This window comes from Spermophilus citellus, assembly GCF_964194105.1.
Source record: "Spermophilus citellus genome assembly, chromosome: 1".
NCBI lineage: Eukaryota > Metazoa > Chordata > Mammalia > Rodentia > Sciuridae > Spermophilus > Spermophilus citellus.
This window is the reverse complement of record NC_138182.1, coordinates 119,442,520-119,514,608: the sequence shown is the minus strand read 5'-3', so window position 1 is coordinate 119,514,608 and position 72,089 is coordinate 119,442,520. Positions and strand designations below refer to the sequence as shown.

Genomic DNA, 72,089 nt, shown 5'->3' with positions numbered 1-72,089 from the left:
CCTCTGCATGACAGTGAACAGTGGCTCTGCAATGCCCTATACAGGGTCCAGATTGAGTTTACCTGCTTTGGCAGCCTGTAGTCGTTTCCAGGATGACTGCTTAGGTTTAAGTCTGAAGGAGGAGTCCACAGGGCACACTGTCAGGATCTCACTGACACGCTAGCTAACCATAGTTGATGAAGGCCCTTTTCAAATGGACCCAAAGTCCACATTTCTCTGCAGCCTCTGAGAGTGCCGTCTCTTACCTGTGGGGAGCATTCATCATTGTCAAGAAGGTTCAAAACCATCATGTCTGAGCTCCTTATGGTCTAATACCAAATCACACGGTTTGTATCTCTTCTCTTTGGTGCTTCTCTTTCTCTATGAGCAAGTTAAAAAAAAAAGAAAAAAGAATGAGTGCTGTACTGAACAGTGGATGCAGAAGTCTCTCTGTTCCACTTTCCATGTCACTTCAGGAAACCCGTGGCCAAGCTCACGGCCACAGCTGGAGAAACACCAACCACCCTCATGTCTCCATGCACCTGGGCGGCAGACTCACGGGGAAGCAGGAGGCTGTGTCAACGAGCCCACCTTCACTCACACGCTGCACCCAACACACCCTGACCTCAGAAACACTGCCCTGTCTTGGGTTGGCTCCTGCTGTCCTTGTGTCAGTATCCACCCATCAGTACCAACTCACAATCATGAGCCCTGACTGAGGGAACAAGTCTCCATGGATCCAGGAACCCCCAGAGTCCCAGCTTTCCATCACATTCCTCACCTGAGCCACGATGCAAACCTTAACCCCCAGTGAGTCTTAGGCTGGGTTCTGCTGGGAAAGGCCATTGCTGCCCTGCCAATGCTGTACAGGAACTGTTAACTGTTGCCAGCCATCTGGGAAAGACCTACAGTCTTCTACCAGGGTGACTGTGCACCAAGGAACATAAAATAACCAGAATCCTTTCCACGCTTCCTAAGAGCCAATAAACTCTAAACTCTATATCCTCACCTCCTACCTCCTTAACACTTCATCCTACACCTACCCCTGGTTCTCTCATTGTCCAACATCAGAAACTATAGATCCTTTTGCAAAATTCCTGTTTGTATTGAAGATAATGATTGAACTCACTATTTCTGTATATTGTGACAAAACCATAAACATCTTAATAGCAGCTATTTGGTTTAAAGCAAATTTGGTTTTGGTTTGTATTGCAATGTGTTAATATTGTTCTCCCCACTAAAGGAGAGGTATTGGAATCCTGCAGGAACACCATAAGCCTACAGGGTAAAAACTGTAACAAATCAGATCCACAGTGATAGAAGGGAAGATACCCAAACACCATGAAAAAAAAGGGAAGAAAGTGCCCCAAACAAACCAAGATACTAAATTATTAGAATCAAGGGCCAGCACAGCAGAAGAAATGACAGAGATGGAGTTCAGGATGTACATAATTAAATGTTCTGTGCATTAAAGAATGATACAAGAGAGCAAAGGTGACCATCTGCCAGCCCCTCCAGTACATGCTCATCATGAACCTCAGTTTTGTGTCCAAATGACCCTGGCTTTCCTGCTCAGTGGTCTGCTGTATGCAGGGGTACATACTAGGAACACATTCTGGCTGTCCTTCTGCCATCAAACGTGGTACCTCAGTTCTTCTCCTCTCTGCTGAGGCTCTCCTGCTCTGACACTATAAGCAGCAAGGTCCTTCTTCTTGTCTTTACTATAAAAGTTGGTGGTGGCTGCTTTGCTATAATAATCATGTCATACATTTGCATATTTTCTGCTGTTCTGAAATTTCCCACCAGAGCCCCAGGGAAGGCCTTCTCCACCTGCACCCCTCACATCCTCATGGTGTCTGTCTTCCTCAGTTCCAGCACAGGTGTGTACCTGAGGTCCTCAGCAACCTTTGACACACTCCAGGACATGGTTCTCTCTGCCTTTTACACCATGGTTCCTCCCTTCCTGAATCCTCTCATCTACAGTCTCAGGAACAAACAGGTAAAGGAAGCTGTGGGGAGAGTAATAGGAACACAGTTGTTCTCAGGGAAAAGATAAAGATGCATTTCAACATTAGCCTAATTTTACTGTTAAGATTTATAATTAGATGAAGGTCTTCAAATCTGGGCTTTACAAGTTACGCTGCTTACCCTGGTATCACTTAATTAAGACCCATGAAAGTTTTAATATAATAATTTTGTGATTTACACTATTATTTCTATTCATCCTTCATAAAATGACATTAGGTTGAATTATAGAAAAAGAGAAAGCAGTAACATATTTAAGACTTACTCCACATATGAGACTACCTGCTGAGCTATGAAACAATGTCCACTTTTTGGCAATAATACATTTTATTCCAGGCACAAATATAAATAATAAAGACCATTCTGAGTAAAATGTGTTTTTCTCTGTGTCCCTCTGCATGAGAGAGGGTACAAATGTATAAATTCAAATGGACACACTAGGGAGAGCAGCCAGGAGGTCTCTCGAGGTTTGTATTGAAGAAACTTGACACAGAAACCACTGACCGTGCCTGCAGTGCATGGTGGACATGACTCTGAGCATGCTCTGGAGCAGATGGGCTGCTGTTGGCTGCCAGGATCAGTATGGCTCCAGCCTCTGCTGTAGAAAACCCTGTTTTCACACTGTGCATGCTGTAGCCAAGAAACTCAGTGCATCCCTCCAAGGAAATAGCCCACAGGACAACTGGATTTGCTCCAGCCCTAAGCACAGGCCTCCCACCTCCACAGAGGCCACCATGCCTAGGAGGGGCAGGCCCCCACCTCACTTGCCCCACTCTGGAGAGTGCTTGAAAAATGTTGAGTTCATGAGGAGTCTGTGCCTGGCTCTGCCCTGAACAATGCTGCTGGCCTCTCCGAGGTCCTGAGGGATGGGAGGAAAGACAATTCCAATAGTCCAGGGACAGTCCAAGGCCAAGATGGACAGGATTCCATGGCAGGTGATAGTGCTCCTCTCCCTCCATGGCCTGCAGGGAGGTCAGCACTGTGACCCCTGGACCCCTCTGGGGCTCCAAGAAGCAGATTCCTCTTCCTCTTTATCCTTAACTTTCTTTCCTGATTTCTTAATAATTCCTTCATAAATATAAAAACAGAGGAGTCCTTTTTATCTTGGATCCCTCACCTGTGGAACACTGCTGTCGGATTGAAGAGAAGGTGTCCATCCACATCATTCTTTCTCCATTAAACTTCTTTCTAGGCATCTGACTTGGTATTCTTTAATAGTGATTTTTATATTCTGTACTTTCTTCCTAGACATAGGGAAGGTTATACTAGAAATGATAGTTAACCTGTGAAAGCTAGACCGATCACCAGTACACCTGAGATTGGTCTTAGTTTAGAAGCTACATTGTTCTGATGACCAACACCAGGTCCTGCTCACCACGTCTCAGGTAAAATGTCCATAAAGGAGTGGAGGCTGCTGGCCTTGGCCCAGGGTCTGCTGAAGATCATGAGTGAGACAAGGGGATGATGCTCACGGGTCACTCTGAGACCGTCCTTCATTAGGCTTCCCTCTGTGGCTCATCATAATAGTGTTCCTTCCCTGTGCTGGGCTCTGGGCCTTAGTTTGGTCTGTACCAATATGAGTACAGAAGGTTAAAGATTCCTTTGTAACTTTTGAATTTTCAGGAATGTAGGATCACCCTCGAGCTGTACAATGTTGACCAAGTCAATTACTGAATCCTGTTCCTGGACATTTTCCTTCCTTTCATTGTCCATGGGACTCTAAGTCAAATAAGGTGTATAGACATAATAAGTAATGTTGTCTCTACTGCAGATGAAGTCACTTACATTGTACTCTTTTCCTAGCCTGTGAGCCCCTGGGATCATGTGGTGACATGCCTTCCTATTGAGTCCTTTAATCTCACAGACCTAGTGGTCTAAATACCAAGGTGGCCATCATTACTGATGGCTGTAGATACAGGGTCTTTGTTCTCTCTTTTTCTGGATCAACACAAATTTATTTTCTTCCTTTTTTTTCCTTTAGGATAGGCACAACTTGGGGGATGACTAGCTAAAGACAACTTGGAAAAGGCCATATTGAAATGAAGACCACAGGATAATAGCTCTGATAAGAATATAGGCTGACATTCTCTAGAAAACCTAGCAAAGCAAATGCAGCAGCACTTCAGATGGATTATAGAACACATTCATGTGGAATCTCTCCCAGGATACAAAGAAGCCCCTAGAGAAGATCACCAACAAATCCCACGTCCTGTTAACACAGTGAAGGGCAAAACATCCATCAGTGGATGCATGGATTTTTAAAGTACTGGTGTCTACATATAATGGACTGTTATTCATCCCTTAAAAAATGAAATAGTGATAAATGCTACAATGTGAAATGATTTTGAAAACATCAGGCTGAATCATGTCATAAAAACAACACATATTGAATTATTCTAGTCAAACAAAATGTCTGGGACATATAAATTTAAAAAAATGGAGATTATACACAGTGGTTTCCAGTGACTGTAATTAATGATAAGCAGAGATAGTGTGTATAATGGATTAGACAGTTCATTTGAAGAACTACAAATATTTTGTAACAAGATGTAGTTGGATGCTGTGCAATTTTGAAATATACTATATAAGACTGAATTGATAACCATGGACTGTTACCAATGTTAACTTTATATCATGTGGATTTCATCTCAAGGATAAGAAATGTTGCTGCTGACCTGCTGATACTGTTAGAGGTTTCCCACTTACAGGTTGGTGAGTGAGTGAGAGTTGCCCACCACTCTTAATGTTAACTGACCCCTGTAAACACCTCTCACTCACACTGAGGTGAAGGAGGGCAGAGATAAAAACACACAGTGAACACCATCATTCTCTCCTCAGTGTTATTTGATTTTCAGTAATGACTTATGGCGATGCCCAGCAGAGGAGTTCCACTGTGCCATTCACTGTCCACCCTGGCACATGGCCAGGTCCTCTCTCTTGGGCTCTGGAGGTGCTGCTGCCTGGTGGTGTGCTCAGGCCTCCTGCTGTCTCTGTAGGCTGAGCTCTGGGCTCCCAGGGGCCCTGCTCCCACTGGCCAGGCACCAGGTTCACAAAAAGCAGAGATGACTGAGGTTCCCATATCCCACGTGGTACAGAGCTGGCTGGACTGATCCATCTGGCTGCAGACACTGTGGATGGGAGATGCCAAGGAGAGACAGAGTTCTGCTCCCAGTTCGAAAACGGGCGACACTCAGGAGTGAGTACTTGGCAGTTTGAGTCCAAACTCATCTGAGCCTCATTTTGATTTTACTCAGCAAATTGCTATCTCATTCATATTGTGAGGTATCCCAGGAAATGCTTGATCAATTCTGCAAGAATAACAAGAACAGAGAAGTCTTGTAAATAGTGTAGTATTTGCTGATTTCTAGTGCTTTCCTATTAGTGTAACTGGAGTGCTGTAGACGTATGAACGCTATTTGCAAGTATATAATGTGATCTCTCTTCATGCTGCCTCTTTTTGGTTTAAAATTATGCTTTTCAAATTATTTTACTGACCACACACTTAGAAAATGCACAGAATTATCTGCACAGATAAGAGAGGTGGCCAGGAATACATTCATATCATGACAGAAAGAAAATTGCCAAATAGTTGAATTCATTTAGCAAATGATATTCTTATTTTTCAGTAGCATTGAAAATAAAACTTCTAATATCCTATAAAATTGTCATTGAAGCATTTTGAATTCACTTACTTCACCTTTCTGTCATAATGAAAATTATGATCTCCTTTTCAATAATTTTTCTCATTTTATACTAAAGGTATATCAGATGTGATGAGGATTGTGTGTCCAGTGGTAAAAATATAAAAATACAGTGCTGCAGCCTTTGAAAGCACATTATCAAGCTCAGGATGTGATAAGTGCTTCTTAGCATTCCCCAATGGCTGATCAACAGCATTAATTCATAATTGCTAATACAGAAAAATGTAATTTAGAAAATGATCAATTCCTGCCTCTTACAACCAAAGCAATGCTTTGCATTTTTACTTGCAATCCATTTCCCATACTTCTTTATTTTAAGCACTATCAAGAGAAGTACCCAAGGGAAAAATGTCAGCTGTCCCCACTTACAGAGGGAAGCACTTGGAGCAGTCCCTCTACATACTTCTGGCATTAAACATATGCTAATATTACCTTTCACTTATTTTTCGGACCCTCAAGATATTTGATCTTGGTTTTCTTTATGCTCCCAAATTTTGGGTTTTCTAAGGGAAGTTTCAACAAGCATTTTTCACCCAAAAAGGAGAATGTAGTTCCGAACACTCTAAAATTATGGTGATCAAACTACAAAAATTAAAGCCTATTTGTTATTTCTCAAAATATAGGCTCATAAAGTATTCATATTTTCAAGATCTGCGGGAGGGGCTGGGGATGTGGCTCAAGCCGTAGCGCGCTTGCCTGGCATGCGTGCAGCCTGGGTTCGATCCTCAGCACCACATACAAACGAAGATGTTGTGTCCGCCGAAAAAACGAGAAAATAAATATTGAAAATTTCTCTCTCTCTCTCTCTCTCTCTCTCTCTCTCTCACTCTCTCTCTTAAAAAAAAAAAAAAGATCTGCAGGAATACTCTGAGGACCTATGAAAGTTAGGTGGTGATTCGTGTATTTACTGTATCACATCCATAGTCTGAAGTTTTCTAGGAGACTCATCCATGAGAAAATTAAGTTAAATTTAGAGAAGTTTTCAAGTTGTAGTTAAACCACATAAGCAAAGAAGGACATCAATTAAGTTAATATAATTCAAACTACTTAATAGAGAAATTTCTAAATTCTGTTGCAAAAACAGACAGTAAATGGTTTAGTATAAAAAAATGAAACAAAGAAAATGTCTCAAGTGGTTCTTCTCCAGCTTCCAAATCCTAACAGATAGTTGATTTTCCAACTAATATTTGTCACAAATGCCTGGGTTTGGTCAGCAATCACCCATCGAGTGCCCAGAAGTCAGTATAGAAGGGGGGAAAAGCTGCTAGGTTTTTAACATGGAATTATCACATCACCCATCACATTCTCAATTTGTCAAATATATTTACACCTTAGATATTGTGTTATTATATTTGTCCTCTAATGGTAATCAATTTATTTTAAAATACCAACATTTTTTATCTTTTCAAATCCTCAAGGTCTGAAATAACTGTGACCATATTTTTTTCCTTAGTAATATTTGTTGGGCGAGTGCTGCTTTAAAGACATCTCGATTTGCAAGTGCACTTGACCTCACACCACCCTGCACTGTGTGTTCTACAGCAGTGCAGAAGGGACAGAGCCTGCTTGGGAGCTCTTCACCTATAAATCAGGGGCATAAAGAAAGCCAGTCTAAGTGAGTGGTCTGAACAATGCCACCAGGCACTAGGTTATTAACCACTGCACAGGAAGTCATGCACTGCTACTGAAAGGTAAAATGATGGATAATACAAGATCCCAAATCAAGGAATTTGTACCAGTGACTTGGGGTGATGAATATATATATTGATTGGCTGAAAAGTGGTGTACCACGTTGATTATTAACAATCAACAAAATTGGAAGAAAAATTAGAGATTATGAAGCTTTCAGAGGAAAGATTCCAGTGGAGTCTCCTTTAAAGCCCAGTACCTACTAAAAGGAAAAGGAAATTCATACATCACAGTAAAAAGTCAGCAGTGAACAAGAGGGTCCCTCAGGCTGAATGTCAGGTGTGTGTCAGGAGGAACAGATTGCAGGTAGACTGACCCCTTGAACTTCACACTCAAAACAAATTAACAGAAACCTACATGAGTCTGACCACACACCTATTGCTCTGGGAGACACATACACTTCCAGAGGAGCCCAGGCAGGATGAGAAGGAAGGTCTTTTTTTATGAGCATGTGTGGTTAACCTGGCAAGGGGCTGAGGAGGACCCCAGTTTGCAGAGGGCTGAGGAGATGAAGATGCAGGTGACTCAGGAGTGAACTGGTGTGAACTGCTGCAAAAGTGTTCAAACTATGAGCCAAACCTTCCTTTTAGGGTTTATAGCCAGTTTCAGTTTGTGGGATTGTGACATAGATAAGAAATCAATATAATAGAAGGTGTCACCAAGACTAAGGCAAATTATGTGTTGGACAAAAGAAGCTTCAACTTCATGGTCTGAACATGAAATAAGAATAGAATAAGGTAAAAGTAGAAGTTAGGTCAATGTCAGCTGGGCTGGGACCAGGAGGTTGAAAAGACCTTATGCTGCTCAGTTGGAGAGGAAAGAGCCTCAGTGGGGGCTGGGACTGGTCTGGCTGAGGTCCTGTGGCCATAAGACAGCATCATGCTTGTCCTGGGGAGCATCAGTGAGATTGGGAGACTGCAGGCAAGTCCAAGTGCAGTCAGGTCACCCAGTTTTCACAACACTGGACCTGTGAACCTGGGTGGGAAAGTGAATTCTTGAGATGCTTTCCAAATGAGCCCAGTTTTTTTTTTTGTGTGTGTGTGTGTTTATGGAGATATGTTCTCCACCATTATGAATATTTTCCTATATATTAAAAAAAGTAAAAAAGTAATTATTCAATTATTAATTGTGGATATAATGTCAAAATAATGTGGAAATTATATTCAAGGAATAAATTAAAAGTAAATAAATCTAAGAATATTAAAGAATGCACTGTCAGGTGGCCATGCAGGAGAAGAGGGGAAAACCCCTGGAAATGCTGCACATGTGAGTCTCAGGTGTCAGGGGAGGCTGTTGGAGAGCTGAGGACATGGCCTGCAGGTCACGCTCAGACTCTGGGCTGCAGACCTTCACACCTGCCCTGGGAGGTGCACTCTGCTCAGAAATGAGTAAACATATCAGAAAACCAAGAGTGACTTTCCTCTGCAGGAAAGCAACAGAAATAGAAGAAATACTTTGAACAAGAATATATAAAATAATTGCATTTTTTTCAAATAATTGTTATTGTCAATGGATGTTTTTTAACATATGCTAGACAAGTGCTTTATGACTAAGCAACAACCCCAGCCCCAAGCAATTGTATTAATCATGTTTTTACTTTTTCCTTTCTATCTCTCATCTATTTATTTTCCCAGACAACCAGAATTTCCAGCAAATGGCCAATTCCACCATGGTAACTGAATTTCTCCTCCTGGGCTCTCCTGATGGCTGGGATCTGAGTTTCCTCTATTTCACAGTATTCCCAATTACCTACCTGGGTACCTTGTTAGGGAACCTTCTCATCGTCACTGTCACCACTGCTGACCAGAACTTGCACACACCCATGTACTTCTTCCTCAGGAACCTGTCCATCTTGGACATGTGCTACATTTCCATCACTGTCCCCAATGCCTGTGTCAACTCTCTCACTGGCAACAGGGCCATTTCAGTGGCTGGCTGTGCAACACAGATTTTCCTGGTCATTTTCTGTGCATGTGTTGAACTTCTGTTTCTCTCCATCATGGCCTGGGACCGCTATGTGGCCATCTGCCAGCCCCTCCAGTACCCCCTCATCATGAACCCTCAGATTTGTGTCCGGATGACCCTGGCTTCCCTGCTCAGTGGTCTGCTGTATGCAGGTGTGCACACTGGGAACACATTCCGTCTGTCCTTCTGCCAGTCAAACGTGGTCCACCAGTTCTTCTGTGACATCCCCTCTGTGCTGAGGCTCTCCTGCTCTGACACCACCAGCAACATGGTCATTCTTTTTGTCTTGGCTGTGGCAGTTGGTGGTGGTTGCTTTACTTTTATTGCCATGTCATATTTTCGCATATTTGCTGCTGTTCTGAAATTTCCCACCAGAGCCCCAGGGAAGGCCTTCTCCACCTGCACCCCTCACATCCTCGTGTTTTCCCTATTCCTCAGTTCTGGTGCAGGTGTGTACCTGAATCCTTCAGCAACCTCTGACACACTCCAGGACCTGCTTCTCTCTGCCTTTTATACCATGGTACCTCCCTTCTTGAATCCTCTCATCTACAGTCTCAGGAACAAACAGGTAAAGGAAGCTGTGAGGAGAGTAATGCAAAGACAGTTGTTCTCAGGGAAACGATAAAGATTGCATTTCAGAATCATCTTAATTTCATTGATCATGGTTCTTAATTAGATACAGTACTCTTTATATCTGAGCTTTACAAGTTACACTACCTTTCTATTACATCATTAGAAGCTGAGTCATTTTATAAGGTATATTTTTGTGATTTACCATATCATTTCCATGGATCCTTCATAAAATGTGTAACTTTATTAATGCATGTAAAATATAAATATAATTCACTGTGTTTTCTGAAATCATTTGTAAATATATAAAGTTTCATTATATATAAAAAGTACCTGTTTCAGATGCTGTCACAGAGGAAAGATTTACAAATAAAACATGGAGATAACATATAGTCAAATAGCCTGTTCTTGCACAGAGAAATGTAAAGCAGATTTTAACCCTGGTGATACTGTGATAGTAGGAGCAAATGTGAATCCATTTTGTTTTATGACTTCATCCTGTAAAACAACCATGCCAAGTAGAAGAGTCATGACTGGGGCAAGATGTTCTTTTCCTTTTGCTATAGAAACCTTTAAGAACACGAAACTACCTATTGGGGTATTGTTTCTGTAACTAGGGTAACGGGGCTCTGTTTCTGTAACTGGGGTGACTGGGCTAACTGTGATTGGTTAGGCTTCTCTCTGCTTGACTGCACTGTCCCGCTTCTGTAACCTGGCTTGCTTGCATTGGGTAGACCCCCTGAATATCCCTTTTGCAGTTTTCAGGCTTATAAGGAGTGCCCTTGCAATTGTTCTGGGCTGATCAGGGGAACAGCTTTATGTTCTGTTCAGCTGCCACCAGTGTGCTTCAATAAAGGCTTGATGGATTATAAGTGAGTGGTCTGGAAGTCAGTTTATGAAACCCTGGGATGAAGCTTTAACTATAACAATACATAATTGTGTCAGTTTAATTTGAAAATATACGAAAGTCAAATCCTAAAGAACTTTTTACCAAATACTTAGAGATAATCACAATAATATTTTTCTCCATCTGGAATATGAAAAAGGAAGACACTCTTTGTCCATGAAGTAAACAGAGTGAAGGTTACTACCCGCTTTATCCCACAATCAAATATGTCCACTAGGGAAGAGCACCTGCCTTCCTCAGGCACATCGGCTGCCAGGATTTTAGTATGTTCACGAGTGACCCAGTGTCAGGGAGCTAATTTGGGGGTTGAGTTGAGGTCAGCCCTCTGATTGTTCCTCCCCCAGGGTTTACTCTGTAATGTCTATGGTGATGTGTCATGCCTGATAATGACCAAAGATGGAATGTTTAAGTGTTTGACCTAGAGTGTGTCTTCTGTGGACTCCAAAATTCCCCCCATTTTCCTGAAATTTGGAAAGACAAGTTGCTATTGTCTTGTGGCCATCTTTAAGTTGTTGTTGCTATTGTTTTCAGCAGGGTTGAACCCAAGGGCCCAGCCCCAGCCCTTTTTCTGTTTAGTCACAGAAAACAGGGTCTGGCTAAGTTGTTCAGGTACATTCTAAGTTGCTGAGGCTGGCTTAGAACCTGAGATTCTCATTCCCAGAGTCCTGAGCCACTGGGATTGCAGGTGTACACCCCTGAGCCCACTTGTGGGAACACATCATCTCACACAGATATTCCTCTCCAAACATTTTAGTGTCTTCCCTGGCATATGCTTTGCTAACCATTAATTATAACTGACATAGGCTCAAAGTCAAGTTACCTAGGAATGCTTATATAACAAAATGAGCCAAATTTCTTATGCAATATCACAATCATTATATTAAATTCCAAATTTTTAAAAAAGAAATTTTGTTTACAAGTACACTAGTAGGAAAAAAGTGGAGAAAAGTGTTAATGCATTTATTACTAAATAAAATAAAAAAGCTTAAATAAGTGCAATTAATTATCTAAAGCATTTCTTAATGTGTGCAGACAAGGGAGTACTTGTAATGGGAACCAGTGAGCACCCCAGCAATGACTGATGCAGGAAGCCTTGGTCTGCTGTAACATGATCCACACAAGCTCCGTCCACACACTGTGTCCATATCTTCAGGTTCTCAGTGCTCCAATTTTCCCTGCTAGAGTAAAAGGAGTACCCCAGATGAATTCTACACACAATTATATATGCACACAATTATATCTGCAAACTCCACCTTTATACACATTTCCTCTACAACAAAAGCTTACTGAATCTTAGTTCATGAGTTTTTCATGAATTGAGGTGGCCATGTAAATGAAGTTTAAATTTAATGGATAAAATTGGAAAGATATTGAATTGCAACCACCAGTCCTATTGAGAGGTGTCTATTTGAAACACACTTTTAGACATTTAATTATGTTTTATATTGAAAGGCTGATGGTAAAGGAGATGAAAAAAGGAAATATTGATATAAGGATACCATGATATCTCACATATTACATCAAATAATGCAAAACCCTCTAAGTGTGTGGATGTGGTATGGAAATTCTGCAGAATTTGGCAAAAGCATTTACTTTGGGTACTATTGTGAATCCAGGAAACAATTTTTTATAGTAATATTAATTATGTCAAAGATATATTTTGGTAAGCCAGGTTTTCTGAAATATTAGGTCTCCCCTTATAAGGACACTATATTTAAGAGTCCTTGGTAGAGCCTTTTTGTGTATGTGTTTCTGTTTGTCAGTGCTTTGTAGAATCAAAACTATGGAAGAAAAAGACAGCCAATGGTTAGAAATCTCTTGAGTTTTGAAATGAAGGGGTGCTATAGTTTTTCAAATACTTTTTCTACATCTATTGAGATGATCATATTGATGTGATGGATTACATTTATTGATTCCCATATATTAAACCAATTTTGTATCCCTGGGACAAACCCCATTTCATTGTGGTGCACTATCTTTTTAATATATTTTTTATTTGATTTGCCAGAATTTTATTGAGAATTTTTTACATATATGTTATTAGAGATATTGTTCTAAAGTTTTCTTTCCTTGGCGTGTTTTTGTCTGGTTTTGGAATCAGGGTGATATTGGCCTCATAGAATGAATTTGGAAGTGTTCCCTCTTTTTCTATTTCATAAAATAATTTGAGGAGTATTGGTGTTAATTCTTCTTTGAAGGTCTTGTAGAATTCAGCTAAGAATCTCTCTGGTCCTGGGCTTTTCTAGGTTGGTAGGTTTTTGATGGCATTTTCTATTTCATTACTTGAAATTGATCTCTTTATATTGTGTGTGACCTCCTCTTTCAGTTTGGGTAAGTCATATGTCTAGAAATTTGTTGATTTCTTCTATATTTTCTATTTTATTGGATTATACATTTTCAAAATAGTTTCTAATTATCTTCTGTATTTCAGACATGTCTGTTGTGATATTTCCTTCTTCATCTTGTATTTTAGTAATTTGAGTTTTCTCTCCTTTTCTCTTCATTAGCATGGCTAGGGTTTTATCTATTTTTTTCCAAGGAACCAATTTTTTGTTTTGTCAATTTTTTCAGTTGTTTCTATTTAATTGATTTCAGCTATAATTTTAATTATTTCCTGTCTTCCTTTGTTTTTGGTGTTGATTAGCTCTTATTTTTCTAGGGATTTGAGGTGTAATATTAGGTCATTTATTTGTTGACTTTTTATTCTTTTAATGAATGAGCTCAATGCAATAAAATTTCCTCTTAATACTGCCTTCATAGTGTTCCAGATATTTTGTTATGTTATATCAGTGTTTTCATTTACCTCTAAGAATTTTTTTATTTCATCCTTGATTTCTTCTACTATCCATTCATCATTCAATTTTATATTATTTAGTCTCCATTTGTTAAAGAAACTTTTATTTTTTACTTTATCATTTATTTCTCATTTAATTCTATTGTGATCTGATAGAATTCAGGGTATTATCTCTGTTATTTTTATTGTTGTTGTTTTGTATTTACTAAGAGTTGCTTTGTGGCATAAGATATGGTCTATTTTAGAGAAGGAGCCATGTGTTGCTGAGAAGAAAGTATATTTGCCTGTTGATGGATGGAATATTCTATATATGTCTGTTAAGTCTAAATTATTGATTGTATTATATAGTTTTATAATTTCTTTATTTAGTTTTTGTTTGGAAGATCTGTCCAGTAGTGAGAGAGGTGTATTAAAGTCACCCAGTGTTATTGTGTTATGGTCTATTTGATTCTTGAAATTGAGAAGGGTTTGTTTGATGTATGTAGATGCTCCATTGTTTGGGGCGTAAATATTTATAAGTTTTATATCTTGCTGAAGACATAACACTTCCCTTGACAAATATGGACTATCCTTCTTTGTCTCTTCTGACTAGCTTTGGTTTGAAGTCTACTTTTTTTCTGAGAATGAAAACTCCTAGTTGTTTGTTGCAATCCATATGATGATAAGTTTTTCCCATACTTTCACTTTCAGCCTATTTCTTTGCCCATGAGGTGACTCTCTTGAAGACAGCATATTGTTGGTTCTTGCTTTTTAATCCAATCTGCCACTCTATGTCTTTTGATTGCCGAGTTTAGACTGTTAAGATTCAAGGTTATTATTGAGATGATTTGCTTTCCCTGTCATTTTGATTTATTTCTGGTTTTTAATTTGACTTAGTTTCTCCTTTGGTTAAATATTCCTTTAGTGTAGATCCTCCCTTTACTGGTTTTCACTTTTTTTCACTTCATCCTCATGGAATATTTTGTTGAGAATATTCTATAGTTTATGCTTTCTAGTTGTGAATTCTTTTAATTTTTATTTGTCATGGAAGGTTTTAATTTCATCTTTAAATCTGAAACCCAATTTTGCTGGAAATAAAATTTTTGATTGGCATCTAATAACTTTTAGAGCTTGAAATATATTATTACAGGATGTCCTAGCTTTGAGGGTCTGGCTTGAGAAATCAGTTAAGATTTGAATTGGTTTCCCCCTATATATAATTTGTTTTCTTTTCCTCTCATGGACTTTAAGATTTTATCTTTATTCTCTGTGTTAGTCATTCTCATTATAATGTGTCTTGGTGAGGATCTGCTGTAATTTTTTGTATTTGGGGTCTTGTGAGCTCTTTGTATTTGATTTTCCATTCCATTCTTTAGGGTTTGGGAAAATTTTTGCTACTATATCATTGAAAAGAGTGTGCATTCCTTTGGTTTGTATTACTGCTTCTGATAACTCTTACATTTGGTCTTTTCATGTTATCCCATAATTTCTGGATGTCCTGTTGATGGTTTCTTACCATCTTCTCTGCATGGTCAACTCTACACTCAAGATTATATATTTTGTCTTCATTGTCCAAGGTTCTGTCTTCCAAATGGTCTAGTCTGTTGGTGATGCTTTCTATTGAGTTTATAATTAGGTTTATTGATTCCTTCATTTCAAGGATTTTTGCTTTTTTTCACAATCTCTAAATTTTTATTGAAGTGATCTTTTACCTCCTGTATGTGTCCTTTGATTTAACTCCTTATACTATCCTTACATAGGCAATTGCAGGTTCTGGTAAGCAGTGGTGAGAGTGGTTATGAGAAGTTTTCCTAAAAAGGTACCCACGTAGGTCATTGGGAATACTGTAAAATAGAGGAAACTCAGATTCCAACCATAAGGAGGACAGAAAAGGACAAATTCAGTTACCCTGGTGAAATTGGCCATTTACTGACAATTCTCATTTTCCTGAGAAGATAAAGAGATAATAGAGAGGAAGCAAAGAATAACTAATACAATCACTTTACATATTCATTTCCAGAGTGTTTTCTTATATTTTGGAATATAAGAAAGGTCACTCTTCATTTTCTGATATGTTTACTCATTTCTGAACAGAGTGTATCTCCCAGTGCAGGTGTGGAGGTCTGCAGCCCAGGGTCTGGGTGTGACCTGCAGGACTTGTCCTCAGTTCCCATCAGGCCTCTCCTGACCTCCTGAGACTCCATGCAGAGCATTTTCAGGATTGCCCACCTCCTCTCCTGCATGACCACCCGTCTGAAAGATTTTTCCCTTTGGGTACTTCTCTTGATAGTGCTTAAAATAAAGAAGTGTATGGGAAACAGATTACAGGTAAAAATTCAAAGCATTGCTTGGGTTGTAAGAGACAGGAATTAATCATTTTCTAAATCATATTTTTCTGTATTAGCAATTATGGCTTAGCACTGTTGATCAGTCACTGAGGAATGCTGAGAGGCACTTATCACATCCTGGCCTTCACAATGTGCTTCCAAAGACTACACCACTCTTTTTTTTATATATTTACCACTGGACACATATCCTTATCACACGTGATATACCTTTAGTATAAAATGTAAAATTATTAAAAAGGAGGACATAACTGTGATCAGTAAAAGCTGAGATTGATGAATTCAAAAAGGTTGAGATTGATGAATTTTAAAAGCTTCAATAAAAACTGCATAGAATGTTGCATGTTTTTATTTTCCACAGCTACTGAAAATTATGAATGTATGTCATTTGCATCAATGAATTTTCATCTATCTACCTGTCACCTGCAAAATATTTGGCATTCTGACTCCATGTTTCCTTAATCAGAATATATTTCTTTGTCACCTCTCTAATCTGTGCAGATAATTCTATACATTTTCTAAGTTCCTGGTAAGTAAAAGAAATTTGAAAAGAAGAATTTCAAACCATAAGAGGCAGCATGACGTGTGCAAACACTGTGCAGACACTCATCACACTCGAGAGGTATTACTACTAAAGTACCTGAAATCCTAGCAGACACTACAATGTTTACAAACCTGTCTGTGCCTGCTATTCAATACAGATTTAACTCTTAATTCCTTCCCTGGCCTAGATGATTCTCTGGATGATATTGCAATTGCTGAGCAAAATAAAAATGAGGTTCAGATGCATTTGGACTCTGCCAAATACTCACTCCTGAGTGTCACCACTTCTCTACATGGGGGCAAACCATGTCTCTCCTTGGTGTCTCCCATCAACTGTGTCTGCAGCCAACATGGATCTGTCCAGCCAGCACAGTGCCATGAGTGATGTGGGAACCTCAGTCATCCCTGCTTTGTGTGAACCTTGTGCCTGGCCAGTGGGAGTAGGGTCCCAGGGAGCCCAGAGCTCAGCCTGCAGAGACAGCAGGAGGCCTGAGCACATCACCATGCAGCAACACCTCCAGAGCCCAGGAGAGAGGACATGGCCACATGCCAGCATGGACAGTGGATGACACAGTGGAACTCCTCTGCTGGGCATCACTCTAAGTCATTATTGAAAATCGAGTAACACTGAGGAGAGACTGATGTTTCTCTGTGTGTTTTCATCTCTGTCCTCCTCCACCTCAGTGTGAGTTAGGGGTGTTTATGGGGATCAGTTAACACTGAGGGTGGTGGGCAACTCTCACACTCCCCAACATGTAAGCGGGAAACATCTAACACTGTCTGAAGTTCAGCAGCAAAATCTCTTACTCTGAGATGAAATCCACATGACATAAAATTAACTTTTGTAACTGTTCACAGTTACTATTCAGTGTTATTTACCACACTTCACAATTGCACAACTTTTGACACTATCTTGTCCCCTAGTCCTGTTATTAGTTCAGATGACCCACATATTCCATTACACACACTGTCCTTATTGCTGCTTGCTGTCACTGGAAAATACTAGGTATATACTGTGTCTTTGAATTCATATATTTCTGAAACTTCATATAAATAGACTCATTCAATATATGCTATTTTTTTCTTTTTTAACTTAGCCTAATATTTTCAAAATTGATTTACCGTGTAGCATATATCATTTGATTATTCCTTAAGGGTTAATGACTTGTTGTTATTGAAGCCAGATTTAAAGTTAGGTAGTCAGTGTAGTTAGGTAAATCAGGTCTAATATCGAGTAAGATCTAAAATGGAGGCCATGTTGAGAATGAATTCCAGGAAAAGTTGAACAACTCTTGGAATGTTAATGAATTCCTGGAAAAGCTCAAGACCAGAGCCCATCCCAAAGAAGTGTTAATGAACAGACCCCAGCAAACTTGAAGATGCTGACTCAGAAGTCCTTCCTGACCAGATTACTTCTTTGGCCCACCTGAGGCCTTCCCACCTACATTCCATCACTGAAAAATATAAAAAGTGGAACACATTCGCCCTTCAATGGATTCTTTCTCTTGGGTCCCCTTCTTCCTCTGGGATAAGTCTTTTCTGCTGTCCTTTAATAAACTTCTACTTTCCACTCTGACCTTGCCTGGGCATGCTTCTCTGGTGTTATTTTTCAACATTGGGGAAGCAAGGACTCATCACTGGTCAACAGTGGTAACATATTGAAGGTTCCCAACAGAGATTCTACACCAAGGTAAGCGCCTCTCCATGCACCCCATATCTGTCTGAGGTGCATCTTTCTCTCTCTTTCTGGAGGGTAAGGTGGGCACCCGATGGCTACTTAAACACAATTAGTGCAGCTGCCACTCTTCAAGACTCGGGTGAGAGGTTTCCCGGCCTAGGAAGCTCTCAATCACCTGTTCAATACAGAGCAGGCATGTTGGGTTTTGCCAAAGCCGCTTCCAACTTTTCTGTCTGGGCCCAGAGAGCAATTGGCGTGAATACAGTGTCCCTAAATCTCGATCTGCCTCGGATGTGTGGAGGTGGAGAAGGAGTTTGGAACAACTGCAGAATTCCGGTCTGGGCTACACTCAGACGTATTCCTAAGGTTCCTTTCTCTTGAGCCCCCTCCCGACAGCCCTAAGGGGTATCTAAGGTGATCAGTAGATTAATGGCACTGAGGGAAAGCCCCAATCACATTTGCCTCTGTATGGGCTACACAACACTCCCAACCCCGCATCCATTCCCTCCTGGATGCTCCCCTTCATTCGTTGGTCAGAAATGTTAGCAATTCAGGTTGTAGGACTGAGAGAAAAGCATGGGATAATTAGTAAAATCTGCCCAGGTTCCCTAAGGTGCATAGGTAACTTTCACTACTCTGTTTTACCATCCCAATGTTTAAAATGTGCTGTGTTCTCTTTAAGCTTCTAGAGCGAGGCATTTTTAAAATCCATTCCTCCTGTAATCTCTCTGATAGAAAGCGCTACCTTACAACCAGTAGATATCTCTCACCCTTAGGCAGTTCCTTTAGTCTACAGAGCAAAGGCAACAAAAGAGCACATGATTTTCTTTTGCAATGGATTTTTAGTGGCTGGGAGGATAAGCAGTAATGCCCTTAAGTCTGAATCCTCCCAGGGTCTCTGGCACAGGGCAAACTGAGACCCTAGCACTTTGCCAAAGGTGACCAGAAACCCCCTTGGCAAAGCAAGGTGAGAGACAGGTTTTCTGAACCATTTAGGAAGCTCAAGCTTAGGGAGATGAACAGTTTTCTCTGGCACAGGCACCCGAGTCCTGTATTTTTCTCTTCTCACTCAGATGGGAGCTTCACTCTCCAATATGCCAGGTACACCACTTACCTGCGTATTGAAAAATTGGGATAAATTTGACCCTCAGACTCTCAAGAAAAAGCACCTCATTTTCTTCTGCCACCAGGTCTGGCCTCAATACAAACTCCCTGATGGAGAAACCTGGCCACCAGAGGGAAGTATCAATTTTAATACAATTTTACAGCTTGATAAATTTTGCAAAAAGGAAGGGAAATGGTGTGAGGTGCCATATGTTCAGGTTTTCTTTGTTCTAAGGGAAAATCCTAAATTATGCCAGTAATGTAAAGTAGACTTAGCCATGATATCTGCCATGAAAAGAGAAAATCTTGCGGACTCACCTACTGAGGAGAAAGAATCAGGAGAACCCATAAAACCTCCATCTGCTGTTGGTGCACAACAACAGCCTTCCTGTCCTCCATATCCTGGCCTCCCTGCATCTGCCCCAACAGGCAAACCAAATATATTACCTCTCCAGGAGATGCCAGGAGGAGAATTTGGGCCAATCAAAGTACATATCCCCTTCTCCCTTCAAGACCTAAGGCAGATAAAAACTGACTTGGGGAGATTTTAGGAGCAAGGTGTATAAATATATTGAGGTATTTTGAAACTTATGCCAGGTATTTGACCTCACCTGGAAAGATATTATGCTATTACTCAACCAGACCTTGACTTTCAATGAGAAGGAAGCAACTCTGAGAGCAGCTGAGGAATTTGGGGATGAACTACACCTTGCTCCTTCCCCAGCAGAACAGACTAGGAGGAAACCTAATTACCCATCTGGAGCACAGGCAGTTCCCAGAAATGATCCTGAGTGGGACCCAAATGACGAGCAAGATGCTTGGAAAATTAGTCATTTCCAAGTGTTGATCCTTGAGGCCCTTAGGAGAATCAAGCAAAAGCCCATTAACTATTCTAAGATTTCAGAAATTATTCAGGGACCCCAAGAAAGCCCTGCTATTTTCATGGAGAAACTCAGAGAGGCAATGAGAAAACACACCACCATGGATCCTGAATCCACAGCGGGCCAATTACTTTTAAAGGACAAATTTATCACTCAGTCAGCCCCAGACATCTGGAGGAAGTTACAAAAATTGTCATATGGCCCTGATCAATCTTTAGATAACATCTTCCAACTTGCTACTTTGGTTTTTTATAATAGAGATATAGAGGGAAAAAAAGGAGAAAGAGCTCAGAGACAGAAAAAGAACTGAAGCGCTGGTATTTTCTCTTAGAGGAGTAAGCTCCCAGGGTGAAGGAGGAAGACAAAATGCTCCTCAATCCACAAAAGGGACTTGTTTCCATTGTGGAGAAGAAGGACATTTCAAACGGGATTGCCCAAACGTCAAGCGTCCACCTCAAAGGCCCTGCCCTAAATGTCAAGGCAATCACTGGAAGAGTGACTGTCCTCAGGGGCATAAGTCCTTGAAACCAGACTCCTCCACACAGGCCTGATGGGGCTGGGGCTCTATTCTGGCTCCCATAACTCCTATCACCGCATGTGAGCCCTGGGTATGATTCTCCCTAGGGAGCCGAAAGGTCAACTTTGTCTTAGATACTGGTGCCAGTTATTCTGTGCTCAACTCTTATCCCAGACCCCTTTCCTCTAATACTGTAACCATACAAGGGGTGTCTGGATGGCCTATTACCAGAAGGTTTACTCCCCCACTGAGTTGTGAGTGGGACGGGGTGATGTTTTCTCATGCATTTCTGATAATCCCAGAATGTTCTACCCCTTTATTGGGAAGGGACTTACTTTCAAAACTTCAGACATCCATTTCAATGAATTTAGGACTGAGAGGACAGTTATGTTTGCCTTTATTAGAATGTGATATAAACCCTGAAATGTGGGCTACTAAAGGCAAAATTGGAAGGGCAAAAAGTGCAGTTCCAATCAAAATAGTCTTAAAGGACCCTTCTGTCTTTCCACATCAGAGACAATATTCCCTATGCCCAGAGGCACAAAAGGGCTTATTGAAGATCATTCAGAACCTCAAAAGACATAAACTTTTAGTGCCCTGCAATAGCCCAGGTAACACACCCATTTTAGGAATTCAAAAACCCAATGGTGAATGGTGACTAGTTCAGGACCTGAGAATAATTAATGAAACAGTTGTTCCTCTCCACCCTATGGTTTCTAATCCATACACTCTGTTATCTGAGATTCCAGCAGCTTGGTTTACAGTGTTAGACTTAAAAGATGCCTTTTTTTGTATACCCTTAGATTCCCAATCACAATATCTGTTTGCCTTTGAAGAACCAGATAGTGAATCTCAACTAACTTGGACTGTATTACTCCAAGGTTTTAGAGACAGTCCTCATTTGTTTGGCCAAACCCTAGCTAAGGATTTAACAGAGTTCAGAGATAAGACATCTCTGACTGTCCTACAATATGTAGATGACATACTTTTGTGTGCCACTACTGAAAAGGAATGTCAAAAGGCTACTAAAGAGCTTTTAAACTTCTTATCAGATAAGGGTTATAAAGTTTCAAAGAAAAAAGCTCAATTATGCCAAGAACAAGTTCAATATTTAGGATTACAGCTGTCTCAATGAGCTCACAAGCTAGGACCAGAAAGAATAGGACAATATCCTCTACCTCAAACCATAAGACAACTTAGAGGCTTCCTAGGGATAACTGGATACTGTAGGCTTTGGATCCCTGGATATGGGGAAATAGCTAAACCTCTCTATAGCCTCCTCAAAGAGATGCTACACCAAGGAATGACTTCCCTCATATGGGAACCAGAACAGATTAAAGCCTTTAAGGCATTGGAAGGGGCCTTACTCCAAGCCCCTGCCCTCAGTTTACCCACTGAACAAAAATTCAACCTATTTGTTACTGAAAGAGTAGGAATAGCCCCAGGAGTGGTCACACAAAAGAAGGGACCAGTTCAACAGCCAGTAGCTTATCTCAGTAAGGAGCTTGATCTAGTGTCTCAAGGATGGCCTCATTGTTTGAGGGTAGTAGCAGCTGTGGCCTTGCTGGTCCCTGAGGCAATTAAAATAACCCTGGGAAGAGACTTTATAGTCTACACCTCTCATGATCTCTCAGGAATTTTAAATACAAAAGGTGAACTATGGCTCTCAGATATTCGCCTTCTAAAATATCAAACCCTACTTTTGGAAGGACCTGTAACTCAAATAAGGACTTGTTCTAATTTAAACCCAGCTACCTTCCTCCCAGAGAAATTAGAGGGAAATCCTGAACATAACTGCCAACAAGTCCTAGCTATAAATTACTCAGCTCAGAAGGGCCTTCAAAACCTTCCCCTATCCACTCCAGACCTCACCATGTTCACAGATGGGAGTTCCTTTATGGAATATGGAGAATGCAAAGCTGGATATGCGGTGGTGGTGACCTTACATGACACCATAGAGGCACAATCTTTGCCCCCAGGCACAAGCTCACAACTAGCTGAATTGATAGCCCTAATAAGAGCATTGGAAATAGGGAAACAACAGAGAATGAATATTTATACTAACTCTAAATATGCCTACCTAATCCTGCATGCACATGCAGCAATTTGGAAGGAAAGAGGATTTCAAACGACTGGGGAAATGTCTATAAAGAACTAGGAGCAAATCTTAAGAATGCTAGAGGCTGTCTATTTACCCAAAGAGGTAGCAGTAATTCATTGCCAAGGACATCTGAAAGGGTTAGAAGAGATAGCAGAAGGGAACAGACTAGCAGACCAACAAGCCAAAGAGGCTGATAAGGGAAATTCACAGATAACTACCTTAGCCCCTTTGATATGGACAGGCCCTCCCCCCAGAGATAAGACCTCAATACACCCAGGAGGAAACTAATAAGGCACTATCTAAAGGAGGTATTCTTTTACCCTCTGGGTGGATTCAAATGGAAGATGACAAACTTTATTTACCTGCTAATTTCCAGTGGAAGATTTTACATAACTTACATCAATCTTTCCACCTAGGAGAAGAAAATACTCTCAAATCAACCTGAGAGATATTTGAAGGAAAGGATCTTTCAAAGACTATCCACCAAATAGTCAAAGCCTGTGACACATGCCAAAGAAACAATCCACTTAATTCTGCCAAAAAGCCCCCAGGATTACAAAGGATGGGACAGTTCCCTGGGGAAGACTGGCAACTTGATTTTACCCATATGCCTAAGAGTAATGGATTTCAATGTTTATTAGTTATGATAGATATTTTTACTGGATGGACAAGCAGGAGAGGTAGTCAAGGCATTATTACAGAAATAATCCCACAATTTGTGTTGCCTCGAAGTCTGCAGAGTGACAATGGAGCAGCCTTTAAGGCAGCTGTCATTCAGGGGATATCCAAAGCCTTAGGCATCAAATATCATCTCCATTGTGCATGGAGACCTCAATCCTCAGGAAAGGTAGAAAAAACTAATGATATTTTAAAAAGACATCTAAGGAAATTCACTCAAGAAACCCACTACCCATGGCTTCCTTTAGCACTGCTCAGAATCAGGAACACCCCCAAAACATTAGGGCTCAGCCCATTTGAGCTCTTATACAGGAGACCATTTCTAAGAAATGATATCCTTAAAGACCAAGAAACTGCAGATCTAGTGATTCATAGCACAAAGTTGACCAAATTTCAATCTGAAATTCACAAATATCCTATATCTGAGTTACTTCTCCACCTCCATATGAGCCTGGAGATCTAGTTATGTTTAAGACCATACCTTCAAACTCTCCAAACCTAGACCCTATTTGGAAAGGACCTTTTTCTGTAATCTTATCCACCCCTTCTGCAGTAAATGTGCTGGGACAGGAAAATTGGATCCACCACTCTTGGATCAAAGCCTGCCACTCTGAGCCAATACCCAAAGAGACTTCTTCTTCCCAAGAAACTGAGGAATGATACTCCTGCACTCCAGTAGAGGACCTAAGATATCTCTTCTGCAAAGAAAATGGTGATATGTAAACTTTTCATTCTCTCTTTCTTTGCTACCATAAAAAGATCAACTGAGGCTAACTCTTTTCTAATGTGGGCTCAACAATATGCCACTAGGTTACAGAAAGATAATTGCTGGATATGTGGACTATTACCCATTTCCAGCACTTCTGGACTACCTTGGTGGGTATCCCCCTTACAAGGAAATGACTGGATAAATTTACAATCCTTAATGTTACAACAAAAGAAAGAAAGACCCTATTTATAAAATGCCTCTCATGCAGATGTTAATTTATGGCCTATAAATGAAACTTTATCACAACCTGGTCATGGAAAGATTTTCACTTTAAACCAAACCAACCTTCAGACTTCCACCACTGTTAAATCCCATATAGGCCCATCTAATTCTCTCCTTCCACCACCTGCACCATCAATATGCCACAGATATAAATTATCTGTCAGATTTGGGATGGAGATTTATGGCTCACTCCCACTATTGGGCATTTAAACCAAAAAGCCCCAATCTGTTGGGAAGAACGAAACCATACCTATGACACATGGCCTAATGCTACTCGAGAATTAGGATGGACCCCAGAGTCACAATGCCAACAAATTATAGTTTTACAAGCCAATGATTGGTTTGGAAATTGGCTCTCTAGACCTAAAACTATTTGGCCAGCACCCAATGGGACTCAGTGGATATGTGGAACTAACCTATGGCCATGGCTTCCCCCAGGCTGGATAGGAAGATGTACTATTGGGTACCCCTGAATGCAGGGGAGATGGACCCCAAATATAACGCAGCCAGCAAACCTCCCCCATCTCAAACACAAATGGGGATGATAAGTGTTTCGTTGGTATGATCATCTAGCTTCTCTGTTTATCCCACAAATTGCTTTAGAAGATATAATGTGGCATGTAGAGAATTTAAACAATTATACTCAAACTGCCCTCCATGATGTTGAGGAGAGTATCTCTCTCCTTAATACTGAAATAACACTTATGAGGAAGGCCATCTTACAAAACCAGATGGCTTTAGTTGTCCTTACTGCAGCTCAAGGTGGTACTGGTGCCATTATTAAAACTGAATGTTGTGTTTACATCCTTGACAATTCTGGCAATGTGACAAATATCCTTAAAGATTTACATGCTCAGATAGAAGCCATGTCCTCACCAACCTTGTCTTGGGAACAATATCTGAGCTCCTGGTTCTCTGGTACTTCCTGGTGGAAGACATTGTTAGTCTTGAAAGGGTAAAGTTTCTAAGCTGGAAAGCTTGAATTAAAATGTAAAAGATTAGGTATTATTAAGTTCCTCTGTTACACCCAGATTCCTGAGATAGTTAAGACAACGCCCTACTGGCCATTCAGCCTAGGGCCCTGTGCAGTTTGTCACAGGGCCCGAACCAATCAGTTTGAATGTGTACCCAGTTTAGAAGTGACCAATCACCCCTGCCCAGCCTGTTCCCTCCAATGAATGGACTAATCATGTATCAGAGTTGTTCAATTTTCCCGCGCCTCATGATGATTTGTTCTGATGTATGCAAAGCCCCCCACCCTCTCCAAAAAGTGTACTTAAGCTCTGCTTGACCTCTGCTCTGGGCTCTGGGCTGCTCTCCCTTCTTGAGTGAGCATGGAGCCCCAGCGTGCTGGAACGGATCCCTAATAAATCCCCCTTGCCATTGCATGGAGCTAGTCTCGTGTGGTCTCTCGTTCTCCGACGTTTCACCGGACCCTTATAGTCTCTGTCTTTGTCATCATACTTATTGGCGTATTCCTGTGCTGTTATTGATTCATCAATATGGTTCCAGTACTAATGAATTCTTGTTTCTCTTATAGACCACCCATCACTCAAATGGCCTTCTAGCCTATTACTTCTCAATTGGACTTCTATCATGGACCTCTTCTTGATAGACCCAATTTTTAAAAGGGGACTCCAAACTGCTTGACCAACATTTTCCCCTTTCAGACTGAAGAAGCCAGAATGATCTTCGCCCCCTTTCCTTACAGCAGTAAGGAGTTCCCAAAATTAGAGGGGGGAATGAAGCCAGGTTTAAAGTTAGGTAGTCAGTGTAGTTAGGTAAATTGTGTCTAATATTGAGTAAGATCTAAAATGGAGACTATGTTGAGAATGAATTCTGGGAAAAGTTAAACAACTCTTGGAATGTTAATGAAGTCCGGGAAAAGCCCAAGACAATAGCCCATCCCAAAGAAGTGAGCCCCCAGCAAACTTGAAGATGCTGACTCAGAAGTCCTTCCTTCCCAGATTACTTCTTTGGCCCACCTGGGGCCTTCCCACACATCAACGTGGGCAGCAAACCTAGATGGGGAGGAATGAAGGGACAAGAGACAGGAAAGGTGACAGCAAGACAAAAGTTCTGATCAAGCTGCAAACTTTTATTGTTCACACAGGGTTATTTATATGCTGGGGATGGGGAAGCTCTCTAATCAGCAATTGCTGGGTGGGTATTCATATGCTGGGGATGGGGGAAGGTCTCCGCAATTGCTGGATGTGGGTGGGTATTCATATGCTAGGGATGGGGAAGGTCTCCGCAATTGCTGGATGTGGGTGGTAAAACTGCCAGCTGCAAGATGTCTGATGATCCTGATAACCTCAGGATGTTCCAGGGAGATAGGTAGCTGCAGGATGCCTTCCGGGCAGGATGTCTCCCAGGGGGCTGTCAGGCTAATCTTTGAAGGAGAATTTCCTTCTAGTTCCCGACAACATTCCATCACTGAAAACTATAAAAAGTGGAGCACATTCACCCTTCAATGGATTCCATCTCTTGGGTCCCCTTCTTCCTCTGGGATAAGTCTTTTCTGCTGTCCTTTAATAAACTTCTACTTTCCACTCTGACCTTGATTCAGCGTGCTTCTCTGGTGTTATTCTTCAACATTGGGGAAGCAAGAACTCAACTCGTCACCGGTCAACAGTGGTAACATTATTATATGTATATGGCAGAAATATTTTAATCAGCATATCCATTTGTGGACATATCCTTCTTCTTTCTCTTAACATAATGTGACTGATTTATTGGTTCTCATATGTTTTGCTATCCTTGATATTTCTGGTTCACATTCTGCATTCTCTATGATGATGTTGAATAATTGTGTCAATCAGCTTTGCATTGTGGTGACCAAAATGCCTTCATAAAAAAAAAAAAACAAATAAACAAAAAACCTACAATAAACAAATACCACCTATGATGCCAAAGCATATTTCAGCTCATGGGTTCAGAGTTTTATTCCATGGCTTTGTGCCCATGGTGAGGGCACATTGGGGAAGGACACAGCAGACAGAAGCTGCTCAATTTATGGCTTCATGGAAGCAAAGACAGGGAAGGGGAAAGGTGATGCAGGAAGATGAATAGTTCCAGGGCTAACCCCAGTGTCCCATCTCCTCCAGCAATGTCCCCACATACCTGAAGCTACTACACAGTCACATTATGCAAACCAGAATAAACTAAATAGCTTGTAGCTCTCCTACCCATTATTTGACCTTTGAAAATTCCTGCCTCAACTCTGGAACTTTTGTGAAACACCCTCACATTCCGCCCATAACATTCACTGCTGGTCCTCTAATCTCATGTCCATTTCACAACACAAAATCAACTTAGTCCATCTCCAAGGGTCAATTACAGTGCTGCCCCAAATTCCAAGTCCACAATCTCACCTGAAATGAAGGAAAATTCAAAGGGCTTATGTTATGCTCGAATTTGGGACCCCCAAAAGACCACCAGAGACCAAGATGGATGTAAGCAGCAAAGAGGTGTTTATTGCAAGCTAGCTTGTGCACACAGCAACTGGTGACATTTAGAGGCCCCAAGCCCAGAGTATGTGCTGAACTACATGGTTTCCCAACACCCCACCATAAACTACTGGGTGTCATCTTGCTTCCCAGGTATTTCCCTGTCTCATGCTGATTGGTGGCTGCTAGGGGGTTGCTATGGGTTCCCACCTAGCCTGACTGAGTCAGAAACCTGGCACAGCAGATCTCTCCTGTTATTTGTAGATAAAAAAATCAGCAGGGTGGGTATTGGCCTAGGAGTGCTCTGCAGATCTTTCCAAGGTTGCCCCCCTTCCTTGGACAAGCTTTGCTCTCAGGTAGAGGCTGGCTTTTCACTTGCAAATTCCTGCCTTTTTAAAATTCCCAGTTGCAGAGCCCAAGGGTTCTCTTTGGCTTTGACCATCTTTTCAGATCTTAGTTTTTCTTGGCTGAGAGTTCTTTGTACTGCATCTGTTAATTTCTGGGTATTATTCCAACTTTGGCTTCACCTTTACCCTGTTAGGGGCAGCCTGTAGGACCTCATACCCTGTTATAGTTTGCCTGGCTTCTCATATAATCTTTTGAAATGATGGTGGAAGCCTCCAGAACCTTTTACCTTGAGCACCCTGCATTCCTGCAGAGCAAGCACCACACAAATGATAATAAAGCCTGCTGCCAGATCACACCATTTTGGGTCCCTGAAATTACTACCATGGTGGCCTCTGATATCTTCCTTGCTGAGCATGGAAAGATAATTTCCTGGGCCCCCTGTGCAAGCAGGGTGTCCCTAAGACACTTCTCAAGGGAATTTTTCCTTATATATCTTTGAGTCTGTAAGGTGTGTGGTCTTGCAAATTCCTTACATTCCTTCAGTTTTTTTCCTAATCTCTTTGTGAAATATTTACCATCTGTAAGGGACTGCCATCTCTTTACAACTATACCTACCTTGGCATTAGTTTTTAAATGACCACTTTAAAATTCTGATCAAATCTGGTATCTAACTTTATTAATATAAACAAATTCTTAAAATGCTATATGTCTATAGTATTGATATAAACATTTTAAAGCCTTTATAAAACTTGGGAAAGTCTATTGCTTCTGGCAAAATATTCTCAGTCTTGGATACTACCTTAAAACACTCTTTAAATTAAGTTACTATGTCTTTTTGGTAGCTAAACTCTCAAAAGATTTCTAACTATTGGCTGTGCTAAGTCTTTGTCTTCCATAGTTTTGATTCTACAAAGCACTGACAAACAGAAACACAAAAAAAGGCTCTACCAAGGACTCCTAAATATAGTGTCCTTAAAAGGGGAGACCTGATATTTCAGAAAACATGGCTTACCAAAATATATCTTTGATGTAATTAATATTACTATAAAAAATTGTTTCCTGGATTCACAACTAGTTCCCAAAGTAAATGCTTTTGCCAAATTCTGCAGAATTTCCATACCACATCCACACACTTAGAGGGTTTTGCATTATTTGATATAAGATGTGAGATATTGAAAGGGTAAAGTTTCTAAGCTGGAAAGCTTGAATTAAAATGTAAAAGATTAGGTATTATTAAGTTCCTCTGTTACACCCAGATTCCTGAGATAGTTAAGACAACGCCCTACTGGCCATTCAGCCTAGGGCCCTGTGCAGTTTGTCACGGAGCCCGAACCAATCAGTTTGAATGTGTACCCAGTTTAGAAGTGACCAATCACCCCTGCCCAGCCTGTTCCCTCCAATGAATGGACTAATCATGTATCAGAGTTGTTGTTCAATTTTCCCGTGCCTCATGATGATTTGTTCTGATGTATGCAAAGCCCCCCACCCTCTCCAAAAAGTGTTCTTAAGCTCTGCTTGACCTCTGCTCTGGGCTCTGGGCTGCTCTCCCTTCTTGAGTGAGCATGGAGCCCCAGCGCGCTGGAACGGATCCCCAATAAATCCCCCTTGCCATTGCATGGAGCTAGTCTCGTGTGGTCTCTTTCTCCAACGCTTTGCCGGACCCTTACAATATCATGGAATTGGAAAACCAGCATCTACCTCAGAGTAAAGCCTGTCCAAGGAAGGGACATCACGTTTGTCCTTGGAAAAACCCACAGAGCACTCCTAGGCACATTCCCACCCTGCTGAGTTGTTTATCTACAAATAACAGGAGAGATCTGCTGTGCCAGTCAGGCTAGGTGGGGATCCATAGCAACCCCCTAGCAGCCACCAATCAGCATGAGACAGGGAAATACCTGGGATGCCAGATGACCCTCCCAGTAGTTTATGGTGGTTGATAACATGTTGGGAAATCATGTAGTTCAGCCCATACACCCCTCTTGGCTTAAACCAATCAGTTCAAATGAATAACTGACCCTTGTACTGACCCTTGTACTAACCCTTTTGTACTGACCAATCACCCCTACCCAACTTGTTCCCACCAGTGAATGTGCTAATCATGTTTTAGAGTTCTTATTTGATTTTCCTGCAGTGTGTGATGATTTGCTATGATGTATGTGAAGTCCCTGCCTTCTCCAAAGAATGTATAAAACTGCTGCAAACCCTGGGCTCAGGGACTCTCAGCATCACCAGTTGCTGTGTGTGCATGCGGAGGACCGAGCTAGCTCGCAATAAACACCTCTTTGCTGTTTACATCGATCTTGGTCTCTGGTGGTCTTTTGGGGGTCCAGAATTCGAGCATAACAGAATCCTTATATCAGTATTTCCTTTTTTCATCTCCTTTACCATCAGCCTTTCGATATGAAACATAATTAAATGCCCAAAGGTGTGTATCAAATGGACACCTCTCAATAGGACTGGTGGTTGCAATTCAATGTCTTTCCAACTTTATCCATTAAATTTAAACTTCATTTTCATGGCCACCTCAGCTCATGAAAAACTCATGAATTAAGATTCAGTTAGTTTTGTGGCAGAGAAAATGCATGTAAAGATGGAGTTGGCAGAATTCATCTTGGGTTCCCTGAAGGTCCTTCTGTTCTAGAAGAGAACATTGGAGTAGTGAGAACCAGAAGCTCTGGGACACAGTGTGTGGGTGGAGCTTGTGTTCTGGTTGGATATGTTACAGCAGATCAAGATTACCTGCATCAGCCAGAGCTGGGCATTTCACTGGTCCCTATTACAAGTATTCCCTTGTTGGCAGACTTTAATGCCTTAGATAATTAATCACACATATTGAAGATTTTTTATTTTCCTTGGTAATAAATACACTTAGGCTTTTCTCCACTTTTATCCTATTAGTGTACTGGTGAACAAGATTGTTTTTTAAAATTTGGAATTTAGTATATTGATTGTGACATTGCATAAATGATTTTTATCATTTTGTTATATAAGCATTCCTAGGTAACTTGACTTTGAGCCTATGTCAGTTATAATTAATAGTTAGTAAAACATATGCCAGGGAGGACACTAAAATGTTTGGAGAGGAATATCTGTGTGAGAGGATGTGTTGCCACAAGTGGGCTCAGGGGTGTACACCTGCAATCCCAGTGGCTCAGGACTCTGAGGAATGAGAATCTCAGGTTCTAAACCAGCCTCAGCAACTTAGAATGTACCTGAACAACTTAGCCAGACCCTGTTTTCTGTGACTAAACAGAAAAAGGGCTGGGGCTGGGCCCTTGGGTTCAACCCTGCTGAAAACAATAGCAACAACAACTTAAAGATGGCCACAAGACAATAGCAACTTGTCTTTCCAAATTTCAGGAAAATGGGGGGAATTTTGGAGTCCACAGAAGACACACTCTAGGTCAAACACTTAAACATTCTGTCTTTGGTCATTATCAGGCATGACATATCACCATAGACATTACAGAGTAAACCCTGGGGGAGGAACAATCAGAAGGCTGACCTCAACTCAACCCCCAAATTAGCTCCCTGACACTGGGTCACTCGTGGACATACTAAAATCCTGGCAGCTGACATGCCTGAGGAAGGCAGGTGCTCTTCCCCAGAGGACATATTTGACTGTGGGGCAAAGGGGGTGGTAACCAGCACTCTCTGTTTACGTCACGGACAAAGAGTGTCTTCCTCTTTCATATACCAGATGGATAGAAATATTATTGTGATTATCTCTAAGTATTTGGTAAAATGTTCTTTAGGATTTCGTATATTTTCATATTAAACTGACACAATTATGTATCACAGTGCTTAAAATATGCTTTCCATTTCTCTCTGCAAGAGCAGACTATTTGACTATGTGTTACCTCCATGTTTTATTTGTAAAGCTTTCCTCTGTGACAGCAACTGAAACAGGTACTGTTTATATATAATGAAACTTTAATGTATATATTTAAAAATGATTTCAGAAAAACACAGTGAATTATATTTATATTTTAAATGCATTAATAAAATTACACATTTCATGAAGAATCCATGGAAATGATATGTTAAATCACAAAAAAAAATGAATTTATGAAATAACCTAGCTTATAATAAGGTGGCTTTAGGGTAGGCAGTGTAACCTATAAAGCCCACCTAGGAAGATCCCTTAATCTCATTGAACTCCACTCAGTGATATTATGATAACACATCTTTATCATTTCCCTGAGAACAACTGTGTTCCCATTACTCTCCCCACAGCGTCCTTTACCTGTTTGTTCCTGAGACTGTACATGAGAGGATTCAGGAAGGGAGGAACCATTGTATAGAAGGCAGAGAGAACCATGTCCTGGAGTGTGTCAGAGGTTGCTGAGGACCTCAGGTACACAGCTGTGCCAGAACTGAGGAATAGGGAAAACACGAGGATGTGAGGGGTGCAGGTGGAGAAGGCCTTCCCTGGGGCTCTGGTGGGAAATTTCAGCACAGTAGAAAATATGCGAAAATATGACATGATTATTATACCAAAGGATCCCCCACCAACTGCCACAGCAGAGACAAGAAGGAGGACCTGGTTACTGGTGGTGTCAGAGCAGGAGAGTCTCAACAGAGAGGGGACATCACAGAAGAACTGGTGGACCACGTTTGACTGGCAGAAGGACAGACGGAATGTGTTCCCAGTGTGCACACCTGCATACATCAGACCACTGAGCAGGGAAGCCAGGGTCATGCGGACACAAATCTGAGGGTTCATGATGAGGGGGTACTGGAGGGGCTGGCAAATGGCCACATAGCGGTCCCAGGCCATGATGGTGAGAAACAGATATTCAACACATGCACAGAAAATGACCAAGAAGATCTGTGTTGCACAGCCAGCCACTGAAATGGCCCTATTGCCAGTGAGAGAGTTGACACAGGCATTGGGGACAGTGACAGAAATGAAGCACATGTCCAAGATGGACAGGTTCCTGAGGAAGAAGTACATGGGTGTGTGCAGGTGCTTGTCAGCAGTGGTGACAGTGACAATGAGAAGGTTTCCTAACAAGGTGCCCAGGTAGGTCATTGGGAATACTGTGAAATAGAGAAAACTCAGATCCCAGCCATCAGGAGAGCTCAGGAGGAGAAACTCAGTTACCATGGTGGCATTGGCCATTTGCTGGAAATTCTGGTTGTCTGGGAAGATAAAGAGAGAAGAGAGAGGAAGGAAAAAAAAAGAACATGTTGAATACAATTGCTGGGGGCTGGGGTTGTTGCTCAGTCATAGAGCACTTGTCAAGCATGTGTTAAAAAACATCCATTGACAATAACAATTATTTGAAAAAAATGAAATTACATATTCTTGTTCAAAGTAATTTTTTTTTGCTTTTGGCAGTTGCTTTCCCTGGAGAGGAAGGTCACTGTTGGTTTTCTGATATGTTTACTCATTTTTGAGCAGAGTACCCCTCCTAGGGCAGGTGTGGAGGTCTGAAGCCCAGGGTCTGGGTGTGACCTGCAGGGATTGTCCTCAGCTCCCCATCAGACCTTCCTGACCTAATGAGACACCCATGTGGAGCATTTCCAGGGGTTTTCCCCTTTTCTCCTGCATGACCACCTGTCTGACAGTGCATTCTTTAATATTCTCAAATTTATTTACCTTTAATTTATTCCATGAATATAATTTCCACATTATTGTGCCATTGTATTCAAACTTAATAATGCAAATAATAATTACTTTCTACTTTTTTTAATATATAGGAAACTATTTATAATGGTGGAGAATATATCTCCATGAACACGAAAAAACTGGGCTCATTTGGAAAGTGTCTCAAGAATTCACTTTCCCACCCAGGCTCACAGGTCCAGTGTTGTGAAAACTGAGGTGACCTGACTGCACTTGGACTTGCCTGCAGTCCCCCACTCTCACTGATGCTCCCAAGGACAAGCATGATGCTGTCTTATGGCCACAGGACCTCAGCCAGACCAGTCCCAGCCCCCACTGAGGCTCTTTCCTCTCCAACTGAGCAGCATGAGGACTTTTCAACTTCTAGGCTCCAGCCCAGCTGGCATTGATTTAAACTTCTACTTTTACCTTATTCTATTCTTATTTCATGTTCAGTACCATGAAGTTGAAGCTTCTTTTGTCCAACACATAATTTGCCTTAGTCTTGGTGACACCTTCTATTCTATTGTTTTCTTATCCATGTCACAATCCCACAAACTGAAACTGGCTATAAACCCTAAAAGGAAGGTTTGGCTCATAGTTTGAACACTTTTGCAGCAGTTCACACCAGTTCACTCCTGAGTCACCTGCATCTTCATCTCCTCAGCCCTCTGCAAACCGGGGTCCTCCTCAGCACGTTGTCAGGTTAACCACACACACTCTTAGAAAAAAGTCCTTCCTTCTCATCCTGCCTGGGCTCCTCTGGAAGTCTGTGTGTCTTCCAGGGCAATAGGTGGGTGGCCAGACTCAGGTAGGTTGCTGTTAATTTGGTGGTGAGTGTGAAGTTCAAGGGGTCAGTCTACCTGCAATCTGTTCCTCCTGACACACACCTGACATTCAGCCTGAGGGACCCTCTTGTTCACTGCTGACTTTTTACTGTGATGTATGAATTTCCTTTTCCCTTTAGTAGGTACTGGGCTTTAAAGGAGACTCCACTGGAATCTTTCCTCTGAAAGCTTCATAATCTCTAATTTTTCTTCCAATTTTGTTGATTGTTAATAATCAACGTGGTACACCACTTTTCAGCCAATCAATATATATATTCATCACCCCAAGTCACTGGTACAAATTCCTTGATTTGGGATCTTGTATTATCCATCATTTTACCTTTCAGTAGCAGTGCAGGACTTCCTGTGCAATGGTTAATAACCTAGCACCTAGTGGCATTGTTCAGACCACTCACTTAGACTGGCTTTCTTTATGCCCCTGATTTACAGATGAAGAGCTCCCAAGCAGGCTGTGCCCCTTCTGCACTGCTGTTGAACACACAGTGCAGGGTGGTGTGAGGTCAAGCGCACTTGCAAATTGAGATGTCTTTAAAGCAGTACTCGCCCAACAAATATTACTAAGGAAAAAAAATATGGTGACAGTTATTTCAGACCTTGAGGATTTGAAAAGAAAAAAATATTGGTATTTTTAAAATAAATTGATTACCATTAGAGGACAAATATAATAACACAATATCTAAGGTGTAAATATATATGACAAATTGAGAATGTGATGGGTGATGTGATAATTCCATGTTAAAAACCTAGCAGCTTCTCCCACTTCTATACTGACTTCTGGGCACTTCATGGGTGATTGTTGACCAATCCCAGGCATTTGTGACAAATATTAGTTGGAAAATCAACTATCTGTTAGTATTTGGAAGGTGGAGAAGATCCACTTGAGACATTTTCTTTGTTTCATTTTTTTATACTAAACCATTTACTGTTTTTGTTTTTGCAACAGAATTTAGTAATTTCTCTAGTAAGTATTTTGCATTATATCAACTTATTTGATGTCCTTCTTTGCTTATGTGGTTTAACTACAACTTGAAAACTTCTCTAAATTTAACTTAATTTTCTCATGGGTGAGTCTCCTAGAAAACTTTGGACTATGGATGTGATATAGTAAATATATGAATCACCACCTAACTTTCATAGGTACTCAGAGTATTCTGAAGATCTCGAAAATATTATTACTTTATGAACCTAGATTTTGAGAAATAAGAAATAGGCTTTAATTTTTGTAGTTTGACCTCCATATTTTTAGAGTGTTCAGAACTACATTCTCTTTTAATGGGTGAAAAATTTTTATTGAAATTCCCTTGGAAAACACAAAAGTTGGGGAAATAAAAAAAAAGAAAAAAAAAAACAGGATCAGATATTTTGAGGGTTCGAAAAATAAGTACAAGGAAATGTTAGCAAATGTTTAATGCCAGAAGTATGTAGAGAGACTGCTCCAAGTGCTTCCCTCTGTAAGTGGGGACGGTTTATATTCTATATTCTATAGATATAGCAGTAGAAAATACAGCAAATACTACACTGTTTATGAGACTTCTCTTGCCTGTTATTCTTGCAAAATTGACCAAGCATTTCCTGGGAGAAATATGAATGAGATGGAAATTTGCTGAGCAGCATCAAAATGAGGCTCAGATGAGTTTGAACTCTAATTGCCAAGTACTCACTCCTGAGTGTCGCCCGTTTTCGAACTGGGAGCAGAACTCTGTCTCTCCTTGGCATCTCCCATCCACTGTGTCTGCAGCCAGATGGGTCAGTCCAGCTAGGTCTGTACCATGTGTGATTTGGGGAGCTCAGTCATCTCTGCTTTATGTGAACCTGGTGCCTGGCCAGTGGGAGCAGGGCCCCTGGGAGCTCAGAGCTCAGCCTGCAGAGACAGCAGGAGGCCTGAGCACATTAACAGGCAGCAGCACCTCCAGAACCCAAGAGAGAGGACCTGGCCATGTGCCAGGGTGGGCAGTGGATATCACAGTGGAACTCCTCTGCTGGGCATAGCCCTAAGTCATTACTGAAAATCAAGTAACACTGAGGAGAGACTGATGGTGCTCACTTTGCGTTTTAGTCTCTGCCCTCCTTCACCTCAGTGTGAGTGAGGGGTGTTTACAGGGATCAGTTAACATTAAGAGTGGTGGGCAACTCTCACTCACTCACCCACCTGTAAGTGGGAAACCTCTAACAGTATCTACAGGTCAGCAGCATCATTTCTTATCCTTGAGATGAAATCCACATGATATAAAGTTAACATTGGTAACAGTCCATGGTTATCAATTCAGTGTTATATACTATATTTCAAAATTGCACAACATCCAACTACATCTTGTTACAAAATATTTGTAGTTCTTCAAATGAACCATCTAATATATTACATACGCTATATCTGCTTATCATTAATTACAGTCACTGGAAACCACTGTGTATAATCTCCAGTTTTTAATTTATATGTCCCAGACTTTTTGTTTGACTAGAATAATTCAATACATGTTGCTTTTATGTCTTAACTCTGCTTGGTGTTTTCAAAATTATTCCACATTGTAGCGTTTACCACTATTTCATTTCTTTAAGTCAATGGATAAGAGTCCATTATATATATACACCAGCATTTAAAAAAATCTATGTCCACTGATAGATGTTTTTCCCTTCGCTATTTTAACACAATGTGGGATTTGATGGTGATCTTCTATAGGGGCTTCTTTGCATCCTGGGAGAAAGTACACATAAATGTGGTCTATAATCCATCTGATGTGTTGCTGGACTTTTTTGCTAGGTTTTATTGAGAATGTTAGTCTATATTCTGATCAAAGCAATTATTCTGTAATCTTCTTTTCTTGTACTTTGTGGTCACTCTCTTCTCCAGTGAGGAGGTCCACAGAACAGGGTAGAGGAGAATGTGGCTGTGGAGTGACTATTGAAGACCTCCAGAGACCAAGCAGGAAGCAGGTCTGATTTTATTTGCAGTTACCATGTATATATACTCAGGCAGTAGCCAAGCAGATTACATGCCACCACCAATACAATTTTTGGCCAACTGTCCTTGCAGTGACCAATCGAGGAACAGGCCTTGGAGTAAGAATAGGGACTGCAACACAGGGCCTCATGGCCAGGTCTGTGCCTATGGGTTAAGAGGTTTGCTGCTCACACGCCTAGCATGGGGGATGGTTTGCCACACAGATGCCCTTAACGTATACCATGTATGCAGAACTCCATGCATTTGACCCCACATTGTGCTGCCATTTTCCATATTGTCTTTAACTACTCATCCCCCACCTTGTACCTGTCCTAAAGGAAAAATAAGGAAGAAAATAAATCTGTGTTGATCCAGAAAAAGAGAGAACAAATACCTTGTATCTATAGCCATAGGAATGATGGCCACCTTGGTGTTTAAGCCACTAGGTCTGTGAGATTGAAAGACCCAATAAGCAGGCATGTTACTGCACAGTCCCAGGGGGCTCACAGGCTAGGAAAAGAGTACAATGTAAGTGGCTTCATCTGCAGTAGAGACAACATTACTCATTATGTCTATACACCTTATTTGACTTAGAGTCCCATGGACAATGAAAGGAAGGAAAATGTCCAGGAACAGGATTCAGTAATTGACTTGGTCACCATTGTACAGCTCGAGGGTGATCCTACATTCCTGAAAATTCAAAAGTTACAAAGGAATCTTTAACCTTCTGTACTCGTATTGGTACAGACCAAACTGAGGCCCAGAGCCCAGCACAGGGAAGGAACACTATTATGATGAGCCACAGAGGGAAGCCTAATGAAGGAGGGTCACAGAGTGACCCGTGAGCATCGTCCCCTTGTCTCACTCATGATCTTCAGCAGACCCTGGGCCAAGGCCACAGCCTCCACTCCTTTACGGACATTTTACCTGAGACGTGGTGAGCAGGACCTGGTGTTGGTCATCAGAACAATGTAGCTTCTAAACTAAGACAAATCTCAGGTGTACTGGTGATCGGTCTAGCTTTCACAGGTTAACTATCATTTCTAGTATAACCTTCCCTATGTCTAGGAAGAAAGTACAGAATATAAAAATCACTATTAAAGAATACCAAGTCAGATGCCTAGAAAGAAGTTTAATGGAGAAAGAATGATGTGGATGGACACCTTCTCTTCAATCCGACAGCAGTGTTCCACAGGTGAGGGATCCAAGATAAAAAGGACTCCTCTGTTTTTATATTTATGAGAAGGAATGATCAAGAAATCAGGAAAGAAAGTTAAGAATAATGAAGAAGAGGAATCTGCTTCTTGGAGCCCCAGAGGGGTCCAGGGGTCACAGTGCTGACTTCCCTGCAGGCCATGGAGGGAGAGGAGCACTATCACCTGCCATGGAATCCTGTCCATCTTGGCCTTGGACTGTCCCTGGACTATTGGAATTGTCTTTCCTCCCGTCCCTCAGGACCTCAGAGAGGCCAGCAGCATTGTTCAGGGCAGAGGCAGATGCAGACTCCTCCTGAACACAACATTCATCAAGCACTCTCCAGGGTGGGGCAAGTGAGGTGGGGGCCTGCCCCTCCTAGGCACAATGGCCTCTGTGGAGGTGGGAGGCCTGTGCTTAGGGCTGAAGCAAATCCAGTTGTCCTGTGGGCTGTTTCCTTAGAGGGATGCATTAAGTCTCTAATATACAGCAAGCACAGTGTGAAAACAGGGTTTTCTCAGCAGAGGCTGGAGCCATACTGATCCTGGCAGCCAACAGCAGCCCATTGCTCCATGCATCTCCCTGAGCATGCTCAGAGTCATGTCCACCATGCACCGCAGGCATGGTCAGTGGTTTGTGTGTCAAGTTTCTGAGTCCTTGAGAGACCTCCTGGCTGCTCTCCCAAGAGTCTCTATTTGAATTTATACATTTGTACACTCTCACATGCAGAGGGACACAGAAAAAAAAAAAACACCTTTTACTCAGAATGGTCTTTATTATTTATATTTGTGCCTGGGATAAAATGTATTACTGCCAAAATGTGGACGTTGTTTCATAGCTCAGCAGGTAGTCTCATATATGGAGTAAGTCTTAAATATGTTACTGCTTTCTCTTTTTCTACAGTTCAACCTAATGTCATTTTGTGAAGGATGAATAGAAATAATAGTGTAAATCACAAAATTATTATATTAAAACTTTCATGGGTCTTAATTAAGTGATACCAGGGTAGGGAGTGTAACTTGTAAAGTCCAGATTTGAAGACCTTCATCTAATCATAAATCTTAACAGTAAAGTTAGGCAAATTCTGACAGGCAGCTTTATAATTTCCCTGAGAACTACTCTCATTGCATTACTGTCCCCACAGCATCCTTTATCTGCTTGTTCCTGAGACTGTTCCACTTGAAAATGGGGGAAAGGCTGGCAAGGTTGGCACATGCCTGTAATTTCAGTGTGAGGCTGACGCAGGAGGATCACAATTTCATGGCAAATCTGTGGAACCCAGCATGGACCTGAGCAACTTAGCAAGACCCTGTCTCAAGAATACCAGTGGCAGTATGTCCATAGCACCTAGGGGAGCTGTTCTTGTGCCCCAGGACCTCTGGCAGGATCCAAAGCCAAAGAGTGATAGACATCTTCTAAATGTGCCAAATCTCAATGAAATCTAAACCAAGATTCAGTAAGAATTTCATTCAGTTTGGCATGGTTTACTACAAAGAACTCTAATGTGAGCTCACAAACTGTGGCCTGTCGGTGTATCCTGTGGCAAGCAATGTGGTTTAGAATTTTGAATAATACTTTTGTTTGAATTTCTCTTTCTATTCATTTATATTTTCAAATTTATTAATTATATTTCATCTTATATTTGGACTTCCAAATTAATTATTTCTCTTTTAATATTTTGAATTTTGTCTTATTTTACTCAAGATTTTAAGTAGTCTTTTTCAAATTATTAAACATCTGCAGCAGTTTCTACATTTAAGTTATTCTTGACATAATTTTATTTTTTCTGTTTTATTTGAAACCCCAAGTTTGCTGACTTACAATGTTAGCTTCAATTTTTGTTTCATATTTCTCCTTAGATACCTCATACATAATATTTGAGTTCTATTTCACAATAGCATCACCTAATATTACATTTTTCTTTAAAGAAAATTATTTTTATCATCAATTCTGATTATAATTTTCTATAATGTGAGGCTTTTTCCCTGGGGGCTTAAGAACTTAGATCTTTTTGTCCACCCAGGGATGCCAATTGCTGGGTTTTGTTCATGACTAAAACACTCATGGGTCACTCCAGGGGAACTGGGCTAACTGGACTGTTCAAAATAACCACACAAGAGACACAGATACCTTTTTCATTGGGGTTGTGTGACAGCTCCTCTGACTTTAAGGGTCCTCAGAAGGAGAGAGAGAGAGAGAGAGAGAGAGAGAGAGAGAGAGAGAGAGAGAGAGAGAGAGAATGCTCTGACCACTTTTATTGAGAAGAAACTATTCAAATGAGGCAAGGGGTCAGGTTTCAGAGGGCTGAGTCTAGAGCTTCATGATGTCCACTGTCAGCAGGTTGACTGACACCTGGTAGGCCACACCCAAGGGCACAGTAAGATAAGGGGACACACAAAGGCATTTCCATGGAACACTCTATCCTAAACAGGGCAAGGGGTTATATTACAAAGGAACAGGTTAGCATAGCTCCACCCAATGGGGCTGTAGCAAGACAATGTCCCTGGAACCCAAGAAGGGAGGGGCTGTCTGGTATGGTTGCTGTCAAAAGCCTCAATCACTCAGCCAAAAAGTGACTCAGTCACATGCAAGGTTGGTCTCCCACAATCATGCTGTTGTTGACTTTCTTCTCACATTTCCTTCAACTTTTTTACATTTGATTATGATGTTTCCTACACTGAAGTATCTTACACTTAAAAGAAGAATGTTTTTATTCTGAGCCATCAAGGTCTATGTTCAGAATATTTTTTGAGATGAGTTTGTGCCTCCCACACCTGCTATGTGATGGATGATTCCCAGGATAATTGATAGACTCCACCAAAAACTGTTAGAAATAATAAACAAATTCAAGAAGTAATAGGATACAAAATAAATACACAAAACAAGTATCATCTCTACAGAGTAATAGCAAAATTGCTACAAAACAAATCAAGAAGTCAATATATTTTAATGGCTTCAAAAGATATCTAAAAATAAATTTAACTGTCTGCTTATGTTGTCTGGGATGAACCTCTTTGTCTTCATCTTCTACTTTGTCATTAAGCATCCCAACCCTCATATTAAAATGTGTTTCTGTCTGATGTAACTTTTCTTTGAATTGTCCAATATCTCTGTTTTTAGTTTTGGAATAATACTTGAAATTGAGGTCAGACAGGCAACAGAGCTGTCTGGCCTTTTTTGGCTTTCTCCTGTCTCTGTTCTGTCTTCACAGCTATTGCAGGGTGGGTTGCAGCAGGCACTCAGTGAACCTGATGTCATGAGTAATAAAGCATGCCCTCTTGCAACCTTTAGAAGATATAATCACTAAACCAATTGATCAGTGTTCATGGCAATGGATTTAAGCAGTCAAATGATAACAGTTAAAGAAGTAGGGAATTTATTCACTGAAGACAAGGGAAACATTTAATTCATTTTATTTTGTTTTTGTTCTTTCAACTTTGCCACATGTTGGGACTGGCCACTAATTACTGTGAGGAACAATGCCCTAGAGACAGTTTCTTGTAATCACTTTCTTTCTTTATGGAAAAAAAAAGTTGTTGCCCTTTTTCCTCCCAGATGCTATTGTCTGTGCCCTCCTTGTATTTAAATACAGAGATACTCAGGGCTGAGACAAGTCCCAAGACAGGTAGGTCTGCAGGTGATGCCGGGCCTGGACCCTGCTTTGCCCAGCTCTGTTGCTGACCTGCTTCCTCACTGGTAAGCTGCTGATTTTGTGAGATAGAAAGTAGATATGAAAATAGAATAAATAAAACTAGAAAAGGCTCAGAAGGCATAACAGGTCTCAGACTTCAAGGGGATTGAAGCTATGTGCAACTGTGGAGCAGAATATATTAAAAACACACAAATTATCAACCTCAAGAATATCATGTTTGTGTTGTAGACTTTTCATGCTACAGCACACACACACACACACACACACACACTCACACACACCTGTTTTCACTACTGTTGCAGAAATCTCTTACCATATTTTTATTTCCCACACCACTTAAGTGAACTTAAAACACCTCATATTGAGAGGTGTGAAGTGAGGTGGAGGATTATTTAGTGAAGCATCACTGTCAAGCAAGCCTAGTGATTAACCATCACACATTTCTTCACTTTACATGTGCTTGTAAGAATCACAGTCAGTCGTAGTAAAACTATAGCTAGTTAGAATTGAAATGCACACGTTTCTTTATGTAAGATAACTTGATGTAACAGCTGAGGTGTTTTTGAGCCCAAATCTGACAATTCCAGAGGGAGGCAGGAGCAGGGCAGATTCTCCCTCAGCAGATGAGGTAGTTTGGGGCCTCAACCTGGACAATGGAGGCTTTTGGAAAATACCAGTGCAAAATGGCCATTGTTTCAGTGAGAAGAAAGAGGGGTCTCAGTGAAGTACTCTGAACACTTAATAAGTTAGGAATTGCATTTACATTTCATTTTCAACATTTCAAAATCCAATTGATGTAAACTTTAGGTGCAAAAAATGATATTAGTAAACAAGGACACAAATATCTTGGTAAAAATTTACCTAAAGTATAAAAAAAGGCAATGAATGAAATAGCAATAAAAATGAAGAAAGAAAAAAATCACATAGAAGAAGAAAGGATGGTAAACAATATTAAATGCTTTTAATTGGGCATTTGTGTTGTTCATATAATAACCCAAGGCTAAGCATGAAGGCTAAAATATCAAATAAGCTAAAGCATATTTAAATATATGTATAAGCTCAAAGGTTAATTCCTATTATCAGGGAATGAGTACTATTAACTTATGTACTCTTTAGAAAAATAAACTACATAAACTTAAATAGAATCATAAATATTTTCTTTTAGTGAGGAAGAATTCCCACTAAATTCCCAGATTTGTAATGAAAATGTAAATCACATGCCCACTAGGGCCTTACCATCTTAGTTCTGAATTACAGAGAAGAGATACAGAGGTTATTTATTGGTGGTGTGATGAGTTAGGTAAAAATCAGCCCTGCATGTGGGGCAGGGGGAGGGCATCCCCCATCCCTCTGTCATTATAGAGTTTGGAAAGAGATGGGTTGCTCTCATGAAAAATGCACTCCTGGCAAGAATGGAGGAATTATTTACACAGACATTTTTCTCAGTGTTTAGATAAGAAAAACATGAATAGAAAATACTTCCAAAATAGGATTAAAATCATTACACAAAGTCTGGCACTAAGGTCAAGTAGTATGAAGCTCTGAATCACACTCAAGGATTGACACTTATGAAGATGTTTAAAGACGTGAGGCTGCATGCACAACTGTAATGCTCCTGGACTTGGGATTCTAATCCATATCTGGCATCCTTTATGAAAAACAGTGCCGTGTATTTACACATCACATCTAATAAAATGTATTATGAAAATAAGAAATCAAACCTCTATAGTAAATATTTTATTGAAGTTACAGTGGGATTACAGTTGATTTTATTGCTTCTTTTAATGTATCTTTATTTGTAGTCTTCACAAAATTCATTTATAAAGAAAGCATATAATCTTTTACGAATATAATTCAATACAATTTTTTAAAAAGTAAACACATAATATCACTGACCTCAACTTACTTTTTCCTTTTGTATGAAGAACCATAACCTGTTGGAGTCGTTTCAAAAGTCAAATCCCAGCACATAACCTGCAAGCTCTAGTCCAGTGCCAGAGTCCAGTGCCAGAGTCAGCATAAGTAAGTGGTCACTTGAGACTCGGGGGATGGGGCACCTGGAGGAGGGGGAACTCCTAACACAACACAGTGCAGGTCAGTCCTGGGACATGGTGGGCGCCCCAGGAGAGGGGCGAGTTCAGCTGCGGGCCTGGGGCCTCTGCTCCTGCCCCCTTGCCCTCCCTGCTGGGCTCTCAGGCTGTGCCCTGCTCAGTGCTTGGCTTCCAGTCCTTATGGCAGCAGCCATCTCTGCTTCTAGCCCCCTTCACCGCCTTCTGCAGTTATGACAGCCAGCCTTGTTTGCTTTTGTAGAACGCATTGTTTCAAAAAATGGGATGCTTATGATTTATTTGTTCATCAATGTACTTACTTTCTCCATGGACTTCTGAGCTGCACCAAAGCAAGAATTTCATCTCTTGTTCGCAGTATGTCCACCCATCAGAGCAAAGCACCTGGCTCATGAGAATCAATTACTGAAGAACAGTGATAGGTTTCTAGAATGTTCCATAAGATTTTACACTATTTGGCCACATTCAAAGGCTAATTTCCAAATGAACAACTCCAATTCCCTTTCACCTAGCACAAGTTTTATGTCTCTGCCTCTCACGTTCCTGATTTCTTTGGAAGATTTCTACATTTCTGGGAAGACAAAAAAAAAATCAGTATTCTAGTGCTAAGTTCTGTGTCCCAGTTAGTTTATTTAACCAGTGCTTCTGCCAAACCTTTTCCACCTTGCCAAGTAGAAAATGTTTAAATAATACCAATTTCATAAACGTCTCACTTGGTGCCCCCCTTCTTTCTATCCCTCTCTCCCCATTCATATTTCTCTCTCTCTCTCTCTGTTTTGGTACTGGGGATTGTACCCAAGGGCACTTAACCACTGAGCCACATACCTAGCCCTTTTTTATTTTTTATTTGGAGACAGGGACTCACTGAGTTGCTTAACCCTCAAGAATTAGCCGAGGCTAGATTTGAACTCACCTGAGATCTGGGATTATAGGCATGTGTCCCTGCACATGGTCTATCTCTATTTTTCAGGAATGGTAATTTCTTGATATTTATACTTTATTCCTAGTTGGTTTTTGAGGATTACGATGATGGACATATATAGAGTAGAATCAAGCAGCAGTTACAGTGATTTCAGTTTCACCAGTTCTGGGAATGTCAGCTCTTGTTTCTGGAAGGACCCTGTCACCCCCTTTCTTCTGGAACAGAATCCTCTATGGCAATGGTTGTTGTAGCCATTCATCAGGTAAGAACAGTGATGGGGTTGCTATGCTTGGTTCTTTAATTTACATTACTTAAGGCCAAGGAAGTGGTGCCCAACCCACTTTACACTCCTTAAACATTGGTATCTCTTCTATGCCCAGGTACTGCTTCAATCACTCAGAGAATGGTACTGAAGATTACACTGGGGGCACAGGACTATTGGTTCTGGGATAATCTATAGCCCATGCATTTCTATTAATATCACCAAATAATGCTAAATAATATCTACTTCTTTGGGAGGAAAACATAGATAAATGAAAGTTAAACTTTTTCCACTTTTAATTCCATGTATAAACATGGGTAAGTGTAAAATCTGGAAGGAGCATGTAAGTATTCTAAGGTGACCATGTAAGGTTTTCATCTGAGAATGCAGGGGCTGCAGATTTTACAGAACAGTTACAAGAGGTGTTGCAAAACCACCTTGGCTTAAACAGACATTTATAAGAAAATCATTGCATCCAATTATCCTCTCCAAATAAATGGCAGTAGAGTCTTTCTCCAAATTTTATACACAAAATCTTGCTTACCATTATGTTCAAGCCCTGATGCCAAAAACCACAGGGAGGACCAACCAGAGCTTCCCTGTCGGCTTTGTCCTGCTCGGGATCTCTGAGTGGCCTCAGCTGGAAAGGATGCTCTTCTGGGTTGTGATCCTCTTGTTCACCATGACCATCCTCAGCAACTCCAGCATCGTCCTGCTATCCTGCATGGACCCCCATCTCCACACCCCCATGTACTTCTTTCTTGGCAATCTTTCCTTCTTGGATCTCTGCTTAACCACAGCCTCTGTGCCCCAGATGTTGTCCCTCCTGTGGGGGACAGACAAGAGCATCACCTACACAGGGTGTGTCATTCAGCTGAGTGTGTTCCTCTGTGTTGGAGCCACAGAAGGCGTGCTGCTGGTGGAGATGGCCTTTGACCGCTACATTGCTGTCTGCCAGCCCCTGCGCTACACTGTCCTCATGCACCGTTCACTCTGTTGGAAGCTGGTTTTCCTAGCCTGGCTGTCTGGTCTGATAGTGTCTCTGTTCCAATCTTCCACCACCTTCCAGTTGCCCTTCTGTCCCCATCACCTCCTGGATGGCTTTCTGTGTGAGGTGCCTGTCCTCATGCGCCTTGCCTGTGGAGACACCACTGCCAATGAGTGGCAGATGACCATCACAGCTGTCATCTTCACCATGGTCCCTGTGGGGCTGATCCTGGCTTCCTATGGCTGCATAGCTCAGGCTGTGAGGTGCATGAAGTCAGAGGAAGGAAGGAAGAAAGCCATTTCCACCTGCTCCTCCCACCTCCTCGTGGTCTTCATGTTTTATGGGACAGTGGCCATGGTGTACACTGACCCTAAGAGCAACTTTGCTTCAAAGAATGGCAAGTTTTTCACCTTCTTCTACACTGTGGTCACACCCTTGTTGAACCCTCTCATCTACACCCTGAGGAACCAAGAGGTACAGGATGCATGTCTGAGACAGCTGGGAAAGTGGTTGAGCCCAAGGAAAAGCAAATAGTGGAGGATTTGAATCAAAAAGGAAGCTTATTAATGACATGCACACAGTCTCCTAAACGGAATCTCTCTGCAAAAGAGGTATAAACCCTTTTGCAAACATACTATTTATATGTTAAACTACAATTGATCACACCATTTCTGTTTATTGTGACAAAACTGTGGACGTTTAGTAAGAGCTATTAAGTTTAAGGCTATATATTGTTTGCATTGGGTGCTGTTAATATTGATCTCCTTCTTAAAGGTGAGATACTGAAGACTTTAGGGGGCAATATAAGTCTATAGGGTAGAAACTGTGCTGCCTCAGAGCCACAGTATGAGAAGCCCCATGAACAACATGAAAAAACAAGGGAACAAAGTGCCCCAGAGAAAGAAAGATGCTAGAAAAACAGAATCCATTGATGAAACAGTGGAAGAAATATCAGAGAAGTTCAGAATGTGTGTAGTTAAGCTGATCTGTCACATAAAGTATGATGGAAAGAGTGAAATCAGAGGCAAATTTCAGGAGGTAAAATATAACTTCAATAAAGACAGATTATGAAATGAAATCAAACAGAAATTCTATAATCTCTCGGGCTGAAGACATGGCTAAAGCAGTAGCGCGCTCGCCTGGCCCGGGTTCGATCCTCAGCACCACATACAAACAAAGATGTTGTGTCTGCCAAAAACTAAAAAATAAATGTTAAAAATTTCAAAAAAAAAAAAAAAGAAATTCTATAATCTTGAATGCTGAGAGCCACAGCCGATTTGGATTGATGCATGGCATTTTTGCCAGAAGGGAGTGGTTGAGAGGTGATGCCAGCGAGCCATTGAGATGATGATGGTTATGTTAAACTGTGTATTCAATTGTATATTAGACCCCTGCTGTTTGCCTCTGGCACCTGCTGCTTTGGAGTTCTTGCAGGGATGTCTGGGGAGTTCACATTGGTTGGAGAAGTTCTGGAGGAGGGATTTCCGGTTGGTGGTATTCCTGGAAGGGCCCTGTGGGTGGCGTTCATGGTCGTTTGGGCAATAAAAAAGTTCCTGTTTTGAACCTACAAGTGCCTCATGGCGGCTCGGTTATTTTGTGTCCAGCCAGACTGCGGCACTTGAAAATAAAGTTGACCACAAAGAGATGATGGTAAGAAACCACAAACCGAAATTCCAAAAATTATGGGACAATATGAAAAAACAAAATGTAAGATTTATCAGTATAGAAGAAGGCACAGATATACAAGTCAAAGGAATGCATGATCTTTTCAGTGAAATAACACAGAAAATTTCCTCAAACTGAGAAATGAAATGGAAAGTAAAATACAAGAGTCTTTCAGGATCCCCAAATGAACAAAATTACAACAGAACCACATGAATGCACAAATGCCTAACATAGAGAATTAGGATAAAATTTTAATAGCTGCAAGAGAAAATTATGAGATTACCTATGGGGAAACTATTTTGGATCTCATTTGATTTCTCAACCCACACCCTCAATGCTAGGAGCTCCTGGAACAACATATACCAACTCCAAAAGAAAATGGATGTCAGCAAGAATCTTATATCCAAAACAATTAAGCTTCAGATGTGAAGATAAAATAAAACTGCCCATGATAAACAAAAGTTAAAATAATACACAACTAGAAAGCCTGCACTACAGAACATTCTCAGCAAAATATTCCATGAGGATGAAATAAAAAAAAGTGAAAACCAGCATAGGGCAGAACTACATTAATGAAAAAGCCAATCAAAGGAGAAACTAAATCAAGTTAAAAACTGATAATATGTTGTTCCAGGATATCCTGCCTTTGAGGATCTGGGTTGAAAAATCTGCTGTGATCTGAATTCGTCTTCCTTATATGTAATTTGATTTTTTTTTCTCTTGTGGCCTTTAAAATTCTATCCTTATTCTGTAGGCTGGGCATTTTCATTGTAATGTTTCTTGGTGTAGATATATTGTAATTTTGTACATTTGGCCTCTTGTATTTGATTTTCCAATTCATTTTTATGCTTGGGAAATTTTCTGCTGTTATTTAATTGAAGAGATTGTGCATTCCTTTGATTTGAATCTCTGAACATTCCTCTATCTCAATAAATATTAAATTTGGTCTTTTGATGGTATCTCATAATTCTTGAGTATTCTGTTCATGGTTTTTTTTACCATCTTCACTGTGAGGCCAATTTTTCAAGATTGTATTTTTTTTTTTTTTAATTTTCTGAGGTTCTTTCTTCCAAGTGATCTAGTCTGTTGTTGATGCTCTCTATTGTGTTTTTTATTTGGCTTATTGTTGCTTTCATTTCAAAACTTTGTTTGTTTGTTTGTTTTTCAGAATCTCTATCTCTTTCTTGAAGTAATCTCTTGCTACCTGTATTTGCTCTCTTATCTCTTTGTTGGTGTGATTGATGGTTGCATGTATTTGCTCTCTTATCTCTTTGTTGGAGTGATCGATTTTTGCCTGTAACTGCTCACTTAAGTTGTTCTTTAATTCCCAGATCATTTTAGTTATGTATATTCCAAACCCCTTCTCTGATACATCATCTATGTTGCTATCTATTGATTCTATTGTTGTAGTATCTTGGTTTGTTGGGGCACTTTCCTCCCTTGTGTTTTCATGATGTCTATGTGACTTACTCTCTTGCAGCATAGATCTGATGTATTACAGCTTCTGCCCTATTGTCTTATAATGTCTCTATAGGTTACCAATACCTCACCTTTAAGGGGGATATCAATATTACAGCACTCAATGTACCCAATTTGCAGCCATAGATCAGTTAGCTTCCATTTTTACATTTACACTTTTGTCACTATAATCATAAATGAGTTTGGTTATCTTATACCATATAGTCAATAGGTTTATGTAATGGTTTGCAGTTTCTAATTGTAGAAGGGGGGCCTGGGGGTTTGGCTGAGATGTTTATGAGGTAGGATGTGAGAGTATGGAGGTATTAGATTATATGACTAATGAGAGGATAATCATAAGAAGTTTGTTGTTAGAAGGAGAAACAAGAGATAGGGAAACCCATGCAAGACTCCCTGTCACCTCAGCAACAGGATAACTGCTACCAACCCTAGTAGAGATAACTCTGGTGCAGCCAGGACCACAGGGACCTTGGTGATATCTTACCAGGTCCTTATTGCTGTCCCTTGATAGAAGCAGTGATATCCCAGTTTCATGGTGATGGCACCCTAAATCCTAAATGTACCCTGATGTAGGGCTGTGGAGCCTCGCTTTGGTAAAAAAGAAACCTAGCATGGGGTGCCTCTTTCCGGGTTGCTGGGCCACAGAGTGCTGGAGTGGGCAGAGATCCTGGAACAACACATACCAAGTTCTAAAAGATAATGGATGCCAATCAAGAATCTTATAGCCAGCAAAATTAAGCTTCACATTTGATGACAAAATAGAAACTTTCCATGATAAACAAAAGCTAAAAGAATTTACACCAAGAAAGCCTGCACTATAGAAAATTCTTGGCAGAATATTCTACAAGGAGGAAATAAAAAACAACAATAAAAATCTGCAAAGGGAAGAACTATATTAAAGGAAACACCAACCAAAGGAGAAACCAAGTCATGTTAAATAAATAAGAATAATCAGAAATACAAATCATGTCTAAATAATAACTCTGAATATTAATGGCCTAAGCTCACCAATCAAAAGTCTTAGACTGGTAGATTGGATTAAAAAAAGACCCAATAATATGCTTCCTTCAAGAGAGTCATCTCATAGGAAAATACATCCACAGACTGAAAATGAAAGGTTGGGATAAAATATATTATTCACATGGTCTGTATAAACAAGCAGCAATTTCCATCCTTGTCTCAAACAAAATAACTTCAAGCCAAAGTTAATCAAAAGGAATAAAGATGGTCATTTCATACTGCTTAAGGGAAACATACATCAAAAAGACATAACAATTATAAATATATATGCCCCCCAAAATGGAGCATTTGTGTTTATCAATCAAACTCTTCTCAAGTTCAAGAGTCAAATAGACCACAACACAATAATACTGGGAGACTCTAACACATCTCTTTCACCACTGGATAGATCTTTCAAACAAAAGCTGAACAAAGAAACTATAGAATTCAATAATATAATCAATAACTTAGACATAATTGACATATATAGAGTATATTATTCATCAAGGAGCAAATACACTTTCTTCTCAGAATCACATAGGTCCTTCTCTAAAATAGATTATATATTATGCCACAGAGCAACTCTTAGCAAATACAAAAAAGTAGAGATACTGCCCTGAATTATATCAGATCATAACAGAATAAAATTAGAAATCAATAACAAAATATAAAATAAAAGCTATTTCATCACTTGGAAACTAAATAATATGCTGTTGAATTAACAATGAGTTGCAAAAGATATTAAGGAGGAGATTAAAAAATTCTTAGAGGTAAATGAGAGCACTGATACAATATATAGAAATCTCTGGGACACTATGAAGGCAGATCTAAAAGGAAAGTTCATTGCATGGAGTTTATTCCTTCAAATAAGAAAAAGTCAACAAATAAATGACTTAACATTACATCTCAAAGCCCTAGAAAAAGAAGAACAAATCATCCCCTCCAAAGCAGTAGAAGATGGTAAATAATTAAAATCATAGCTAAAATCAATGAAATTTAAACAGTTGAAAAAATTGATAAAACCAAAATTGGTTCTTTGAAAAAATAATAAAATTGACAGACCCTTAGCAATGCTGAAAAAGAGGAGAGAGAGAACTCAAATCATTCAAATATGTGATGAAAAAGAAAATATCAGGACAGACACTACAGAACTATAGAAGATAATTAGAAATTATTTTGAAAATTTGTACTCCAATAAAATAGAAAATATTGAAGGCATTGACAAATTTCTAGAGGCTTATGATATGCCCAAACTAAGTCAGGATGATATACACAATTTAAACAGATCAATTTTAAGCAAGGAAATAGAGGACACCATCAGAAGCCTACCAACCAAGAAAAGCCCAGGACTAGATGGACACACAGCTGAGTTCTACAAGACCTTTAAAGAAGAACACCAATACTCCTCAAAGTATTTAATGAAATAGAAAAACGGGAACACTTCCAAACTCATTCTATGATGCTGATATCACCCGGATTCCAAAACCAGACAAAGATATAACAAAGAAAGAAACTTCAGATAAATATCACTAATGAATATATATGCAAAAATTCTCAATAAAATTCTGGCAAGTTGAATACAAAAACTATTAAAAAGATAGTACACCAAGATCAAATAGGGTTCATCCCAAGGATGCAAGGTTGGTTTGACATATGGAAATCAATAAATATAATCATCACATCAATAGACTCAAAGATAAAAATCATGTGATCATCTCAATTGATACAGAGGAAGCATTTAACAATGTACAGCACCCCTTCATGTTCAAAACACTAGAAAAACTAGGGATAACAGGAACATATCTCAGCATTGTAAAACCTATCTATGTTAAGCTCCAAGCCAACATCATTCTAAATGGAGAAAAATTGAAAGCACTTCCTCTAAAAACTGGAACAAGACAGGGATGCCCTCTTTCACCACTTGTATCCAACATAGTTCTTGAAAATCTAGTCAGAGCAATTAGACAGACAAAAGAAATGAAGCCATACAGATAGGAAAAGAAGAACTCAAACTAGCACTATTTGCCAATGATATAGGATTCTATACCTAGAAGACCCAAAAAATTCCACCAGAAATTTTCTAAAACTAATAAATAAATTCAGTAAAGTAGCAGGATATAAAATCAACACTCATAAATCAAAGACATTCTGTAGATCAGTGACAAATCCTCAGAAAGAGAAACTAGGAAAACCACCCCATTTATGATAGCTTCAAAAAATAATAAAATAAAATACTTGAGAATCTACTTAATGAAAGAGGTGAAACATCTGTACAGTAAAAACTACAGAACATTAAAGAAAGAATTTGAAGAAGACCTTAGAATATGGAAAACTCTTCCTTGTTCTTAGGTAGGCAGAATTAATATTGTCAAAATGACCATACTACCAAAAGCAGTATACAGATTCAATGCAATCCCAATCAAAATACCAATGAGTTTCCTCTTAGAAATAGAAAAGGCAGTCATGAAATTCATTTGGAAAAATAAGACACCCAGAATAGTCAAACCAATTTTTAACAAGTGAAGCTGGTGGCATTACTATTCCAGACCTTAAACTGCACAGTGGTTAATGAACTAATAATGCCTTGTGGCATTGTTGACAACTCACCCAGATTGGCTTCTTCTTTCTACTGATTTACAGATGAAGAGCTACTAAGCACGTTCTGCCCCTTCTGCACTTTTGTAGCATACAGAGTAGGCTACCATGAGGTCATGCAAGCCTTGGGCCCCTGTGCAGTTGCAATGTAAGTCTATTTAGAGCAGTGCTTGCTCAACAAGTATTACTGAGGATACAAATAGAGCCATAAGTATTTCAGATCTTCAGGTTTTGTAAAATAATATAATTTTAAAATAATTTTATTACTATTAGAAGACAAATACAATAATAAAATACATAAAATGTAAATATATATGACAAGTTTTTAGTAAGAAAAATTAATTTGAAAAAAAAAATAATTTCAAACCCATAAGAGGCAGGATGAAGAACTATCACATGCAGTACTTGCAAACACTGTGCAGACCTCTCACACACTCCATGCATATTACTATTGAAGCACTAGAAATCATGGCAAATACTACAGTTTTCACAAGACTTCTCTGTGCCTGTTACTTTTGCATAATTAACACTTCACTCCCTGGACTAGTTATAAATGAAGGATGGGATTGCAATTTGCTGAGTAGAATAAAAATGAGGTTTTGGATGTATTTGGACTCTACTCTGCCAAGTACTCCCTCCTGAGTGTTTCTTATTCTCTGTTTGTGAACAGAACCCCATCTGTCCTTGGCTTTTCCCATCCAATGTGTGTGCAGCCATGGTGAATCTGTGCAATCAGCACAATGACATGTGGGATGTGGGGAGCTCAGTCACCACTGCTTTATGTGAACCTGGTGCCTGGCCAGTGGAAGCAGGGTCCCTGGAGCCCAGAGCTCAGCCTTAAGAGACAGCAGGAGGCCTGAGCACATCACCAGACAGCAGCATCTCCAGAGCCTAGTTTAGAGGAGCTGGTCACTTGCCAGCATGGACAGTGGATGACACATGGGAACTCCTCTGCTGGGCATCGCCCTAAGTCGTTATTGAGAATCCAGTAACACTGAGGAGAAACTGGTGATGCTCACTGTGTGTTTTCATCTCTGCCCTCCTTCACCTAATTGTGAGTGAGGGGTGCTAATGGCGATCAGTTAACACTGAGGGTGGTGAGCAACTCTCACTCACTCACCTACATTTTTTTTTACTTTAAATTAACCCCCTAATCCATTTTACACATTGCCCATATTATCCCTAATATCAGTCACTACAAAACACTACAGATATTCTGTATCTTTGAATGTACATATTTGTGAAATTTTATAAAAATAAAATCAAGCAGTGTATGGTCTGTATTCTGACTGAAGTTAGCCTAACATCATTGAGATTCATCCACCTTGTAGCATATACCATTTGTTCATTCCTTAAGGATGAATGACACACCATTATATGCATATGCCAGAAATATTTTAATCAACACATCTACTTGTGGACATATTTTTTTCATTCTCTATTGTACTGTGAATAACTGGTTATCATATGTTTTGCCATATTTCACATCTCTGGTGAACACTTTATACTCTATGTAATTATGTAGTAACTGTATCAGTTTGGCATTGCTGTGAAATTCTGGTTGTCTAGGAAGGTAAAGAGATAAGAGGTGAGAAGCAGAAATGTAATCAATAGAATTACATTACATACTCCTGTGCATGGTGTTTTCTTGTATTTGGCCATTGCTTCCTTGCAGAGGAAAGCTTACTCTTGTTTTTTTGATATCTTTACTCATTTCTGATCAGAGTGCATCTCCCAGTGCAGGTGTGGAGATCTGCAGCCCAGGGTCTGGGCCTGACCTGTAGGGCTTGTCCTCAGCTCCCCATCAGGCCTCCTCTGACCTCCTGAGACTCCCATGCAGAGCACTTCCAGGGTTGCCCACCTCCTCTCCTCTGTGACCAACTGTGTGACAGTGTGTTCTTTAATTCTCTCTTTAGCTAATTAATAAGTTACTTTTGTCCTCTTCCATAAATACAATTTAAATATTATTTTGCCATTGTATCAACACTTAACAGTTTAAATCATGAATAATAATTCATATTATAATTATTTTTTTTAACATTTCTATGTTGGAATATGTTTATAATCTTGAAGTGCTTAACACCATGAACATGAAAAAATTTCACTCATGGGAAACCATGTAGAATTCAAACTTTTCCATTCCAGGCTCACAGGACCAGTTTGTGGAGAACTGAGGTGACCTGACACCACATAGACTCTCCTGCTGTTCCCCATTCACCCTGCTGCTGCCCTAGGAAGGGGATGGTCCTGTCTCCAGGCCACATGCCTTCAGACCTGGACCCCTCCCAGCTCCCACTGGGGTTTTCTTTTTCTTTCCAAAAGATTCATGTGAAGTCTTTAAAGCCTCTAGATTCATTCCAGCCCAGCTAACATTCTCCTAAATGTTTACTTTTTACCTCAATATGTTTTTACTCTGTTTTCAGCACCATGAAGTTGACAATAATTCGCTTACTTCTTCTTGACACCTACCATTATATTCCTTTCTTCTCATCATAAGTGTACAAAATGATACTGTGTTCCCAAAGGGAAGGTTTTGCTCATGCTTAAAACACTTCTGCAGTAGCTCAGACCAGTTTAATATTGAGTCACCTACACAGTCATTTCCTCTGATCTCTGAAAACCGGGTCCCCCTCAGAACCTTGTCAGGTTAACCACACTCACCCTTAGAAAAATGACCTTCCTACTGAGGCTGCCTAGGCTACACTGGAAATTTTGTGTCCTCCAGTGTCAGGGATGGTGGTCAGAATCAGGTAGGTCTGTGTTTATTTCACAATGGGCATGAATTTTCCAGTAGTCCCACTCAGTCTACCTGCTTTCTGTTTCTCCCCAGCCCAGTTCCTCCCGGATACAAACCTGAAGTTAACACTTAAGTGATATCCTTGTTCACAGCATGCTCCTTGGACTTTGAGACAGAGTCCCTTTTCTACTTGACATGCTGATTTAATTTTCTCCATTACTGTGTATTGGGCTACACAGGAGGCTCAGATAAAAATAATTTTTCTGGGAACTCTGTAGAATTTCAAATTTTTCCACTTTTGTGTACTGTTAGAAATCAGTGTTATACTATTTTTTTTTTTACTAAATCACTATGTAATCAATAATAAAATTGTTGGTACAAATTCCTTGATTTGGATATTGTATCATTCATGTTTTTCTCCTTTTATAGCAAGTTCGTGACTTCCTACACAGTGGTAAGTGAACTAATGTCTGGTGCCTTTGTTGATTAACTACTCACCTGCACTAGCTTTCTGTATTCTACTGATTTACAGATGAAGAGCTCCCAAACAGGCTCTGTCCCTTCTACATGGCTGTAGCACACACAGTGCATACTAATGTTAGGTCATGCAAGCCCAGGGGCTTGTGTACTTCCAAGGTAAGATGTCTTTAAAGCAGAAATTTGTCAACAGATGTTTACCAATGATACAAATATGACTACAGGTGTTTCAGATGCTGAGGTTTTGGAAAGAAGAAAAGTATTGGTATTTTTATATAATTTGATTAAGATGAAAAAATAATACAATGATACAGAGTGTAAGAAAGTAAATACATATGACAAGTTCAGAAGATGTTGGGTGATGAAATAAATCCACATTAAAAACCTTGCAGGTTTTCACCCTTCTATACTGACTTCTGGACTCTCCAGCAGTCCTTGGTAAAAACCTCTAGACATTTGTGGCAAATATGAGATGGACAATTGAATATGTGTTTGGGATCTGGAGGCTCATGTAGAACTGCAGACATTTTCTTTGTTTCTAGTTTTTTTCCTACTAAAACATCTACCACGCGGCCTGCGCAGTGGTTTCATTAATGAGGTTCTGGCATTAAGTTAGTTAGAAGAGATCAAAATAAAACACACAGACAGTACCTTATTTTATATTGCTAGGTCCGAGACGGCTCGCCTCCCTGGTCCCCGCCTCAAGCCGCCCAGCAGGGCAGCGAGGATTACTCTGGGCTAGCAGGAGAGAGAGAGAGCGAACACGCCGGGGAGTAGCCTTTTATTTGGGGGGACAAGAGATTCAGGGGAGAATTCCATCCAATGAAGGTTGAGGGGGGGCTGCACTCCAAGGTCAGGGTCAGTGATTGGGTCTCCAGGGTCAGTGGTTACGCACACCCCCACACGGATGGGCTCTCTCATCAGGAAAGGGTCGGGATAACTCCGACACAGCCAGAGTGCCTCAGGCCCTTAACGGGAGTCACCCAATCACGTGTCAGAATGGCTCCCCACATATTCCCCCTTTCTATTCTTAACAATGAGGCGGCGGTTCACTCTCTGGAGTCCCCGGATTCTTGATTGGAAGACTCGCCATCCTATAGTTACAATACAAAAGAGAATTAACAGCAAAGAGAATAATCCAATAATATACCAAGCGGAGTGTTTGAGAATATTTCCAGGGTTGAATCCATTTAACTCCTTCAATATTTGGTTAGCCAAAGAAGAAGGATCTGAAAAATCAGCTCTATTATTCTGAATGTCTTGGATATGGTGATGAAGTTCCAGAATATCCAAGCTATTATTACTATTTTGCCAAATACCTAATAAATGGTTTTTAACTTTCTCCCAGTCCCAGAGAGAAGCGTTGTATTTGGCAGCTGTAACACACACATACTTATAATTAGCATGGCATTTAAGCCTTTCCTTAAATTTTAAGGCTGAAAGTTCATTACCAATGTTTATAACAGTCGCCTCTAAGGCGTTTAACTTAGTCTCAATCCTTTCATCAATATTTACTTGATTACGCAGAGCCTTGGAAGTATTTTGAGCTAAATTATTAAGAAATTTTGCATGCTGAATATTTTGAGACAATGTCAGAGATGCAGAGACAGTTAAGGCAATAAATGAGACCAGTGCTAAAACACCAACAATTATGACTCCAATAGCACGTTTAGGTCTTGTTAGCTGGGCATGAATCTGCTGTAAGACTTGTAAACCAGCATCAGCATACCATGGCTCTGAAATATTAGCAGGTAATAAAACAAAAGAGGGCTGATGAAGTATCAGCACTCCTTTTCCTCCATTATACCTAGAAATACAATTAGTTAGGTTGCACTTATTACAAGTAACAAAATATCTGTCATCTATCCATTTAACTTTTACATTTCCAATAATTAAAACATAAGGAGATTGGACACAGGCTCTTAAGCCATAGCAAGATCCCTCTTTACAGTTCTTGCCAACAAATTTTGGTAAAGGTTTATCTGTAAAATGTAAATATTCTGAGGCAGCAATTAAACGCCAAATATCTTTTTGAATACCTCCTTCACTATAAGTCAAAATATTACTAACAAATCCTGCAGGTGTCATAGCAGAATTTCTTCGTAATTGTCTCTTATCAATTTTTGGAGACCAGTCTAAAATATACCCACCAGCTTTAGACACCTTATGTTGTACAGGAAAGGTATTTACACAATCCATCCATTTAGGAAAGGTGCCAATCTCAATTATAGAACTATTTGGACAGTGGGGTACCGGTGGAGGTTTTGCAGAAATGACTGGCTTGTTATGGGAAAGTCCCATCTTAATTACTGATCTAGTATTAGGTTTTAAGTCTCCATAAATAGAATTATTTGTCAGTCTAGGTTTACCAATCGCTGTCTTTTCTTCAAATGATACTTTCAGACAGCCAGCATGATTATCATGTGACCAACACAAAGGTAATTGGGCACTGTAGCCAGAATAATTAAATCTAGTCACATGATTGGGAGTAATATGAGTATCTGTAAATCCTCCCATCATGAATGAGTCATTAGTAAATACTGGAATAGATTCTCCAGTCCACACAGCTGGGTGTACCAGGGGTGGATCTGGGAAATATGTCCAATAAGTGTCTACTTGATTCCCTTTTACCTGACAGCCCAGTAGGGCAATTACTGTCGCTACCATCAAGACTGGGGTCCTGTTCTTTCCTAGGCGTCGAAGTATTTGGGAAGCCTGGGTTGTCAATTTCTTTACATCTTTCCATGAAATCAGCTTCTCGGCTGGTTCAATCTGGTTTTTCTTCATCCTTTTCCGATATCTCCTCCTTCTGGGTTGTGGCTCCTCCAGGTCGATCCTCAGTCGCTTGAGTCTGGGTTCTATTTCCTCCATGTCTGATAGCACGTTCAGGCACCCAAATAGGACAAAAAGCACCTTCTGGAAAAATACAAGCATGCCCTCAGCCCCATGATATTACCGTATCCGGGCCCTTCCATTGAACAGTCTGTAAATCTTTCCACAGAACTCTGCCTAAGGAGCCTGTCACCGAGGGAGACATTTGCCTCTCAGCAGCAGTGTGGCCTTCTGCGTCACAGTTTAAAAAATTTAAAACAAACAAGGCATGATTAAGGCTATTTTGGGGAGTCACTATCTTATCCCCCCTTTTTAATTTTTGTAATTGAAGTTTAATAGATAAATGAGCTCGTTCTACAATGGCTTGACCTTGGGGGTTATAAGGAATTCCTGTTTTATGATTAATTTGAAACTCTTGGCAAAATTGTTGAAAAGAAGAGCTTACATAAGCTGGAGCATTATCTGTTTTAATCTGCATAGGGCACCCTAAAACGGAAAAAGCTGCTAAGCAATGAGAAATTACATGTTGAGTATTTTCCTTAGTACATGCTGTGGCAAAAATAAATCTAGAATAAGTGTCCACTATGACATGTACATAACATTGCTTACGAAATTGAGGAATATGAGTTACATCCATTTGCCATATCTGATTTGGTTTTAATCCACGGGAATTTACCCCTGATGGCAGAGATGGAGTGTGAATAACACACTTAGGGCATTGGCTTACAATCTGACGAGCTTGTTCTCTGGTAATACTAAATTTTTTACGTAAGCTAGAAGCATTTTGATGATGTAAGGAATGGGAAGCTAGTGCACAGTCATATGAAGACATCTGTTGACAAAAAGCTACTAATTTATCAATTTTATCATTACCTGCAACCAAAGGTCCGGGAAGGTCAGTATGCACACGGATATGTCCAATGAAACATGGGTATTTTCGCATTAGCACTGTCTTTTGTAAATTATAAAATAATTCAAATAACTCCTGTGATGAAGTAAACCCAATAACTGAGGTTTCAATATTTTTGGTAACTCCGACTGCATATAAGCTGTCAGAATAGATATTAATAGGCTCATTTGAAAAATAATCTAAGGCACAAATCAGAGCTCGGAGCTCTGCCCTTTGAGCAGAAGTATAAGAAGTTTGTATTACCTCTGTGTGAACACGGCTGAAGAAACCTGCCTTACCAGAGTTGGAACCATCTGTGAACACCGATAAAGCTTCCTCTATTGGATGAGAACGTACAATCTTTGGAAAAATAAGTGATGTTAATGATGCAAATTGTACAATCTTATCATGAGGATAATGGCTATCTATCTGGCCAGGAAAATCTGCAAAAGCTATCTGCCATGAACTAGAGGTTTGAAGAAGCCAATTAGTCTGTTGAACAGAAAATGGAATAATTATGATATCAGGCTCAGATCCAATTAATTGTAAAATCCTAGTTCTACCTTTAATAACTAATTGAGCTATAGAATCATGAAAAGGAATTAATGTTTTTTGAGGGGTATGGGATAAATAAATCCATTCTATAACTCCTAATCTTTGCCATATGGCTCCTGTTGGGGTATGCTCAGTTGGAAATATTAATAAATACATTATTTCTTTAGGATCTATTCTAGTAAGCTGTGCATTTTTAATTGCAATTTCCACTTTCCTTAAGTCTGCTTTGGCCTCCAAAGTTAGTTGACGTGGAGAGGTTGAAGAAGGATTTCCTTGTAATATCTGAAATAAAGGACTTAACTCAGAAGTAGTTAACTTTAAAGATGGTCTTAGCCAGTTAATATCTCCTAATAGTTTTTGAAAATCATTAAGGGTACGTAACTCCTTAACTCTTATCTGAAGATTTTGAGGACGGATTGTACTCCCTTGAATTATCTGACCTAGATATTGAAAAGGAGATACCTTTTGAATTTTTTGAGGAGCTATACACAAACCCATTGTTGTAAGTGAGGTTTCTAACTGAGTAAAAATTTCTGAAAGTACTTCTGGATTAATATGAGCCAATAGTATATCATCCATAAAATGAATAATATATGCATCAGGGAAGCTATTTCTAATGGGATCTATTGCCTGGTCAACATATTTTTGGCACAGTGTAGGACTATTACGCATTCCCTGAGGAAGGACTTTCCAGCAGTATCTTTTAACAGGTTCCTTAAAATTAACTGCTGGGACAGTGAAAGCAAATTTTTCACAATCTTCAGGATGTAACCTTATAGAGAAAAAACAGTCTTTTAAATCTATTACCATCAAGCTATAATCTAAAGGAATGGCTGTGGGGGAGGGAAGTCCTGGCTGTAATGATCCCATAGGCTGAATTGCCTGGTTTATTGCCCTTAAATCCTGTAGTAATCTCCAATTTCCTGACTTTTTCTTAATAACAAAAATAGGTGTATTCCAAGGGCTAAGTGTTGGTTCAATATGACCAGCCTGAAGTTGTTCCTCAACTAATCTATGAATTATTTTAAGCTTTTCCCCTGAGGTGGGCCACTGAGAAATCCAAATAGGCTCTTCTGTGAGCCACATGATTTTTTCAGCTGTCTTAAGGATCGGGGAAGTACTCAGGGCCCCTAGTAAAAATTTTGGCCTGGGGTATTTCGTGGAGACTGGCTTGTAAACAGATATTCTTCCTGAAGGGTCTCCCTATCATCTCTAGGAGAATACCTCTGATTAACTTCTTCAACTGATCTTATAGAATTTGAAGTAACTAGTAACAGTCTCATTTTGGCTAATATATCTCTTCCCCATAGATTAGCTGGTAAAGACTCTAACACATAAGGTTTAAATACTCCACTGTTCCCATCAGAATCTTCCCAACGGAGATAGTTGGCACTTTGAGCAGGCTGTGAAATCTGTCCTATTCCTTCTAGGTTAGCTGATGCTGTATGTAAGGGCCATGTCCTGGGCCAAAACCGGCTGGACAATACTGAGCTATTAGCCCCTGTGTCAATAATGCCTAGGAAATTTTTATTATTAATTTTAAGTTTTAATAAAGGGCGTTCTTGTCATACTAATTGGGACCAATATACTCTGTCCGGCGGTTTAGAAACTGAATCTACCGGCAAGTGCCTTTCTGAGACACAAGGCAATAATATTAATTGAGCAAAAATATCCCTTGGGGTGAGTCTTAGGGCATAATTGGACCTTACAGTAACATATAATTGCCCTTTAAATTCTGAATCTATCACACCAGGTATTACTTCAATGGCTCCCTTCAAATTATCACGCCCCAGAATTAAACCTACAGTATTCTCAGGAAGCGGCCCGAAAATCCCAGTAGGGATTTGTGTTGGTCCCGTTTCAGGATCTAATTCAACTGTCTTTGAAGGTCCTAAGAAAACTGTCTGGGATCCTTGTCTCTGTCCCGGTAAAAATTGCGGACTGTCCTGGTCGGCGCTGCCAGTGACGTCACACGCTGCGACCGTTCCTGGAATTCCCGGGCTCCCGCTGGGAGGAAATGCCGGCGGCAGTGAGAAAGTGGGCTGATCCGCACCATCTGAATTCTCCGCATGGGGCTGGGAGTCTAAGTTCACATTTCTAACCTTGGTCCCTAGTGCTTTTGTTTTCAAACGAAAGGAAATTAACTTAGCCTCAGGCCGATTTTCCATTTGAATAGACCTAATGGCTCTTTGAATACCTTTCAGAAGATCTTCTGGCGGCCACGGACTCTGGTCCATGTATTCAAAGAGACAGACTTCTAGGGCTGTCCAAGTTTTCTGTATATTTTCTATACCTCCAGGTATTTCAGTAGAAAGACAGACTCTCTGTAACTTTCTTCCTAATTTCTCCCAAGTAAGTAAATTTGGAGACTCTTGGTCACAAAACCAAGGACAATATTCACCTACAATCTTTAAGAATTGTAATAACTGAGTTTTCTTTATCTGTTTTCCTTTCTGATTAATTATACTGTCTAAAATAGTCAGATACATTTCCTTATCCGAAGAAGTAGAATTTCCCATTTTAAGTAAATTAACGTCTCTTTCCTTCAGTATCTCCCGGTACTTTTGTGACCCAAATGTCACCTCTTCCTTATTTTTCTCTTTATTCCTTATCTTCCTTATTTTCTCTTTATCTCTTTATTCCTTATCTTCCTTTTTATTCTTTCCCTTAATCTTTTTAGCGCGTGCTCCCACTCAATCTAACTAATTCAGAATGCCCCCCTCGTGGGCGCCAATTCTACCACGCGGCCTGCGCAGTGGTTTCATTAATGAGGTTCTGGCATTAAGTTAGTTAGAAGAGATCAAAATAAAACACACAGACAGTAGCTTATTTTATATTGCTAGGTCCGAGACGGCTCGCCTCCCTGGTCCCCGCCTCAAGCCGCCCAGCAGGGCAGCGAGGATTACTCTGGGCTAGCAGGAGAGAGAGAGAGCGAACACGCCGGGGAGTAGCCTTTTATTTGGGGGGACAAGAGATTCAGGGGAGAATTCCATCCAATGAAGGTTGAGGGGGGGCTGCACTCCAAGGTCAGGGTCAGTGATTGGGTCTCCAGGGTCAGTGGTTACGCACACCCCCACACGGATGGGCTCTCTCATCAGGAAAGGGTCGGGATAACTCTGACACAGCCAGAGTGCCTCAGGCCCTTAACGGGAGTCACCCAATCACGTGTCAGAATGGCTCCCCACAAAAACAGTAGGAAAAATTAGAATTAAACTTTAGTTTGTTTACCTTGACCTCAATAATTTTAGCGTGTTCAGAACTACATCCTCCTTTAAGGGGTGAAATGATTATTAAAAATTTCCTAATAAAATCCAAAATATGGGGACATAAATAAAGCAAATGTCAGGTAGCATGAGTGTCAGGAACAGAAGTAGGAGGAGAAGTTAGCATGGGTTTAAAGCCAGAAGTGTAAGATGGATGGCTCCAAATGCTTTTCTCCTAAAGTATGGACAGCTGGGAGCTTTCCCTTTCGGTAATTCTCTTGATAGTCCTTAACATGAGGAAAGGTATGGCACACAGATTGCATGTAAATATGCAAAGATTTCTTGAGTTGTAAGATACAGGAATTCATTATTTTCTAAGTTATATCTTTCAATATTAGTAATTATGGCTTACTACTATTAATCAGCCACAGAGGAATGCTGAGGAGTACTTTATTATGTCCTGACCTTCTTAATGTACTTTCAAAGACTGCACAACTGTCTTTTTTATATTTCTACCAATGGACACACATCCTCATCACATCTGATATACCTTTAGTATAAAGTGTGAAAATTATTGAAAAGGAGAATGGATTTGTAATCAGGACAAAAAGGTAAGGTTGATAAATTAAAAATGTTTCAATGAAAATTGTATACAATAATAGATGTTTTTATTTCCAACAGCTACTGAAAAATATGTAAGTATGTAATTTGTATAAATGAATTCATTCATCTACCTCCATGTCACCTGCAATGTATTTGGTACTTGGTACCTGTTGCCTAATCTGGATATATTTCTCTTTTATCTCTCAAATCTGTGCAGATAAGTTTGTGCATTTGTGTGTGTGGTAAGTAAAAGTGAATTGAAAAGAAGGATCTTAACCCACAAGAGGCAGCATGAAGAACTATCACACGCAGGACTTGCAAACACTGTGCAAATCTCCACCACACTCCAGGTACACTATCAGTGAAGAATAGAAATCATCGCAAAAACTACAGTGTTTACAAGACTTCTGTTTGCCAGTTATTCTTTGCAGAATTAAATTTCTGGGCTAGATGATAATCTGGATGAGATTGCAGATTGCTGAGCAGGATAAAGATGAGGCTCAGATGCCTTTGGAGTATAATGCCAAGAATTCACTCCTGAGTGTATCCTGTTCTCCACAAGGGGGCAGAACTGAGTCTCTCCTTGGCTTCTCCCATCTACTCTGTCTGCAGTCAGGGTGCATCTGGGAAGTCAGCACATGGTATGTAGGATGTGGGGAGCTGGGTCACCTCTGCTTTATGTGAACCTGGTGCCTGGCCAGTGGGAACAGGGCCCCAGGGAGCCCAGAGCTCAGCCTGCAGAGGCAGCAGGAAGCCTGAGCACACCACCAGGCAGCAGCCCTCCTGAGCCCAGGAGAGAGGACCTGGCCATGTACCAGCATGGAGAGTGCATGACACTTAGAAACTCCTCTGCTGGACTCACACTAAGTCGTTATTGAGGAATGAGTAACAATGAGGAGAGACTGATGCTTCCCTGTGTGTTTTCATCTCTGCCCTCCTTGACCTCAGTGTGAGTTAGGGGTGTTTATGGGGATCAGTTAACATCAGGGTGGTGGGAAACTCTCACTCACTCCCCAACCTGTAAGTGGGAAAAATCTAACACTATCTGTAGTTTAGCTACAAAGTTTCTTGTCATGGAGACTAAAGGCACATGTCATGAATTTAGCCTTTGTAACAATTTGTAATTATCAATTCAGTGTTACATACAAAAATATGCAATTGCACAATATCCAACTACATTTTATTCCCAAGTATTTGTTTCAGTCTTAATGAAACATCTATCTATTGTCCCAACTTATCTTTACTTACTGTCACTTGAAGCCACTAAGTATATTCTCCATATTTGAATTTATGTACTGGAGATGTTGTATAAGTAGATCATTCAGTGTGTGATCTTCACTCACTATTAGGCTGTCCAATACTACATATGGTCCTTACCTGTCATCAGATGAGCTGACCTCAAGGCGTCAGGCTTCTGTCTTAGGTTGGTACCACTGCAATTGGATCTTACTTGTCACTGACTACTGGTCCAACATACAACCATACTTGTGGATAGGCCTATGCACCAGTGGTTTGGTGAGGTTCTTTGCCTCACCTCTGTTGGCCCCCAAATTTGGCCTTTGTGCCAGTGGGGGGGTGGGGTTCTTTGCCTCACCTCTGTTGGCTCCCAAATTTTAGACCACCACTAGCAGAAGGGAGGAGAATACAAAATGCCAGGACACTAAGCCAAATGACGGCTCTTTTTGGGAAAATTTTACCACCGATGACACCATCTGCAAAGATACGCCAGCACTACCACAATTCGCTGCACCAACAGATAGTTCACAATGCATACAAGTGATACATAGTCCAGGCAAGTTCTGCAAGCAGTTCAAAGAAGAGGAATCTATCAATATGTCCATTTCCTCCCAAAGTAAATTGACTCCTTGATTGAGCATTATTTGTTGAGTTATTATTCATTGATGCATCAGTTTATACAGTTTACTGTGATAGCTATAGAAGAAGCTGTAGTTTGGTTTTATCATTGTCTTCACTGGCACTGGGATGAAGATAGAAATTCTGGCAATGATGGTGAAAAAAAATTATGTAACATTCCAACAGTTACTAAGAAAACAATTTTCTGAACAATTTACATTATCCTGAACAGAATTATTAAATATAATGAAAAGGAAAAGTGAAAGTAAACAATCAGTTCTGTTAACCTCCTTTTTTGTTCACATATGAAAACAATCCTCAACAGCTGTTTACCCAATTTAAATTAAACCATTTAAATCACGTGAATAAAAAAATATTTGGATCCATTTTTTCATGAGCACTTCTCATATATGATATATGGACATACGCACATACAGACATACAACACAAAACAGAAGTGTGCACACATAATACAATACATACAATACATAACATAATAGTAAAGGCCTTGTAGCTTTTCACAGGTGAAATCTCCATTGCAATGTTTAAAAACTCCACAGTCAAAAAAATAGAGCTGATCAGAAAAACATTAACCCAGGTCTGTATGAGCTCAAAAAACAAAATAAAACTTTATGATGTGGGAAAAGGCAATAAAATAGATATTGAAAAAAAGACATCCTGGTTACCACCTGGGTTTGACTCTTTTTTGGATATCCCATCCTTTTTCCTGTAACTTGCATAATGGGTTTTTTACATTTGAAATAGGCTTTAATGGTGTTCATTATTCATTAGCCTCCAGGTGTGGGAGAACCACTGTTGCAGATGTAAGAATAGCCAAACTGGAGCTCTGGATATCAGCTGTTATGGATTTGAGTCAAATCATCTTCTTTTTGGTCTGTAGAAATCGCTTTAGTTAGTCTCTCTGGAATCCAAATTGGCTGCTGTTTTCCCTGTGGAAACACACAAACAGAACCCTGACTCCAGACAATCACTGGGTTAGGAACTTTCCATTGTCCTGTTAAAATATCCTTCCAAAGTATCTTAGGCTTATGTACATTTTTTGGATACATATGTCTTTCTGCACTACTAAGCCCTGATGAATCCAAATTTAAAAAGTTTAGAGTAAAAAGGGTTATTTTAAGTTTATCTTTGAGGGATATATACCCCTTTCCAATTCCCTCTTTTTGCTTTAAAAAGTACATTTTAATAGTTTGATGAGCTCTTTCAACTATGCCTTGTCCCTGTGGATTGTATGGAATTCCTGTTATATGAGTAATGCCAAATGATGAGCAAAATTGTTTAAAAGAGGTAGACGTATAGATAGGGGCATTATCTGTTTTTAACTGTTTTGGAACTCCCACAGTGGCAAAATTTTGTAAGCAATGAGCTATAATATCTTTAGTTTTTTTCTCCATCATGAAGGGAGCCCATAAAAAATCTGGAAGAAGTATCAACTGTAACATGCAAATATTTTAATTTTCCAAATTCTGACAAGTGTGTGACGTCCATCTGACAAATATGGTCAGATATCAATCCTCTAGGATTGACTCCAAGATTAACTTGTGGTAAAAAGGTCACACAGTTTTGAAATTGTTTTATTATTTGTCTAGCTTATTTCTTAGTTATTTTAAAATGCCTTTGTAAAGTATTAGCATTGACATGGAACTTTTTATTAAAAATTGTAGCTTCTTCTAGTGTAGAGAAAATATGTATGTCATGTGTAGTTTTATCTGCTAAATCATTGCCCAAACTAAGGGCTCCAGGCAATTCTGTATGTGCTCTGATATGTACAATAAAGAATGGATCTTTTATGTCCGATTAGACTTTGTATAGTGGAAAGCAAAGAGAAAACAGTAGAGGAAGGGAAAATCCTACCAGTATCCTCAAGGGATACTATAGCATGAACTGAGTATCAGAAAATAAATCAAATACAGAATATTTAAACATCACAAAAGCTTGTAGTACTGCATTAAGCTCTACCTTTTGAGCTCATTGTTTGGGTACTAAAAATGTAAAAGTTTGATCAGGGGTAACTACTGTTGCTGTACCATTATTTGACTCATCAGTGAATGTATTTGGAGCATTCATGATAGGTGTTTTTCTTGTCAGTTTTGGAAAAACTACAGGATGTGAAGACCAAAAAGACAATAAAGGATTAGATGGTAAGTGGTTATCAAATGAAACATTAGATTTGCACATGATTATTGCCCAAGTATGTAACTCATTAGCTAACTCATCAATTTGATCCATAGTATATGGAATAATAATTTTATTGGGAGAAATTCCAAACACTCCCTTTGCTGCTTTTATTCCTTTGAGTATTAATTGTCCTACAGCCTCAGGACACCTAGTAAGAATAGTGTTAGGAGAATAAGATAAATGTATCCACAATAATGGACCTTCTTGCGAAAATACTCCTGTAGGAATATTTTTTGTTGGTAGAACAATAAATAATAAAGGCAAACTTATATCAATTCTATCCAAATGCATATTTTCCATATGTGTTTCAGTGATTTTTAATGCCTTTCTTGCTTCAGGCATTAACATTCGGGGTGAATTTGGATCTGATGGACCTTTTAGGATATCAAATAAAGGTCTCAACTCTCCTATTGGTATGCTTAGATAAGGCCTTATCCAATTTATTTCTCCTAATAACTTTTGAAAGTTGTTAAGTGATTTGAGTTGATCTACTTGTATTTGAATTTTTGGTGGATGGAACATGGTTGAGGATAATAGAACTCCTAAATAATTAATTGGAAAATTTAATTGTACTTTATCTATTGCTATCTCTAGATTATAATTTTTTAATAAGTTTTTAAGTGTGGCATAACATTCTAGCAATGTGTTTTTATCTTTATGTGCTAATAGTACATCATCCACATAATGAAATATTTGTAGTTCAGGATTTTGATTATTAAGTGTCTGGATTGCTTTGTTAACATAAATTTGACACATAGTTGGGCTGTTAGCCATCCCTTGAGGGAGTACTTTCCATTCATATCTCTGATCAGGACCTTCATGATTCAGTGCAGGGATAGTAGATGCAAAATGTGGACTGTTGTCAGGATGAATTGGAATTGAAAAAAAAAAAACAATCTTTAATATCGATAGCTAAAACATACCAGGTTTTGGGCAAAGCAGATAATTGGGGAATCCCCGATTGAGCAGGTCCCATAATAACCATCTCATTATTAATGGCTCTTAAATCTTGCAATAATCTCCATTTACCAGATTTCTTTTTAATGACAAAAATGGGAGTATTATGGGGAGATACAGAAGGTTGTATATGTCCCTCTGCTAATTGTTGTTTGACCAGGTCATGGGCTGCTTGTATCTTTTCTTTAGTCAGGGGCCACTGAGAAACCCATACTTGCTCTTTCTGATTTCCAAGTAATTTTTATTGTCTCAGTGACCCCTTCTGAAAACCCAATCCATGTCTATTTATTCCTTGATCTATTTGAATTGGTGCTACTCTACCTTGTTCTTGTTCTCCTAATCTTTTTCCTTTCCTAAAACCTTGTCTAGCTCTAATAGTGGGCACATTTGGATTGATGTTACTTGTTAATGTCAAACCTAATTGATCTAGGACATCTCATCCCCATAAATTTATAGGAAGATGATCCAATACATATGGTTGTATAGTTCCCTTACATCCTTCAGGATCCTTCCAATCTAATACCATTGCACTTCTATGGGGATTAGTCATCACTCCTAGGCCTTGAAACGTTTGAGTGGCTTGTTGTAACAGCCAATGTTTTGGCCATTCTTGATGAGATATGATGCTAAGGTCTGCACCTGTGTCCAGTAGCCCATTAAATTCATGTCCTTGAATATTTAGTTTTAGCATTTGGTGAGAATCTATATTTAAAGACAGCATAGCTAAATTTACACCTGTGGAGCCTAATCCCCTGGAACCTCTCTCTATAGTATGGCTGGAAAATTTATCATACAGGCTTGGTATTATTAATAACTGTGCTATTCTATCTCCTGGTGAAATTACTGATATACCCCTTGGAGAACTGGCTATAATTTTTATTTCACCTTCATAATCGGGATCAATTACCCCAGGACTTATCATAAGTCCTTTTAGAGTGGAAGAACTGCATCCCAATAATAAGCCTACTCTTCCTTTGGAAAGAGGTCCTTTTACCCCTGTGGGAATGATTTGAACTCCCATCTCTGGAGTTAGTACTGCTCTGGCGGAGGAGCAGATGTCCAATCCTGCACTCCCTCTGGTTTGTCTGATGAGAAATCTAATGGACAATGTGTCCTGGGCACTACCCTGATCGTGTCGCTGCGTTCCTCCAGTGCCCCGTATATTCGTGGTCTTGGGCCCCAGAGCATTGGGCCCCCCTGTACGTTTTTGGCAATGGAGCCCAATGCTTTTCTCCATGATATCATGGGTAAACACCTGGTTCTTGTCTGTTTTTTGATAATGGAGTACCCTCTATGGTGGTTTGAGAATGGCATTCATTAGCCCAATCTCCCTCTACTGCATCATGGGCAAATACCCGGTATTCTACTCCTTTGACACCTACCTTTGTTAAACCCTCCTCCTATGGGGCAATTCCTTTTAAAATGTCCTGTTTGTTCACAATTGTAGCATGTTTTTGGCCTGACATCTAAAGCCTGTTGTACTGCAGCTGCCAAGACTTGCCCTTGTTCATTAATGTCTCTACATAATTTAATATATGTATTTAAATCTCCATGTTTCCATGGTCTAATGGCCTCCTTGCACCATCTGTTTGCTTGCTCAAAGGCTAGCTGTTTAATTAATGGCATTGTTTGTTCTGTGTCCCCCAAAACTCTGGTAGCTGTTTGAATAAGCCTATCAACAAATTCAGTGTAAGTTTCATTAGCTCCTTGTATTATCTTAGATAATTGACCTTGTAAATCTCCATTTCCTTGTAAAGTCTTCCATGCCCTAACTGCATCTGCAGCAATTTGTGAATATATAGTAGGATCATATTCAATTTGTTGCCGTTGACCCTCATAAGGTCTTTTTTCCTAATATCATATCTAGATTTCTTTGAGGGTAACCGGCTGCTGCATTTCTCCTAGCCATCTCTGTGCAAAATTCCTCATTGGCAACCTTCCATAACAAATATTGTCCTCCATTTAGCACAGATTTACACATGCTAGCCCAGTCTTCTGGAGTCATGTCCAAGTTGATAATGGATTCTACCATGCTTACAATGAAGGGTTCTTGGGGACCATAGGTTGTTACAGCCTCCTTTAACTTCTTCACTGTTTTGAAATCTAAAGCACGGTGAATTCACTGCCCTCCTGCCTGCTCAAGTACAGGGCATGCTAATTTTTGAGGTCCTGTCTCAAGATCCCATCTATCAACTACAGGGTTTGAGAGCCCCATAGGATATTTTGTCTCTATAGGTGGAGCGGTTGGTTGGACACTTACACACTCTGGTGATAGAAATGTGTTAGTAGCAGCCTCCTGTTGTAACTGTTTCCCTGATAG

General features: G+C 40.0%; 3 protein-coding genes and 1 pseudogene across 4 annotated transcripts; 3 read left to right on the top strand and 1 right to left on the bottom strand.

Annotated features, from left to right (window-relative positions):
- The first annotated feature begins 1,454 nt into the window (after nucleotides 1-1,454).
- LOC308649594 (olfactory receptor 14C36-like) lies at nucleotides 1,455-2,035 on the top strand (annotated as a pseudogene). Its single transcript has one exon. The product of its transcript is annotated as an olfactory receptor 14C36-like (transcript).
- A 7,013-nt stretch (nucleotides 2,036-9,048) lies between these two features.
- On the top strand, nucleotides 9,049-9,984 carry LOC308649558 (olfactory receptor 14C36-like; the record flags this gene model as incomplete). Its single annotated transcript, XM_081295122.1, has 1 exon — nucleotides 9,049-9,984. One exon carries the CDS (start codon nucleotides 9,049-9,051, stop codon nucleotides 9,982-9,984), a length of 936 nt encoding a protein of 311 aa, XP_081151248.1.
- Nucleotides 9,985-32,436: 22,452 nt separating this feature from the next.
- Nucleotides 32,437-33,369, bottom strand: LOC308649476 (olfactory receptor 14C36-like; the record flags this gene model as incomplete). The annotated part of the gene is made up of 1 exon (XM_081295015.1): nucleotides 32,437-33,369. The coding sequence occupies one exon, from the start codon at nucleotides 33,367-33,369 to the stop codon at nucleotides 32,437-32,439; it is 933 nt and encodes a 310-aa protein (XP_081151141.1).
- Nucleotides 33,370-46,272: 12,903 nt separating this feature from the next.
- LOC308649371 (olfactory receptor 2H1-like) lies at nucleotides 46,273-47,259 on the top strand (the record flags this gene model as incomplete). Its single annotated transcript, XM_081294963.1, has 1 exon — nucleotides 46,273-47,259. The coding sequence occupies exon 1, from the start codon at nucleotides 46,300-46,302 to the stop codon at nucleotides 47,257-47,259; it is 960 nt and encodes a 319-aa protein (XP_081151089.1). The 5' UTR covers nucleotides 46,273-46,299.
- Nucleotides 47,260-72,089: the final 24,830 nt, after the last annotated feature.